The sequence below is a fragment of the Dendrobates tinctorius genome, unplaced genomic scaffold (genome assembly GCF_039654945.1).
Source record: "Dendrobates tinctorius isolate UK_male_01 unplaced genomic scaffold, ASM3965494v1 ptg000175l, whole genome shotgun sequence".
Taxonomy (NCBI): Eukaryota; Metazoa; Chordata; class Amphibia; order Anura; family Dendrobatidae; genus Dendrobates; species Dendrobates tinctorius.
The window spans coordinates 6,716,335-6,788,423 of record NW_027361842.1 but is presented as its reverse complement, the minus strand read 5'-3'; the positions used below and the strand labels follow the sequence as shown (position 1 = coordinate 6,788,423).

The 72,089-nt window shown below is 46.4% G+C and overlaps 1 protein-coding gene across 2 annotated transcripts; it reads right to left on the bottom strand.

Moving 5' to 3' along the window:
- Positions 1–37,966: 37,966 nt before the first annotated feature.
- LOC141054163 (transcription factor Jun-like) lies at positions 37,967–47,648 on the bottom strand. Of its 2 annotated transcripts, none has more exons than XM_073551357.1 (2): positions 47,389–47,648; positions 37,967–42,896 (listed from the first exon to the last, which is right to left on the bottom strand). In XM_073551357.1, the coding sequence occupies exon 2, from the start codon at positions 42,730–42,732 to the stop codon at positions 41,320–41,322; it is 1,413 nt and encodes a 470-aa protein (XP_073407458.1). In that variant the 5' UTR covers positions 42,733–42,896; positions 47,389–47,648; the 3' UTR covers positions 37,967–41,319. The 2 variants fall into 2 exon arrangements, with proteins under 2 accessions (XP_073407458.1, XP_073407459.1); XM_073551358.1 differs by lacking the exon at positions 47,389–47,648 and adding an exon at positions 47,233–47,370.
- Between the last annotated feature and the right edge of the window lie 24,441 nt (positions 47,649–72,089).

Below are 72,089 nucleotides of genomic sequence, written 5' to 3'. Positions count from 1 at the left end.
AAATGTTGGATGCTTATAGGCTCTTTATATTTGAGTAATACTGCCTTACGGCCAAATGACATCAAACACTAAATGGTAAAGTGAAAACTGTAATTACATGTAATTTAGTGAATTTACAAAACTTTTAATGCTCTAGTGTCATACGTGGTTTCGTATAATTTTAAGTGACTCATATTTCATACTTAGTATAGGAGCAAACTGCCTATTTCATGCCAATATTTGAAATCCCTTAAACCTATAAATAATACATAGTAAAGTTTAAAGAAACACAATGTCAACTTCTTACAGGAGTACCAAACATCTTCATATGCCACTTATTATCATTACTGTAGAAAACAGGCCAATTACATGATGACATTCAGCCATTTGCTGTTATCTGTTGGGGAACCTGACAAAAAAGTTTTTCTTGCAGAGATAGAACCGAAAGGTTGCACAAGGAAACATATAATAAACAGTAGGACAATCTGCAAAGCAGCTAGTACTGCTTATACAATGAAGAAAATCTCGTAATGTAAACGTGTAGATTTCCATCCATTGAACCATACTGTATAAAACCCATGTTGAGGGTAATGCCCCCCAAATTTTTAATTTTAGGGACAGCATTGGGGATCCATGAACAGGAGTGGATGGATGTGCTTTTTTGGGAAATATATTGTTGGACATATAAATTTGTTTGATGGGCAATTAATTGTAGGACTTCTTGGGTGACAAAAATTTGGAAAAACTAAAAGGGGATAAAATTGGTGACATCTACTTTTATTCGAGGGGTTGATAAAAATGGGTGACTATGAGAGGAAAATGCAATGTCAGGATACCACAATGGAAAGGGGAATATGGAACTTAGCCCTGCCACTGACATTTCAGTAGTGAAGACTGACTCCGCTATCATTGGAATGTAGAATCCCTGTGGAGGAAGAGGCATTGTCATTGTCTGAATACATTACTGCTTCATAAGAAGATTCCGTCTCACTCCCAGAACTGCAGGAGCAAAGCAGGGAGTACATTCTGCAGGCCACTAGTTTTTTATATGACTGCTTAACCAAAAAACAAAACCCTAACCTAATCAAGCACTAGTAAATCTATATACACGGCACGGTGGCGGCTAAGTGGTTAGCACTGCAGCCCTGGGGTCCTGGGTTCAAATCACACCAAGGACAACATCTGCAAGGAGTTGTATGGTCTGTTTGCATGGGTTTCCTCCGGGTTCTCCGGTTTCTTCCCACATTCCAAAGACATTGTTAAGGGCTGGCGGAACGCACCAAATAAATAAAGATGAAATAATGTATGAGGTGCGTTCGCAGCCCCGGCCCACCATGCAGAGGTGACTAACTGCAGCTGAACAATGAGGGAGCGGCTTGTAGAAGAAAGCCGGACACTGGTGGATAACCACTGACCCGGTGTTAGCAGGCACGAACCCCGTTGCTTCACGAAGCACGTACCAGCCGGCCAACAACTGCAACCTGTTAACGTCACAGGTCGCGGTAGTGTGTACCACCGCTTAGTACGGGTGCAACGTCCGCCCTGATGGACACCACTAACCAGCCTATCAACTGAGCTGGAAAGCGCCCCTAAGGCGCACATTACTTGGGCGGACGCTGCGGTAGCAGTGGTCCAGGAGGCCTATACTGGCCGACGCCCAAGGCGCTGGAGGAAGACGATGAGGAACACTGCAGCACTATGCAGTGTCAGAGCTGCTGTGCTGACTCTAATTCCTAACCCTAACTCATGCGTAATATCCAAGGAGGGGGAATTATAATGCATCAGTCACCAGGCTCATTCATCCATCATCACACATACACTAAGTACTATAGCCTCAGAGTCTATTATAGCGCATGGCGGGGCGGCCATGTGAACTTTTTATAGCCGTGCCCTTCCAGAACCTTCCTGATCCTCCTGATGGGCCAATCAGAACGGGAGAAGGACATGAGCATGTGACTCCCGATCGAAAGGGAGATTGTCTCATGAGCATGCTCAGTCGACCGAAGGAAAGACTTAGACTCTGGAGTCTTTTGCTGCTGGCCAGGCTGCATTGCCATGACTGGACCAAAGGTGGCAGCAGCAACCGAACCCACAATGCTGGTATGGGCAGGATGCCGGGATCATGGAGTCTGCTGAGCAGGCTCCACTGCGGCCGGAGAGGAATAGGAGACCGACGATGGCAAGGCTTGGGATTCCCGCTGTGCAGCGCCTGGAACCCGACGCCTAACAGACAAACTGATAGGGAATTTAGATTGTGTGCCCCATCAAGGACAGCGATGATAATGTCTGTAAAGCACTGTGGAATTAATAGCATTATATAAATGAGTAAAATAAAAATAAATAAATTATATTGTAGGGGTTGTACTCACTCGGGTGCGACAGAAGGAAAACAGGAGGCACATTCCTTTAAAAGTTCATATGGATTTATTGGTCCATGAACACAGAAGCAAAAACAGAAAGTAAACAGCCTTTAGATCAGGCAAAACAAAGTACAAATGTCCATAGCAGGGCTCTGCTCCACCAGGCCTGTGGTCACACAGGCTGGGATAATGTCCAGTACATCAGGCTCGATGTGGAGCCTCACACACAGGAGGCCTTCTCTCTCCCAACACACAGATCATTTGCCAACAACAGCCTTCATTATATAGGCTGTTAACCACACCCAGATGTGAGGTATGTGGGTAGCCAGACCCACCCTTCTCTCATAGCTACCCGCAAGCCAGATCCAGGTGCAATAAACATACCTTTTAGTGCTTTCATGCACTAGAGAAAATACTCAAGTCATCTCTGTGACACATACCTCCTATCGAATATGCGACCATTAGCCACACTACAATATATATTACTTTTTTTTGTACTTTTGAAGAAACCTTAAATCTAAACAGACGTTCATTCTGTTCTCCTGGGTCTCAGCTTCCCTTGGTAGTTGAAACTCCAGAGATTTTCTGACTCTGTGGGTGGGAGCACTTTTTAATTATTTCTCAGAGCTGTTAAAAAGCGTTTGAGAGGAATAAGGACTGTTAACTGCTGTCATTAAAAGGCTTGTCTGTGGTCATTAAAGAGGTTGTCCACTACTTTATCAATGTCTGATCAGTTGGAGTCAACACTCGGCAACTCTTTCGACCAGCTGTTTATGGTGTCAGTGGCATATACTGCCGACTGGAAGTGCTCAATTGCCGAGCTGCTCATTCTGATAGTGGCCGCGGCAAGGTACTGCACATCCTCTCCCTATTCAAATCTATAACAGGCAGATGTACAGTACCCTGCCATGGTCCCTATCAGAAGAAGCAGCTCCTCAATTGAGCACTTCTGGCTGGCGGCATCCGCCGCTAATACTCAGAATAGCTAATCGGCGGGGGTGATGGGTGTCAGTACCCAACCGATCAGACATTGATCACCTATCCTAAGGATAGGTCATCAATGATAAAGTAGTGGACAACTTCTTTAAGGTACAGTTACATATAGTTTTTGAAGGAAATTGGCAGGAATTTTGTTCCAAACATCTTTGAGCAAATACTTCTGTCACGATCCCGTTGCTGCCACCAATATGTCACAGACCCACCCGCTGACAGCAACATGTCACGGACGGGGGGATGCGACGCACTGCCGACACATAGCTATCACAGGCGCAGGGGGGCTTATCTTAGTTATCCCACCGCTGGCACCATGTGACAAAAAAACAGCAAGCTAATCTTCCCCTAACAATTTATCGCAGGGGGGTTATTTTGGATGCATCACCACTGCTAACAATCTTCCACGAACTGCGGGGATTTATGTATATCCCACTTTCTCAGTTCCACTTTGGAACTCGCAGCTCTGTGGCGCCCCCCTTTACCCTCAGGTCAGTCAGAGAACTACACCTGGGATAATTGGTCACCGGCCGGCTGCTTCAATGAGGTCTGGCCACCCGGCACGCTGCAGTGAGGGACTTATAAATGCTCTGGCCGCAGCCACCCAATTAGCTTATAAGATCCCTTTCCATCATAGCCAGCAGTACCTGGGGCCCAGATCACACTTCGCTGCCATCAGCTACGATTTACTTAATCAATGAGTTAATTAAGAGGATCCGTAGCAAACCCCCAAATTAGAAGCAATTATCTTAAATGCATGTGTACGTTCGTTCCTAGAGCATGAAGGCAGACTAATAAATTTTATAATTTATTCCCCAAAAGGGGGCAGTGATTTCAGAGATAAAAGATGTTACAAAGTTGAGATATTAGATATGTACAATGCAAATATAAAATAAAAGGAATTAACATAATCAACACTTACAGTTGCTTAATGGTCTTTAGGCTAACCATGAGGGGAGGAGGTTGGGCCACACGTCGCCCTGCATCTTGGGTCCTTTCAGCATGAAAACCTCCAGCTCATCTGACTAATTTCAGGGGAGGAGAACCTTATAGGTTTGGATTTGTGACATCATAAAAGGGGCCGTCTGGGGTCGGTCCTCCCCCCTTCTCTAAGTTACAATTCTGACTACAAAACTAATGACTATATCCCGCAGAGGGTACCTCATATAAACACGCACATGGCATCATTCTTTGTAGTTTGTCTAATACAATAATTCAAAACCAAACATGCAGTAGTTATGACACACCGTTTAGGCTAAGTGCACACGTACGTTTTTGCCCTGTGGATTTTTCTGCGCAGAATTGATGAAATCCGCATGTCAAATGACCTGCATTTTTCCTGCGGATTTCTTCCTGTTGTTTTGCAGTTTTCTTGCGGTTTTTGTGCGGTTTTCCCCTGTGGATTTGGAGAATGGAGCAGGTGGAAAACCGCACAAAAGAAGTGACATGCTGCATATTTTGAACCACAAGAAAACCGCGCGAAAAAATCCGCAGCGTCTGCACAGCGTTTTTTTTTTTCTATTGATTAACATGCTACTGTACATCACAATGCGGATATGTAGCGTTTCTGCGCGGTAAAATCCGCTGCGGATCCGCAGGAAATCTGCATCGTGTGCACATGGCCTTAGAAGGAATCCATTTCTCAGTTTCTGGGGGTGCTAGAACCGTGAAAATTATGGCCTGCACGCTGGTTTCGTGCATTTTGCAGAAATGTAATTTTCATATCTCTGCCGCGTATGTTTTTTGCGCTATAGCTTCTTTTAATATTTCCCCTACGTGAGTTAGCCGCATGGCCAGGACAAAGAAGTCCTTTTCTGGCTAGGGGGAAGGGAGAAGAATCCTCACTGAAGTCTCAGATTTCACAGAGCTGCAGGCAGAGAGACACTGGTGTGTGTGTGGAAGGGCTGTGGGGGAAAGAGGAGGGGGTCACCTCTGCAGCGTGTGGCAATCAGAAATCTAATTTGTAGTGTAACAATGGGAGATTCTGGAATGTTCCAACGACGTCATATCTTACTTATTATTACAACTTCTAACTTTTCATGTAATTCCAGTCATACTTGAGGTTTAGATCAAGGTTTTGTGGGGGCCATATCATCGCCTACAAGACTCCCTACTTTTCTTTATGCCGATGATAGTCTTAATGACATTGTCTGTATGCATGTGGTCATTATCCTGCAGCAGAAAAAAATTTAACCAAATAGTATGCTTTCCTGATAGCAATGTATAATGGTTAAAGAAGTTGTCCACTACTTTTTACATTGATGGCCTATATTTAGTCAGCAATGTCTGATCGGCCGGGGTCTGACATGTGGCACCCCTTCTGATATTGGTGCTGCTGGCCGCTAACCGGAAGTACTCACTTGCTGAGTTGCTCCATCTTTTACTACTGGACGGGGCTTGGTTCTGCACACAGGAGGCAGATGTACACTACAAACCCTGGCCGCTACAAGTAAATAGAGCAAAAAAATAAATAAATAAATAAATAAAAAGTAAATAGAGCAGCTCAGCAAGTGAGTACGGCTGGCCGCCGTTGCTGACACCTATAACAGATGATCAGAAGGGGTGCTAGGTGTTGGACAGATCAGACATTCATGACCTCTCCTAAGGATAGATCATCAGTGTAAAAGTAGTGGACAACCTCTTTAAGTTTCTACCTGTATTTGTCATCATTCAGAACACCAAGATATAGGTAGTGTTGAGGACCACACATGCAGTGGTTGGCCAAGGAAACTTATTGCAGCATATAAAAGACACATCATGCTTACTTTTCTTAGACATTGCAAGATGTCCAGCTGTGCCATCAGCTCAGAACGTTCAGCAACCAGTGCAAAATATACAGCTGTTTTCTATAAAACTCCAGACTTTTTTTCTACTCAGTAATTGCATATAATTTTCAAAATAACATCATACGCCTGAAAAAACCTTAACGATTATTCCGTGTGCAGTAGATAAATAAGGATATATCCATTGGCAATAAAATGCATCAATGCTTCCAAATTTCCCAATTTCCTTGGAATAAGCGTGCACAATGGACAAACTTAAGGTACCGTATATACTCATGTATAAGCTGAGATTTTCAGCACATTTTTTTGTCCAGAAAGCCGGCGGGGTAGGGGGAGCGGCGGAGCAGCCGCAGGAGCCGGCGGCTGGGGCACAGTGACAGCTTTAGCCGCCGACAGAAGATATCATACTCGCTCTCCTCGCGCCATCACTGCATCTCCATCCCTGCACCGGCAGCTCTTCCTGTGCTGATTGGTCACCTGGTACCGGTCATTAAGGTAATGAATATGCATGCGTCTCCACTGCCATAGGTGTGGCACGTATATTCATTACTAAGGTGGCAGTGGTGCCACGTGACCGCTCAGCACAGGAGAGGTGCTGCGTTGGGACAATGGAGATGCAGCAACGGCACAAGGAGGGTGAGTAGAACAAGGGAGGGTGAGCCATGCACACAATGATGGGACATGATGTGAGCCATGCATGCAACAATGGGACCGGGGGAGCCATGCATACAACAGGGGGAGCCACAAATAGAAAGAAAGGACGAGAGGAGCCACACATACCAGGACAGGACGGGGGAGCCACACATACCAGGACAGGACAGGGGAGCCGCACATAGCAGGACAGGACGGGGGAGCCACACATACCAGGACAGGATGGGGGGAGCCACACATAGCAGGACAGGACAGGGGGAGCCACACATAGCAGGACAGGGCAGGGGGAGCCACACATAGTAGGACAGGAGGGGGGAGCCACACATAGCAGGACAGGAGGGGGGAGCCCCACATAGCAGGACAGGACGGGGACCCACACATAGCAGGACAGGACAGGGGGAGCCACACATAGCAGGACAGGAGGGGGGAGCCACACATAAGTATAAGCTGAGGCACATAATTTTGCCACGGAAAACTGGGTAAGCTTATTGACTGGAGTATAAGCCGGGTATAAATTGTCCCCTCATCCCTCTCCTGCTGTGTGGCTTCCCCCCAGTATGCATGGCTCAGCTCCCCCATCCCATCCTTCTACATATGGCTCAGCTCTCTGTCCTCTCCCATGCTCCCCCATCCTCCTCAGTGCTTCCCCCGTCCTTCTCTATGCTCCTCAATGCTCCCCATCCTCCTCTGTGCTCCTCCCATCCTCCTCTGTGCTCCCTCATTCTACTCCATGCTCCCCCCTCCTCCTCCGTACTGCTCAGTGCTCCCCTGTCCTGCTCTGTGCTTCCCCGTCCTGCTCCGTGCTCCCCCCTTCCTCCTCTGTGCTCTCCCGTCTGCTCCATGTTCCTGTCCTCCTCCGTGCTCCTCCGTCCTGCTCCATGCTCTTCTGTCCTTCTTCGTGCTCCTCAGTGCTTTCTCGTCCTCCTCCGTGCTTCCCCCGTCCTCCTCAGTGCTTCCCCCGTCCTCCTCCGTGCTTCACCCATCCTCCCTTGTGCTTCTCCTGTTCTTCCCCCGTCCTCCTCCGTGCTTCCCCCGTCCTATGGGAGTGGAGTCATGTCCATATTCATTACCTTAATGAGCGGTACCATGTGACTGCTCAACACAGGAAGAAGCTGCAGGCCTCGAGACAACGGAGGATGCAGGGACGTTCAACGATGGGACAGGAGGGTGTGTATGATGTCCCGCTCCCCCTACTCCGCTGGCTTTCTGCACAATCTCTCGTGTATAAGCCGAGGGGGCATTTTCAGCACAAGAAAAGGTCTGGAAATCTCGGCTTATACACGAATATATACAGTATATTAAATTTTTGAAAAGCTAAAACATCTTTGGCATTGTATTGAAAGAAGATCACTGTGCTGTGCAGGTCACTATGATTACAGGGATACCAAATCTGTCCATGTTATTTGCTGATTTGTAACGTTTATTATTTTTTTAAAAGAAAGCACAGTAAAATGACATTATTGTGTTTTTCTTTATTTTTTTAGTAATTTTATAGGACGAAAAAAATACATTTATATACAATATATCTCTGTCTCAGTATAATCTGCTTGTGGGGTTAGTGGTTGCAATACAGATTAAGTATACAAAATTCTCTCAGTAACATCACCATAGTGTGTGTCTCAATAGCTTTAGATGTTGTCTGCAATTATAGAGGTTGTCGGTTCAAGTCCCAGGGAGACTCATGAAAATAACGTTTTTAGTAGCATTACAGGAACTAAAAAAACTGACTTTTTCTTCACCTATATAGTACAAATACAAAGACATACACTGCTGTATATAATGTATCTCTATGTATAAGGCCGGGGTCACATGAGCGTATAGCATGCTGAATGCTATCCGATGTTTTATCAAATACACTCAGCCGAAAGTTATACTATGGGACACTGCAGGTCAGCGATTATTTTTGTCAGCATGAGAAAACAATAGAAGCATGCAGACTTGGCTCACAAGCACCCATACCAGTCTATGGGTGCATGTGAAACATCAGACTGTTTTTGGATGTTGCACCGTCCTCACTAAATGAAGCAGACTTCATGTAGCTATACAGGCAGCTAAACTGCTATACCAGGGTCCAATAAGGAGACAGTAGGTTGAATCTGTGCTTTATTGAACGTGATGGTCTTTCGGCGCGGTGAAACTACAAGCAAAACATATATCTACACTGAGTCAATACAGGGTACATCAGAGATACATATTATACATAGCACAATATAAATCAAAATCTGCGCTAATAGCTAACCAGGGGAAGGACTAATTAACTAGGCTAATATGAGACAGGAATTGGATACAGGAAACTTGAATACATACCAGTGATGCTGTCACAAGGGGAGAAGAGAAATGAGATGCTTCCTGAATGCAAGCAGAAGGAAAATGGTGGACTGGAGGGAAAATGGGGCTGAACTAACCATAATCCTTTGTAAAAGGCTACCAGGGTGCATTGCAACCTTACCAGAATGCACAGCGAACGGAGGGAAATGTCAAAATGAAAGTAAAACACACAATAACACTGCGGTTATGACTCTGGTCACTAGATGGAGCCAGAAAACACTGTAAACATTAACAAGCAGAATAATCAGGGATTATGAATTAAATGTCAGAGACAGAACAGATGTCGTCCCAGTGCAGTCTGATTTATGCCGATAAGACAATGGAGGAGATGAAGAAATTACTTTCTATGTCTCCTCCACACCTGTACTGCCATTCTCTCATAAGAAAGGATCGGAGCATAGTGCACTGACACACTGAAGAGTTTGAGCCCAGTGTCATTAGCATATTGCATCCGATGCACTTTTCATCGGATGTATTCGCTTGTGTGATCTCAGCCTTATAGTATGATCTGCTTCTGGGTTCACTGCCTGCAATACAGGGCAAAATGACCAAATTCTCCTATCTACAGTACATTGTTGTGGGCTGTGGCTCATCACTAGAGAACATGAGATCCTCAGTTCAAGTCTGAGGGAGATCAAATCACAAGACAAAGAAAGAAATCGCTTAATTTAGGTGAAGAAGGAGCTACGGAGCGATGAAGATGTCAGAGAGAGGCGAGTATTTAGGAGCCGGGATGATTGAAAGCTATGCCGATAGGTATAAGTAGATGTGACATCACTAACCCTTTTAGAGAGGGTTTTTTTTTTTTGCTCAATGGTGCCGTGTCACAGTTTCGGTTATATGCCTGCCTCAACGGCCATAAATCCCTCCCCTAACCCGTTCGGATACAGAATATATATTTATTTTGGCACCTCCAACATAAGTAGGCATTTCATGACCTAGAACAAATTATTTAAGACAATAAACCACATTTCAATTACAGCTTATCATCTGTGCTTTCGTATATTTTCCTGTAAATTAGCGGTGTCTAGTGGGACAACTTTCCATCATTTTATACTTTACCTTGTTTAAAACCAATGTTTCCATAAAATTGTGGTTTGCCTGTAATTTACTAGAGTTTATCCAGTGTTAGTTATATACAGTATGTATGTAAGACTTACTGAGCGTCTTTGTGGACTCTGATTGCGCAAATAAGTTTTTTCAGAGAAAACATCTTTTCCTGTTTTGCTGGCAGAGATTCAAACCCAAATTGCATCTAAGGTCAGCCATTTTCCAGATTGTATGATATATATTTATAACTCTTGATCACTGGACAGGAAAAAAATGTATATATCCTGTGTGATTCACTGCAGCAGTGTCTAAGGCTTTATGCAGACAATAATTTCATGTCCACACAGTCACACAGCACTATTAGTCGCCCAGTATTGCCCTTTCTTAAAGAGAACCTGTCATTTACTAAAAACAACCTGTTAAAGCCTTTAAAAATCCATTATCTCCCCTTATTCTTTTGCTTTTCTTCCATTTTGCACTTCATCACTCCATTACAGAGATATTCACATTTCATGCTGTTGGAGCAAAATATGTGCAATCTCTGCTTATAGTTCAACTTGGTGCTTCTTCAGAATCTTCTGTAGGGTGTGCATTGTCACTCCACCCTCCCAGACACTGTCAATCACAGATCAACAGCTAATCAGGCAGTCTCAGACATTGCTGAGCTGTGATTGGCAGCATGAAGGAGGGAGGAGAGAAAGTACACACCCTCAAAAAATATATGAAGAAACGCCCAGTTGGACTACAAGCAGAGATTTTACATATTGAGCTCCAAAAACAACAAATGTGAATATCTCTGTCATGGAGCAAAACAGGAAAAGCAGTAAAATCCTGGAACTCTGGCATTTATCTCAATTTTCTGGGCAAGTGACTGGTTTTCTTTAAGGGGAATTTGTGAGCAGGTTTATGCTATGTAATCTGAGGACATCATGAGGTAAAGGTTAAAACACAATTCAATTATGTGTAATTTATCAAGCCGTGTACTGTTGTTTACGTACAGTGAAGGTTTTATCACTAGGACATTATCACTGCCAGGTCTGATGTGCATGCGACTGCTAGCCCGACTTCATCCCCTCCTGTGGTAAGCAGCTAACTGTCAATAGACAATGTCAATAGACAATGTACATACAGAGCCTGGTGCAGTGGGGGTAGCTTTCTGAGCTCTGCTACAAGCTAATTCTAATAACTCTGATTGCGTAAGAACCACAGCAGCCAGTAAACTAAGTGATTCATCGTTGGATTCTGGGTCTCTTTACCTATGTCAAGGATAACAGTTGGGGGGCAGCCACGCAGATCCCATCACTCTTACCACTTTGTCAAAAATGACACCGGAGAGATCACGCAGATCTCTCTGCTGCCACCATTTTGTTAAGGATATGCAACTCTTCTGCCTCCAATTGTCAGGTCAATTACACAATTGATTAAAGAGGGATGGACGCAGCCACTTCCACTATAAGGTATAATGCCCGCAGGTGGTGCACGAGGTTCGTGGACCCACTGTGCCACATGGCTGGGCCTGCCTAGTAAGGAGTGTAGCTAAGCAGCTACCTTGTGTTCTCCGGAGCTCCTGATGGTGGAGAAAGACGGGACTGGTACCACTCCTAGGCAGTCGCCGATACTGTATCTGCCGATCCCAGTGGTTGGGTTTGCTGATACAAGGAGACATGATTTTATAAATATATCAAAATGATACGAAATGGGAACAAAGCAAAAGAGTATATATAATTATATGAAATAAAAAGGAATAACGAAAGGCAATCACTAAATCTGATGTTGCAGGAACAGCTTTTATCTTACCGGAGAGAAGCCCTATGACTTAGCTCACTGTGAGAGTATCCCATTTTCCTATGTCTTCCCAAATGAACAAAGACAGAGGCCTAAATTTTCATTTTTCATTAGTTCAAGGCTATGCCCACATACCCCCCCTTGATGGACTCACATGGGGGCGGGTTGTTGGATGTGCTAGGTCCTTCAGAATTCCATTAGGTCTCCAACTTACAGGATATCTTCTTCCCTGGAAGTCCCAAGTAGTAGATATTTTCATTATTTGGATCCTTCAGACGGAACCTGAAAACCCACCTCTTCAAGAAAGCCTACAGCCTGCAATGACCCCGCTACCTCCTTCTCTCTCACCACTACCGGTGACATCACCTCAACCAACACCGGAACTGCTGCAACCCACCAACCTACTGTCTCCTTCCCCACCATCCTGTAGCATGTAAGCCCGAAAGGGCAGGGTCCTCTCTCCCCTCTGTATCAGTCTATCATTGTAAGTTTGTTTACTGTAAGTGATATCTGTAATTTGTATGTAACCCCTTCTCATGTACAGCACCATGGAATCAATGGTGCTATATAAATAAATAATAATAATAATAATCATGTTTCTTACCACAATTTTATTTGTCTATAGAGATTAAATATGGCCTGGATAACACAATCCACCGGATTGTTATTAAGTTGAAGGGGTTACAATAGCCTTACATTAATGTGAATGAATGCTTTATGCTCATCATTTTGCTACAACACCAAAAATATATCTTCCATAAATATCGGATCGATGCAAACCTCAATTTTCATCACTGACCACAGGCTCCAAAACATCTAAGAAGATTATTTGATCAGAGGAAGCCTTATCCCTGTGGAAAGGTACTTCCCAGCTACTGCATAAACAGATCTCAGTTTTATTGTCTTCTTTCCAGCAAATCTCCCTGCTGCAATTTTCTGGTCACCTCAGGAGATCCCTACTTCAATGGAGATGGAACTATCAGCTCCCTGTCTCTTCCCTAGATATAATTAGTTTTTCTCTTCCTAGCTGTAATTAAATCTGTATGTTCAATGTGGAATTATATTTCATTGTAGGTTGAAGTGTTAGTTCTTTCTTTCTTCCCATATGTTCAATATAATGGGGACATGCTTTCCCCTGGAGAGGTCTGTATGGATTAAAATTGTTCTCTACGACAACCCATATTACACTGCTCTCAGATGAGGTAGCAAAAAACTGCTGACAAATGGGACCTTAAAGGGAATCTATTCGTTAAATTTGGAGGCACTCCCAATCATGTAATGTGCATGGTGGCCTCAACCATGTGTAAATGTTGGACAGCTATGATTCAAATGCCTGACCCTTATATCAGGCAGCACTTTTCTCCTCCTTCCGCCTTGAAAGCACATGAATTATTATTAACTGAGCCATCATGTGTGTGGATGAACGCCTAAAAATTATTCCAACATAGTGTCTCATTGAAAAAAAACAAACAAACTATACCGCATAGTATATGCTGGGAACCTTTACGTTTGTGTACACTCTGTGTGGATCTTGTGGTGTCTCTGTAATGTACAACATTCAAGGTTCAGGCAGCCATACTAAAATTTAGATTGCGCGTTCCCTTTAGAGAGAGGGAGTGATGGCAATGTCTGCAGGGAAACAGAAGAGAAGAAATAAAATAAAGTTCCAGCTTTTACAAAATGTTTCCTACTGTTAGATGACTCCACTTACTCATTTAGCTTGAGTGAGGTGTAACTCTAAGCCAGAATCTAGCGAGGGTTTCTTTTTCTTCTGGTTACGGTTGTTAAATAATTTTAGAAGGTGCTAATAGATTAGTGAATATTTTCTCTGTGTGTTATAGATATGCAGCAGTTCTCCTAATTTTCAGAAATACATTTCCCTATTGAAATGTACACATGAAAATCTCTACAGTACAGTCTCGCTGGAAAGTCCAACTCACGGCCAGCTACACCCCGCAGCAGTTTCTCTCCTCGCCTGCCATCCAGTATGTGCTTGCTGTCTCCCATGGCAACAGAACACATTGTCAGCAAACACATACTTTTGGAAAGGACCACACCTAAGTGACTTATAAAAAACAGACTCCCTCTTCATCTGTGTACTACAAAAATGTCTGACTCAGCTTCCAGCTCCAACAATGCGATGCATAACGGACAGGTTTAATAAAGACACCAGCTCCACATAATAACTAAGGATGCATCTTAAGAGCCGTCATTCTGCAGAAATTTTGATACTATTTCTTCAGCTTTCCATAGTTCCACTCATAACATATGTAGTATGGAAAACATTTTGTTTTACTGTTTAACCATTTAAAGCTTTCTAATTATTGTCACGTTAAAGTCCTTGATTGCGTGAAAAATAATTAAACATTTTTTATAGCCATACTTCTTTGCTTTGCTCCTTGTACTTGAAGTAGACTCCTATGGGGAGCTGAAAAGCGTTGTACGAGTTTAGCCTATGTTTAAAGTCAATAAAGCAAACTACTAGGCAGTAGATGAAGTCCAATCGTTGGGATACACTTTCTAATCCCAACGGAGCATCACCTGAGCTTGCCGAATTGTATTTCATCTGTGATTTGCTATCATTTGTGTAAGTTAAAATGATCAGTGTTATGCTAGACAGAGCTATGCTATACTCTGAAAAGAAGCCACATTTAAAGGGAACCTGTCGCCATAATAATAATCTAATAATAATAATCTTTATTTTTATATAGCGCTAACATATTCCGCGGCGCTTTACAGTTTGCACACATTTTCATCACTGTCCCCGATGGGGCTCACAATCTAAATTCCCTAACAGTATGTCTTTAGAATGTGGGAGGAAACCGGAGTGCCCGGAGGAAACCCACGCAAACACAGGGAGAACATACAAACTCCTTGCAGATGTTGTCCTAGGTGGGATTCGAACCCAGGACTCCAGCCACAGTGCTGCCATGAAAATGCAGTTCGATCTGCAGGCACAATATTATACTGAAGGGGATCTGAGTAGAGAAAATATTCAGTATAACCTGTGATTTAATCATTTAAGTTCGGCTCTTTCTGGGATTTTCAGTCCAGTGGACGGTCCTATCAGTTATTTTTACATGCACACTTATACCAAAAAAGCTGTCAGTCACTGATGGGACCGCCCACTGGACCCAACATCTCAGAAAGAGCAGAGGTTAAAATGATTAAATCGCAGGTTATACTGAATGTTTTCTCACAAAATTATATATAAATCTACTCTGCTCCACTTGCTCTATAGCATGATGCCTGCAGATTGGACTGCATTTTCATGGTGACAGGTTCCCTTTAAGGCCAGCATCACACTAGAGAGAAATACGGACGAGTGAGAGGAGTAAAAACCACGCATTGCACACGGACCAATGATTCTCTATGGGGCAGCTCCCATCAGCCGTATATATTTCTCGGCCGTAGTTTAAGGGCCGAGACAATCGCAGCATGCTGCGATTGTCAGCGTATTATGGGCAAAATACGCCAATGCAAGTCTATGGGTGCGAGAAAAATACGGATTACACACGGACCAGACGTGTGACTTGTGAGAAATACGCACCCGGTGTCCTTTAACAAAAGCCGGCAATTCTGCTATGTAGAACTCTATAATATATATATATATATAGACATGTCTCAATGACATAGAATATATATATGTCTATATCTATTCTTTTGTTTGTGCTTTAACCTGTCATTGGGCTCCATTATATGTCCATTTTGCAAGCCTGCGAGAAAATCTCGGCATAAGGATGCTTACATGAGCAAAAAAACGGAGCTACACCTTGACAACGGATGACATACGGATCACTGTTTAGGGAATATTTCTGCGTATTACGACCGGATGATACGGCCCGCATTTTTATACGTTGTGTCTGACTCCAGCCTAAGAGAAAACTTAGCTTCCAAAAAAAGCAGGAAAAGAGAAGTATAGTGTGGCTTCTCCTTTCCATGCTTCGTTTGATTAACAGGACTCTCCTATGTGCAAATGGGAAGAGACCTGTCAATCAAGCAGAGTTTAGCATGGAGAAGGCAGGAGGCAGCCACCCACTGGACACCTTGCACTGTGCCGTACTTGTTTTACAACTATGGGCCTGCTACGTCAAAGCTGGCGTAAAAAGCTTTGAAAAGTCACAAAATGTTTGCGCAACTTGAGTATGCGCTAAAATTTTGTGTCTTTTGGCATTCTCACGCCCTTTTCTTCCAGCTCCAACAAATGGGGAAGGACCAGGGCGTAGTGACTGCCACATGTCAAAATCATGACCAGCCAAGGCATTCGCAACACCACAAATCTTTCTCCAACAGGGACTTACACCTGTTAATTAATCAGTAGCATCCTACTTCAAGACGCCCCCCTCATCAAGACTATCGTGAACAATGCCAGTCTTGATGAATTGAGGCCTATGTTTTTCTCTGAAACAATGCAGCTCATCAGAGTAGCTCATTGTAATGAGGGAACCCATTAGTATTTTATGCTGCTTGTAGTTCAGGAAGCAAGAAACTGCTGACAGGATCCCTTTAAGGAAGCCCTCCCATCAAAATTTGTATCCTCTTAATATATTGTAATTACACAGCGCAATATAATATGAAGTTTGCAATTGCTCATTTTGAATTTCTATTACTGTATATATAAACCAAAGAAAAATGGACATAGGAGCGTATCAAAAATATCAAGCATATCTTTTTTAATAGGCCTATGACATTACGTGATTAAAAACTGACTAGCTGAGTCCCTCTAAGCTCAACGTTGAAACAGGAGGTGAAATTTCTATGCACAAATCTTGAATCTGGGCAAATGTCTATGGCGGAGAGGAGGAGGGAGCAACTAGGTTAGAAGTTCAAGAGTGGGATGATAAATGCACAGAAAAGAGATGACTTCCTGTTTCTATATATAGCAGAGAAAAGAAGAATTAGCTGGGTAGAAAGTCAAAATGACCAATTGTAAGTGCACAGTACTATATATGATGATTGCAATAAATTAATAGGATACAAAAAGGTTTAGTAGGTAATCAAAAATGAATGGATTACTTTTTAGGAACTGAATCAAATCAGCTGAATAAAGAGGCTGCAGGGTTCTAGTAACAGCAATAGTCATATTATTGTTTATACAGTTCAGTTAAAGGGAACCTGTCACAATGCACATGCAGTCCCATGTGTGGACAGCTTGGTATAGCCGAGCAGAATGATATATAGATTTGTTGGAAAACATTCAGTGTAACTTATACTGTACTTGTAATCCCTGCTGTTTGTATGATTGTCAAGTTGGTGGTCCTAATAGTGATTGACAGCTGTCACTGCATAGTCATATAGGGAAGACTGTCAGTCACTGGATAGGACCGCCCACCAGACTAAGAGTATGTGCACACGCTGCAGATTCTGATGCGTTTCCGCAGCGTTTTTGGCCGCTGCGGACCCGCAGCAGTTTTAGCTGCGGTGTACAGTACCATTCAAATGAATGGTAAAAAAAGCGCTGTGTAGACGTTGCGGAAAAATCTGCGCGGATTTGCTGCGGTTTTGAAACCGCAGAAAGAAGTGACATGTCAATTCTTTCTGCGGAATCCGCAGCGGTTTCCTATCTCCACCATTGTGGAGATGGTGAAACCACAGGGCAAAACCGCAGGCTAATCCGCAGATAAACCGCAGGTCTTTTGACCTGCGGTTTATCTGCGGTTTCTGCAAAATCCGTGCGGATTAATCTGCAGCAGATTCCGCAGCGTGTGCACACACCCTCATAATTGCAAAACAGCACCAGAGACTTCAATGAATAAAAGTTGAAGTTTTGCTCAAACTTTTCCCCAAAGAAGTCTATCAATCTGACCAGTTACTCCTGCTTTCTAACATCCATTATGGTCTTTCAGCTACGACTAATTTTCTAAAAATGATGGCCAAACAACACTGCAAGATACATCTCGAGGTGTCTGCAGACTTGTGAATCCTCACATCGCGCGCACCACTCCTAAAGTGGGGCCCTTTGGTCTAATTAGCTTATTGGAGGTAAGCAAAACGTGCAATAGAGAAACACCAATCAGACAGGTAACTGATGAGATAATGACAATCAAACGGTACCTAAATAGTGAGGGAAAACAAAAAGAGAAAGAATAGTTATAAACGGGAGGAGACATGGCACGATGGAAGTGGGGGGCATGTGTTTCAGCCAAGTAGGAGGTGGCTTGGAAAGTGAGGAGCAGAAAAGAACCTGGGAAAAGATAGGTAGTGAGGGAGAAAAAAAGCTCAGGAAAGATGGGTGGAGGGAAAATGAGCTGGGAAAAGATGGGTGGAAAGAAAGAAAATATAGGGAGTTAAAGAAAGATGGGTGGAGAGATGAGAAAAAAAGCTGGGGAAAGATGGGTGGAGAGAGACAAAAAAAAGTTGAGGAAAAATGGGTAGAGAGTAGAAAAAAAAAGCTGAGGAAAAAAGGGTAGAGAGGCAATAAAAGCTGAGGAAAAATGGGTAGCGAGAGAGGCAAAAAAGCTGAGGAAAGATGAGTGGAGAGTGGGGAAAAAAAGAGCTGAGGAAAGATTGGAGGAAAGAAGGGTGAATGGAAAATTAAGGAACCAGGGAAAGATTCTTGCAGAGGGAAAATGACAATCATCTTTAATGTTCACCTTTAACACATTCATGCTGAATACAGGAGGCAGCTGCTTGTGGGCCTTCTTGGGATATTGCTTCTCACAAATACGTACGGTCAGGATTCTGGCTTGATTGGAGAATGTTATATTGCCAGCTCTTTCTGACATATTTGTACTGACTAAATAGAATTTTTTGTTGCACTGTTAAAAGTCCAAATGGCAGTGGTAAGAACTGCAGCCTTGCAGCGCTGTGGTCCTGAGTTCAAATCCCACCAAGGACATCTGCAAGGAGTTTGTATGTTTTCCCCGTGTTTGCATGGGTTTCCTCCTACTTTTCAAAGACATACTGATAGGGAATTTAAATTGTGAGCCCCAATGGGGAGAGTGACAGAGTATGTAAAGCACTGCAGAATTAATGGTACTATATAAATGAGTAAAATAAATAAAAAAATAAATTACATCAGCAGATGTAGCAAGGGTCACGGTAATTTGCAGTCATAATTTGTGGATATAGCGAAGTTCAGAAAGTCAATGGAATGTTCTGAGAAATGGTGTGTGAATGAGGCCAACAGAGCTGCAGATAAATGAGCTATTAAGCAGCTCGACTTATAGACACAATGTGGTCACTGCTTAGGTGTTTTAGTCAGTCTATATAACTCCAACAGAAGCTGCCACATGTAGAGATTAGAATAAGCTGCAGCGAATCAGGACCCCATCGCTCAACCCCCAACTTGGTTTATTATACAAGCTAGTATTGAAGCAAGACATTATGTTCCAAAATGGACTTGATGGCTTTTAGAAGAAAGTCTTGTGGGGTGTATTAGTAAAAGGCAGAAATATTAGCGGTGAGGAAGGAAACTTGGTTGAAGTTAATAACTTTATTCAATTGCTGCTAATCAAGAATATGTTTCTAAGGAGTTTTCCAGGCTTTTTTTTTTTTTTTACCTTTCTTCCCGTATCTTTCCCTGGCTGCCTTCTCCTCCAAAATTTCCAAGCTCTATCCCCTTTGACTCACACACACCTCTACCCTGTTTTGCTTTTTTTAGTGCAGATATTGTCCTCATTCCTTTGATGCTAATTATATCACAGGGAGCCTTTTTCACTATACCCCATGCTTATGCACTTTTCCTGGGTTCAGCCTGATGAAGATATCTATTCAGTATCGAAGTAGCTCGACACACCAATAAAGGAACATTGACATCTTCAATTATTTGGACAAACATTTGCTGAAGTACTTGTGTCCTGCAATTGGGCAAGTAGGCACACATGGATACATACTTAAAAGGGTTGTTCAGGTTTGGGAAGAAAATCTGCAGTCAGCCTCTGTGACTGCAGACTACTAAAACCTCACAGTGTAAGCACTGAACTCTGTCAGAATTCTCCAGTGTATTTGCATACATGTGGTCATGTGCAGACTAGACATGCTCAACCTTGCTCAATTCACTTGTATTGAGTGAGGCCAAGCACGTCTAGTCGGAATGTGATCGGAAGTAAGCAAATCGCATACTTGTAGTCACATGACCACCCGCTCTCACCACCAACCCCAAAGAATCCTGACAGTGTGCGGTGTGTGCACTATGAGGTCTCAGTAGTCTGCAGTCACAGAGTGATTGCAGATTATCATCCCAAACCTGGACAACCCCTTAAAGTCAATTAGGACACTAACTTTTCACAGCAGGTAAAGATGAGGCCTATGAGCCCACGCTTTTTTTGTATTTTGTTTGTTTCAGGGCTTCTGAAAAAAAAAAAAAAAAAAAAAAAAAAATATTCTTTGGTACAAAATTTTAGTTTTTAGAGCTTATGGTATGAAAGTTGAGAGTTCGACTACTCAGATTCCAACAAATTCAGACACTGAAGGTGCTAAAATTCTGTGTCAGTGGATGGCATTGCGCATGAGGTCCATCACTGGACAAGAGGACCTGGCTCACAATCTCCCAAACTCATCCAACCATGTCTTTATGAACCTTTCTTTCTGTACTGGGTCACAGTCATGCTGGAACAGAGCAGGCATTCCCCCAAATTATCCCCACAAACTTGGAAGCATCGTTGGACAGAATATCTTGGTAAGCTGAAGTATTCAGATTTTCTTTACTTTGAACTAAGGTGTCAAGGTCAACCCTTGAAAAAGCAGCAAAAGTCTCATAGCATTATCCTTCATCCACCAAGTGTTACTGTTGGCTTAACCCCTTCATGACCTTGGGGTTTTCCATTCTTTGCTCCCCCCATAACTTTTTATTTTTTGTCCAATAAGGCCATGTGAGGGCTTGTTTTTTGCGGGACAAATTGCACTTTTAAACATTACCATTGATTTCACCATACCGTGTACTGGAAAACGGGAAAAAAAAATCAAAGTGTGGTGAAATTGCCAAAAAAATTGCAATTCCTCAATTTTTTTTTTCTTTACCATGTTAACTAAATAAAACTGACCTGCCATTAAGATTTCCCAGCTTATTACAAGTTCATAGATACCAAACATGTATGGGTTCTTTTCTTATTTAAGTGGTGAAAAAAAAATCCAAAGTTTGCAAAAACTTAGCGTCTCCATTTTTCGGGATCTGGGGCAGGGTCAGGGCTTATTTTTTGCATGTAAGCTGACGTTTTTATTGATACCATTTTGGGGGTAGATACGATCTTATAATAACGTAACGTAATGTAATTCTGACGTTTTGATTTTTCTCGTTACATCGTTTACCGATCAAATTAATTTTTATATATTGATAGATCGGGCATTTCTGAACGTGGCGATACCAAATGTGTGTATTTTTTTTCTTGTTTTATTTTGAATGGAGCAAAAAGGGGGTGATTTGAGCTTTTCAAAAAACTTTTTTTTTTTACTTGCTTCAATAGCAGTTGTAGCTAAAATGATCTGTTATGAGCATCGGCCACAGGGCAGCGCTCATAGCAGATCGGCAATGACAACCACAGGAGTCTCCTGATGACCCTTTATTGTAATTCCAACCCATCTGCTCTCTGTGGTCATGTGACACAGAAGCCAATCAGTGGGATTAGTGACAGATTCCAATGTGGTCCTGTTAAATACCGCTCTCAGAGATTGACAGTGGCATTTAGCACGTTAACAGCCAAGGGTGGATCGTGATTTCACCTGCAACTGTTAGGTTCACATGGCAGCTGATGAAATAAGGAAAACACGTGGGCTCAGCACCAGAGATCACAAGGACACGACCTATGACACATATATACATCATAGGTCGTGAAACAATTAATGCAGAATGGGTAATATTCTTCTGGCAGTCACCAAACCAAGACTTGTCTATCAGTCTTACCAATACAGTGATGTGATTCATTGCTCCACAGAACACTATGCATTATTCTAGTGTCCAGGGCTTACATGCTTTACTCCACTTAGCATTTAGCTGGGTGATGGAAGGTATGCATACAGGTGCTAATTAAATTAGAATATCATTAAAAAGTTTATTCGGTTCTTCAAAACAAAAAGTGAAACTCTATGAGTCATTACAGAGTGATCTATTTCAAGTGTTTATTTCTGTTAATGTTGATGATTATGGCTTACAGCCAATGAAAACCCAAAAGTCATTATCTCAGTAAATTAGAATAATTAACAAAAAACACCTGCAAAGGCTTCCTAAGCTTTTAAAAAGGTCCCTTAGTTTGTTTCAGTAGGCTCCACAATCATGGGGAAGACTGCTGACTTGACGGATGTCCAGAAAGCAGTCATCGACACACTCGAAAAGGAATGTAAGCCACAAACGGTCATTGCTAAAGAAGTTGGCTGTTCACAGTGCTGTATCCAAGCATATTAATGGAAAGTTGAGTGGCAGGAAAAAGTGTGGTAGAAAACGGTGCACAAGAAAATAGGATAACTGCAGCCTTAAAAGGACTAAGAAAAGGCCATTTAAAAAAAAAAAATTATTTTTTTTGGGGGGGTACGAGATTCATAAAGAGTGGACTGCTGCTGGAGTAATTGCTTCAAGAGCCACCACATTCAGAGGTATCTAGGACATGGGCTACAAGTGTCGTATTCCTTGTGTCAAGCCACTCATGATCAATAGGCAACGCCAAAAGTGTCTTAACTGGGCCAAGGAGAAAAAGAACTGGACTGTTCCTCAGTGGTCCAAGGTGTTGTTTTCAGATGAAAGTAAATTTTACATTTCATTTGGAAATCAAGGACCCAGAGTCTGGAGGAATAGTGGAGGCGCCACAATCCAAGCTGCTTGAGATCTAGTGTGAAGTTTCCACAATCAGTGATAGTTTGGGGAGCCATGTCATTTGCTGGTGTAGGTGCACTGTGTTTTATCAAGACCAAAGTCAGCGCAGCCAACTACCAGGAAATTTTAGAGCACTTCATGGTTCCTTCTGCCGAAAAGCTTTTTGGAGATGGATATTTCATTCTCCAGCAGGACTTGGCACCTGTCCACACTGCCAAAAGCACCAATACCTGGTTTTAAAATAACAGTATTATGGTGCTTGATTGGCCAGCAAACTCGCCTGACCTTAACCCCATAGAGAATCTATGGGGTATTGTCAAGAGGAAGATGTGAGACACCAGACCCAACAATGCAGATGAGCTGATGGCTGCTATCAAAGCAACCTGGGCTTCCATAACACCTCAGCAGTGCCCCAGGCTGATCGCCTCCATGCCACGCCACATTGAGCCCTGACCAAGTATTGAGCCCATTTACTGAACATACATTTCAGTAGGCCAACATTTTGGTTTTTAAAATCATTTTTCATTCAGGTGTTATAAAGTATTCTAATATACTGAGATTACGACTTTTGGGTTTTCATTGGCTGTAACCTATAATTATCAGCATTAACAGAAATAGACACTTGAAATAGATCACTCTGTAATGACTCCATATAATATACTAGCTGAAGAGCCTGGCGCTGCACGGGCATAGTAACTAACTGTGGTTAGTTATAACAAATTATAATAATCCTCCATCCCATAGTCCCGTGCCCATATACCCATCATACTTATCCTCCATCCCATAGTCGAGTGCCCATATACCCATCACACATCCTCCATCCCATAGTCCCATGCCCATATACCCATCATATATATCCTCCATCCCATAGTCCAGTGCCCATATACCCATCACACATCCTCCATCCCATAGTCCCGTGCCCATATACCCATTATGCCATCATCACCATGGCAACCATTATGACATAACCATCACCATTGCAACCTATTAAGACATCGTCACCATGGCAACTATTGTGACAGCATTTTCACCATTGCAACCTATTATGACATTAGCGTCCCCATGGCAACCATTATGACATCATAATGAGGGGCGGGGCTTGATACACACTTTTTTCCCCATTATGTATAGGGGCAAAATTGTTTGGTGAATTGGAACACGCGGGGTTAAAATTTTACCTCACAACATAGCCTATGACGCTCTCGGGGTCCAAACGTGTGACTGTGCCAAATTTTGTGGCTGTAGCTGCGACGGTGCGGATGCCAATCCCGGACATATACACACACACATTGAGCTTTATATATTAGATGAGTTTCACTTTTTGTATTGTAGAACAGAAATAAATTAACTTTTTGATGATATTATAGGGACACATTTTTTTGTACTGATGTTACTGCCAGAGGAGGTATGGAGCTCTGTAGTTACTGATTCAGCTGAGCATTGATGACTCTTAAGCACTATGTGCTTCAACACTCTGTGACCTTGGCCTGTAACTAAGTGGTCTGCCATACTTTAATGGAATGTTTTCAATTATTTTCCTGACCATGGCTTAAGTGAGCATTTTTAAAGCAATGGCAGGAGAGATGTCCGAGAGCGAGGGCAAGAGATAGGGTGGGAATTCAGAAGAGGCTTGAGTAGGTTCAGACATATCTGCTACATATTTCATACAGCAATTTTGTCACAATATATAGTAAAATACAAGTGGAAGATATTAAAAGTCCATTTACATATACCCGAATGTTGCGGCATGGAAATCAGGATTTGCTGCAGGTTCAAATCCGGTTTCAGAAATTTTGCTGATGTTCACTTTACAATGCAAAGGGTAAAATCCACAGCCAAGTGTGTAACAAAATCAGCTATGAATTTTCTGTACATTTGGACAATGGAGCAAACTATAGGCCTCATTCACACGTCCGTGCTTAAACACGGGGCTTAGTGCTATTGTGACATGTAACTCCGGCACCCAATCAGAACTCACATCACTGTCCCCGCCTCCTGTTGAAATGAGCAGGAAGAGAAAGCCAGGGATCAGCGGCAGCAGACTTCCTCTTCATGTCAAGTTGTACGAAGGTGGAGACAATGCCGGCATTGACTTGGCAACGGTGTCAGGTATCACAACAGTACAGGTGACCCGGGACCGCGAGATCCAACACTGTGGGAACGGCACAGGAGGCGAGTATTGGCTTCATTATTTTATTGGCGCAAATTATTTTGATCAAGAGGGGGTTATCCTACTAGTGGACAACCCCTTTAAGCAAGCTTAAAAGCCATTGCACCCAAAAAAGGAAGATTTTCCTTGTTCTTCATCTGTGTGCTGCCCTACTTAGATGGCCCAATTAGTAAAAAAATAAGAACGCTCGTTCCAGGATTTATTGGCTGTCTAAATGGCCGATCAGTGATCTGATTAGGCTACTTCAGAAGCAGTGATCTAATATTTTTGAAGAAACCATCTTTTTAAATTACTGAATTCCTAAAATTGCCAATTAGAACTACACTAGTGGCCAAAATTGAAGTTTTTAAGAATTTTTGAGGCTTCTGGAACTTTTGGTGATCTTACTTGCTTGATTACGTAGTTATACTTATAGCCCAGGCATGCAATGTACATGCAAAACCATTTTAAATCTAGGTATTGAAAAACAAACACAAGCATTTTACAGATTTACAACATTTTAATGTGTACATCATGAAGGTTTTAGATGTGGTTGCCGAATACTGAAATCTCAAAAAAAAAAACAGCAAAAAATATTTTTTCTTTTATGAAATAATATTCGTATATGCAAAGGTCAATAGGAAATGTTTAATTTACCATGGAAACAAGCGACACGGTGTCGCTTTCCTCTTTAGCACAAACAGCAATAAATACACATCCCACAGCCTGACGACAAAGTCTAAACTCAGGAATAGCAGAGGGGGATTTAATACAGTGCATACAATTTTACAGTGTCGTACACAAACCCCCAGGTGCTCTATCCCCACCCTGTGAAGCTTCAAAGTTTGCTTCCTTTGGTGCCCAGGTGGAAACTGGAAATTCGAGACGTTGACAGAGAATTGAGAAAGGAATTTCAATAGAAATTTGAGCAAACTTTTCAGTAACATTGAATCGTACATAGTAGGTTGGAGTCTTGGTCATACAGTGGGATTGGTTTACTTTATGTGCAGTTTTCTTATTTCCACCCCATGACAATAATGGAAACAAAAATAACACCTGCTGCAAGTGACAAATGCCAGCATACCATTCATAACATTAATCTGTCTTTTCCCGACATTGCCAACATTCTGAAGTTCCATGGCGGACTGCAGCTCAACATCCATACTCGCACACCGTAGATGTTTGTGTCACCCCTCCATACAGTAAACCAACAGGACATCACCCTGGCATGTTCCATTGGAATATGGCAAAGGTAACTTTAACCACATCACTCATGTTGAGTGACCAAATATTGCAACTATTTAGATGTTTTTGAAATTTATTAGTCGCGGTCACTGCAACACAACAACATTACGCTGCAAACGTAGCATGATCGTACCCCAATCTTAATCAGCAAGAATTCATACAATGCAGATCTGACACTGCTGTTTTTGCTCTTTTTATTAGTCACAACCAAGAGTGAATCTAAAAAGAATCTGCTAACACATCACATTTTCACCCGATACAAATTTTTCTGTAGTCCACAGTTTCCAAGCTATAGGTAGTTTTGTTCTGTAGCCCTTCGTCCTTTAGTGCCTAGTAAAATAACAACGGGGCAAAAACACAAGGTATGATTTATAGGGAAAATCTTTGCGTGTGTGTTTTTTTTTGGTAGTCATTTAAGGTGCAATAACAACCTGAGTGAACTAGCTTTTAAAACGTTTAGGTAGACAAATAAAAAAAAGTTTTAAAGTAATTTAAAACACGTTGATAATATTTGCTACAGGGATAGCAATAAAGATGAATACGTTCCATCAGTCATCTGCAGCAATTTGTAAAATGAGACAAGTGCAATCACTAATAAAAAAATAAAAACCACAAAAATAAATAGTTTCATCATTTTTATCCATTGAGTGTTAGCAATATAGCAGTAAAAACAGATGAAACAGAAGAAAAACTTAAGTACATCTTATGTTTCATCTGGTTTATATGGATCCCCATAGACTTTAATGGCCGTGTCTACTGGTGCGATCAAGACAAGGTCTGAGTCTCATGGACTGGACACATCAGTTTTCAAGACAGATGTGTACACAGATCAATTAAACTCTATGGGGCCATAGAAAAAAAATGGAAAGCACACGGACTTGTGAATATAGTCTCAACATATAGGCAATAACGAATCTATTAGGGATGATCAACATCTTATAAAAGGGATCTTCCTATGGACAGCGTTGTATATATAGTTTCTACAAGGAGGGATGAAAGGTAGATGATCACATATGATTCTATACATTGTAATGGTTGTATAATCAAATAAACCTACATACAGTGGGGAAAAAAAGTATTTAGTCAGTCAGCAATAGTGCAAGTTCCACCACTTAAAAAGATGAGAGGCGTCTGTAATTTACATCATAGGTAGACCTCAACTATGGGAGACAAACTGAGAAAAAAAAAAATCCAGAAAGTCTTAGTTACTCACCGGTTAACGGTATTTTTCGGAGTCCATGACAACACCACCTGAGAGAGGGGATCCGCCCTTTAGGAACAGGAAACCTACAGATACAAAAAGGGTGGCACCTCTCCCACGCATCAGTTGGATTACAGAGCACAAGAGGACTTCCAAGGTTAATGCATGATTTATGTACAGTATTCTTTACAATTATAAACTTTTATCACCAGTGAGCATACAAGAAATAGACGTGCACACCCCAATTAAATTTAAGGGAGGGAATATACGGGTGCTGTCATGGACTCCGAAAAATACCGTTAACCGGTGAGTAACTAAGACTTTATTCGGTCGTCCATGACAGCACCACCTGAGAGAATTACAGAGAGTAATCACTACTTTAGGGGGGGACTACAGCCTGCAGAACCCTGATACCGAAGGAGAGGTCTGCAGAAGCACCCAAGTCTAGCCTATAATGACTATAAAAAGTGCTCGGAGAGGACCAAGTGGCCGCCTTACAAATCTGGTCGATGGAGACTTCCGATCTCTCGGCCCACGAGGTCGCCACGGCTCTGGTGGAATGCGCCTTCAATTTCTCTGGAGCTACTCTACCTTTTGAGGTATAAGCTAACGAGATTGCTTCTCTAATCCATCTGGCTAGTGTACTTTTGGACACCCTAAGACCTTTCCTAGGGCCTTGGTAGGAGACAAAGAGGTCATTGTCCTTCTTCCAGGGATCGGTAGCCGCTAGATACTCTAAGAGGCATCTCCTAACATCTAAAGTGTGTAGCTTCTCCTCTTTCTCATTAGTTGGTTTAGGGAGGAAGGATGGGAGGACTATTTCCTGCGACCTATGAAAGCTGGAGGCTACTTTTGGTAAATACGCTGGGTCAGGTCTAAGTATTACCCTATCCTCTTTTACCTGAAGAAAAGGTGGGCGCCTAGACAATGCCTGAATGTCGCTTACCCTACGGGCTGACGTTATGGCTATCAGGAAAGCTATCTTGAGGGACAGGCTCCTAATAGAGGCTGACGAGATGGGTTCAAATGGCGCTTCTGTCATAGCTGTGAGGACTAGGTTCAAATCCCATGGCGTGAGTCTATTCTTTACTATTGGTCTGGATCTACTCGCTGCTTTGATAAACCTATTGACCCAGTAATTAGCCGCGATGTTGCAGCTAAAGAGGGCCCCTAAGGCGGATACCTGTACTTTAAGGGTACTGGTGGAGAGACCCAGGTCCAGCCCTTTTTGTAAAAATTCCAAGATCTGGCCTATAGGGACGGAATCATCAGTATTTATATTTGAGCTTTGGAGGAATCTTTTCCAAATTCTGACGTAAATCTTAGTTGTCACCACTTTCCTACTTTTTAGTAGAGTGTCAATTAGGTCTGGGGAGAAACCTTTACTTCTTAGCAGTGACCGCTCAAATTCCACGCCGTGAGATGTAGGCCAGCCACCTGAGGGTGGAAGACCGGCCCCTGGGACAGAAGGTCCGGGATGTCCGGGAGAACCCAAGGATCGTCTATCGACATGATCCTGAGGTTCGAGAACCATGCTCTTCTGGGCCAGAACGGGGCGATGACTATGACCCTTGCCTTGTCCTTCCTGATCTTCCTCAACACCAGAGGAAGTAGAGATAGGGGAGGAAAGGCGTAGGCTAGCCTGAAGTCCCATTTTATCAGTAGCGCATCTACTGCCAGAGGAGTTTCCCTGGGATTCAGGGAGCAAAACTGTCTCGTTTTCGAGTTCTCTTTGGTGGCGAATAGATCCACCTCTGGTTGACCCCATCTCTGTACGATCTGAACGAAAATGGAGGTGTTTAAGGCCCACTCTCCTTGTTTTAACAGATTGCGGCTTAGGAAATCTGCCGCGACGTTTTCTTTCCCTCTTATGTGAAGAGCCGTGAGAGATAAAAAATGCCGCTCTGCTAGCTGGAACAACTGTCCTGCCACATTCATCAGAGTTTTGGATCGAGTTCCGCCTTGGTGGTTGATATAGGCCACGGCCACTCGATTGTCCGAGAGAACTCGTACGTGATGGCCCTGTAGATACATAAGGAGCTCTTTAGCTGCGAGTACTACCGCTGTCAATTCTTTCAAATTAGAAGACATTTGTATTTGATCCCGCTCCCATAGGCCCTGGACCAGAATTTCCTCCATATGCGCCCCCCAACCGGAAGGACTTGCATCCGTGGTAACCACGCGGGTAATGTTATACTCCCAAGGGACCCCTCTAGACAAGTTATTTCTTTCTAGCCACCATTCCAGGGACTCCATTGTGTTTCTGGATAAGGTCAGTCGACCTTCTAAGTTACCCCCAAGAATCCTCTGATACCATAAAACTTCGCCCTGTAGAGTTCTCATATGAACTTGGGCCCACTGGACCGCGGGAATGCAGGACGAGAGGGAACCCAACAGGGACATGGCTTTCCTGAGGGACATGGAGGGGTTGTTGGAAGCGTTCAGGACCCGGCTATGCAGGTGCAGCAGCTTCTCTGGGGGCAGACGGCATTCCTGTTTTTTAGAATCTAGGGTTAGGCCTAAAAATTGTTGAATTTTTAATGGCTGCAAACGGGATTTTTTGATATTAAGTAGCCATCCCAACCACTCTAGAGCCGCCGTTTTCTGTAATTGTTCTAAACATTGCTCGGCTGAACTGCTTATTATAAGGTCATCTAGATAGGGAACGACTAGAATATTTAGCTCGCGCAGATGGGCCATCACCTCTGCCATCACTTTGGTGAATACTCGGGGTGCAACTGCCACCCCGAAGGGTAAGGCCGCGTACTGGAAGTGCTGGATTGACCCCTCCAACTGAACCGCCAGTCTAAGGAAAGGTTGGTGTGCTAGACATATGGGTATATGGTAGTACGCGTCTTTCAGATCTAGGACCACCATGAAGCAGTTTTGAAACAGCATTTTTATTGCGGTGTTGTTTCCATTTTAAACGGTCGAACGACCAGAAATTTATTGAGGGCTTTGAGATTAAATATAGCCCTAAATGAGCCATCCGGTTTACGGACCAAGAACAGGGGGGAATAGAAGCCTTTCCCCCTCTCTTCCTCTGGAACTCTCGTCAGGACTTTTTTGTCCAGTAGCTCGAGGACCTCGGTCTCCAGGGCAGCTTGTTCTAGCAGGGAAGATTTGAGCGGAGTTACCTTGAACCGGTCTTGGGGAACGCAGGAGAACTCTAGGTGTAGTCCTGTAGCTATCACCCCCAGTATCCAGCTGCTATTTGAGATTTTGGCCCAGGCCGGGTAGAAGGCAGATAATCTTCCTCCTACCGGAGCCACTAGTCATTGGGGCGGTTTCTTATTATCCCGTGATGGACCTTCTTGGCGCCCCCCTCCTCCGAACATGAAGCCCGTACCTCTGGTTTTCTTGTTGTCCCATCTGTTCTGATCTCTGGCCTGCCTCCTGCGGGAATACCCTTTCCTAGAAAAGGGACGTCTCCAGGATGTATTTGGTAGACTCGGAAATTTCTTTTTCTCATCCCCGGCTTTCTCTAACAGTTCGTCTAGGACGGGGCCGAACAAGTATTCACCCTCACACGGGATAGAACAGAGACGGGACCCGGCTTGGATATCTCCCGGCCAGCATTTTAACCAGAGGGCTCTTCGGGCCGAATTAGACAAACTTGCAGACCTGGCCGCCATTCTTACAGGGTCTGCCGAGGCATCTGCCAGAAAGGCAGCAGCATTCTGGATAATTGGAAGAGATTTACGGATGGAAGCTCGCGAGGTTCCATCCTTTAGCTGGGAGTCCAATTGATCCAGCCAAACCATCATGGATCTGGCTGCGCACGTGGCTGCTATTGCTGGCCTTAGGGCGCCTGCTGACATCTCCCAAGTGCCCTTTAAAAAGGAATCTGCCTTTTTATCTAGGGGGTCTTTAAGGGAGGCCATATCGTCGAAGGGTATAGATGACTTTTTGGAGGCCTTAGCTACCGCTGCATCCAGCTTGGGGGCCTTATCCCATCGATTTACTATTGGGTCCTCAAAGGGGTACCTTCGCTTGAAAGCAGGCGGCATAGAACCCCTTTTTTCCGTTTTTTTCCACTCCCTGTCTATCAGGTTCTGGACTCTTTCGTTTAATGGAAAAGTCCTTTGCTTTCTGGGGTCTAGACCCCCGAACATAATGTCCTCAGCAGACAATTCTGTCTTTTTTTCTTCTACCCCCATGGTTGACCTTATGGCTTTAATTAATTTATCCATATGGTCCAAGGGAAAACAAAACCGGCTGGAATCCTCTTCGGAGGAAGAAGAGGAGGCCGAGGACTCTGAGGAGATATCTTCCCTCCTAGGGCCGACTGAAGATTCTGAGCCTGAAACACTAGCCCGTCTTCTTTTAGAAGAATCTTCTTTTGATAGGGCTTTTATTTCAGTCCTGATTAATTGCCTCAGGTCCGTAGCGAAGCTTGGAGCTTCTTCCGCTACCTGCATAAATAGGGAAGAGTGTAAGAGTCTGATACTCCACTCACGTTCTACCCCTCATCTCCGTCCCTACCATCTGTCTCACGCAAGACTGACACAATCTCTTAGGGTGGCCATCTGGTAAGGGGCAACTACAGAGGGCACATTCCTTGTGCTTCTGCTTCCCTGTGGCCTTCTTCCCCTGAGAATCAAAAAAAATATAAGGGGACACTGCATCAGGGTACATTCTCGCAGATCTCTTACCCTTGCAGATGAGGATAGGTACCGGATCACGGGGGGCTGCAGGAGGATCCTTTGGCCTAGAGGAACTACTGTGGCTCTGTCCACTCGAACGTCCCTCCTTCCGCCTCTTAGGCTGGTCACTGGGGTGCTTTGCCACGGGCTGCACCTCTTGTGGGTCCATGGGGGCTTCTGTTGTGTCCATCGCTGGGCCTCCAGAAGCACCTCAGCAGCAATGCCTTCTGTCTTAAGAAGGCTTCCCCTCCGGATCAGCAGGAACTCCGTCCGGTGTTCGGGCCCCCCATTGGACCGCTCCGCAATCCTCCCCCTCCCCTTCAGGCCCGCCAGGCGGCGGGCGCACGTCCACAACAACCGGAAGTCGACCGGCATCCGACTTCCGGTTTCGGCGCTAGGCCCCGCCCCCTCCACCGCGTCACTTCCGCTCGCGGGGACGCGCGGCTCCGGGGAAAGGAGACACAGGGGGACACTGCTTACCTCACCGGTCCCATGGAGAAGACGTCCACCGGACCCTGTCTCCGCCTGCTCTTACCACCGCCGTGGAAATCCTACCCGGACCCACCGTGGCGCATCCAGGGCTCCCAGCGAGACCGAGGTAGGAGAACCCCCCGCTACCTGAGTCGGTCCGCTGGCCTGGGAATTTAGTTATCCATGACGGACGATCTGTAGGGAGTTCTGTCCCTGTTAGGAACAGGAAACCAACTGATGCGTGGGAGAGGTGCCACCTTTTTGTATCTGTAGGTTTCCTGTTCCTAAAGGGCGGATCTCCTCTCTCAGGTGGTGCTGTCATGGACGACCGAATAAAATCACATTGTCTGGTTTTTTTTTCATTTTATTTGCATATTATGGTGGAAAATAAGTATTTGGTCAGAAACAAAATTTCATCTCAATACTTTGTGATATATCCTTTGTTGGCAATGACAGAGGTCAAACGTTTTCTGTAAGTCTTCACAAGGTTGCCACACACTGTTGTTCGTATGTTGGCCCATTCCTCCATGCAGATCTCTAGAGCAGTGATGTTTTTGGCTTTTCGCTTGGCAACACGGACTTTCAACTCCCTCCAAAGGTTTTCTATAGGGTTGAGATCTGGAGACTGGCTAGGCCACTCCAGGACATTGAAATGCTTCTTACGAAGCCACTCCTTCGTTGCTCTGGCGGTGTGCTTTGGATCATTGTCATGTTGAAAGACCCAGCCACGTTTCATATTCAATGCCCTTGCTGATGGAAGGAGGTTTGCACTCAAAATCTCACGATACATGGCCCCATTCATTCTTTCATGTACCCGGATCAGTCGTCCTGGCCCCTTTGCAGAGAAACAGCCCCAAAGCATGATGTTTCCACCACCATGCTTTACAGTAGGTATGGTGTTTGATGGATGCAACTCAGTATTCTTTTTCCTCCAAACACGACAAGTTGTGTTTCTACCAAACAGTTCCAGTTTGGTTTCATCAGACCATAGGACATTCTCCCAAAACTCCTCTGGATCATCCAAATGCTCTCTAGCAAACTTCAGACGGGCCCGGACATGTACAGGCTTAAGCAGTGGGACACGTCTGGCACTGCAGGATCTGAGTCCATGGTGGCGTAGTGTGTTACTTATGGTAGGCCTTGTTACATTGGTCCCAGCTCTCTGCAGTTCATTCACTAGATCCCCCCGCATGGTTCTGGGATTTTTGCTCACCGTTCTTGTGATCATTCTGACCCCACGGGGTGGGATTTTGCGTGGAGCACCAGATCAAGGGAGATTATCAGTGGTCTTGTATGTCTTCCATTTTCTAATTATTGCTCCCACAGTTGATTTCTTCACTCCAAGCTGGTTGGCTATTGCAGATTCAGTCTTCCCAGCCTGGTGCAGGGCTACAATTTTGTTTCTGGTGTCCTTTGACAGCTCTTTGGTCTTCACCATAGTGGAGTTTGGAGTCAAACTGTTTGAGGGTGTGCACAGGTGTCTTTTTATACTGATAACAAGTTTAAACAGGTGCCATTACTACAGGTAATGAGTGGAGGAAAGAGGAGACTTTTAAAGAAGAAGTTACAGGTCTGTGAGAGCCAGAAATCTTGATTGCTTGTTTCTGACCAAATACTTATTTTCCACCATAATACGCAAATAAAATGAAAAAAAAAAACAGATAATGTGATTTTCCTGATTTTTTTTTCTCAGTTTGTCTCCCATAGTTGAGGTCTACCTATGATGTAAATTACAGACGCCTCTCATCTTTTTAAGTGGTGGAACTTGTACTATTGCTGACTGACTAAATGCTTTTTTTCCCCACTGTATATAATATGGCACTAACTACTGACCTTCCTACCATGAGTTGAATGGTCGACAGGGACTCAGCCTCCATTAGCCTTGCTTATAGTAAAAAAAATAAAATTTAAACCTTCAAACTAAGTAAAAAAAGTGATGTAAATATAAACCTTACATAGTGGACAAAGCAGATTCCGGTCTTCCAGTCTGATTAATAAAGATAAGAATAAAGAATCCAAGGGTGTTCCCACAAGTGCCCAATAGCCTTGTCTTTGTGACCTGCATTAGAATACACACATTGCACCAAGTGCTTCCATCTTGTTTCACCTCTAGAAAGCATGCAGCCCAAAATATAATCATTATGTAATAAGCAGTAAAATGGGTAAACTGGCCACATATGGAAGATGTTGTATTTTGGCATGTATGAAAACACCCTCAGAAGCATAATTAAACCAAACTTGTCACACCTTAAAATGCTATTAAACTGCAAATATAGGGTTAATCTACAGGTAAATAGCTATACAATATTGCCCAGCCACTGTACTGAAAGTGTGGCTAATGGGAGAAAATTAACTTACCTCCTCCCGGGAGCCGCCTGCTTTCAGTTAAGGGGGCCAGTGCAGGGAGCGGCTACAATCATTGCTCACTATACTGCAAGTTGCGTCTCTAAGCATGTCTTGGAATTATGACAGCCAGCTCTGCAATGCATCTGTGCACAGCTTGCTGTAAAAAAAAAAAAAAGTTCCACGACATGCTTAGAGCCGTCACTCACAGTATAGTGAGCAATGATTGTAGCCGCTCCCTGCACCGCCCCCATGACTGAAAGCAGGCGGCTCCAGGTTGGAGATAAATAGCGTTTTAAAAGGGTACAGGTTCCCTTTAAAGTGGACCCCTGAAAGTAGGTAGTTCCTTTGAACCTTTGAAGATCCATAAGTGATTATCTTTATTCTACAGTAGAAGTTTATATATTCAAACAAAACCTACTAATAATCATGGATGGCATAGACACAGCAGATCATAAGTATCAAGTACCTTATATACCCAAGTATAACAAAGTCCAGAAATAGAAGGCGAGCACCATCACAATAGTCCACACATCCGCACCATTATACGTGTATAAAAGAGACGCAGCCGGCAATACAACTGTTTTACCCTTAGGTGCACATTTATGGAAAATGAGCTAATCCACATAGCAAAAAAAAAAAAAAAAAAATAGTAGAAAAGAACGGCACTCACCGGGTAGGGTAAATAAAGGCTTTATTATAAAAGCATATCAGCGGGAGAACGGGTGCAAAAAGGAGATAGCAACGACGATCGTTTCGCGCAGCAAAGGCGCTTAAACAGGTTGCACCAACCTGTGGAAGCGCCTTTGCTGCGTGAAACGATCATCGTTGCCATCTCCTTTTTGCACCCGTTCTCCCGCTGATATGCTTTTATAATAAAGCCTTGACTACACTACCCGGTGAGTGCCGTTCTTTTCTACTATTTTTTTTGCTATACCCAAGTATAAGCCGACACAAGTATAAGCCGAGGCATCTACTTTTGTGATGGAAATCTGGGTAAGCTTATTGACTCGATTACAAGCTGGGTCTGTATTGTCTCTTTAGGCTGTGTGCCCACGATGCGATTTTTAAGCGTTTTTGCCACGAAAACGTTTAAAAATCTTGTACATGACGCACCCCATGCATTCCTATGGCATTCCGCACATGCTGTGCTAATGCTGCACTTTTTTCCACGGCAGAATCGCAGCATGATCATTCTTTTGTGCGGAATCGCAAAGAATTGCCGCGTTCCCAGTAATGCCTTGCGGCAAGGTCCTGTGATGACGTGGTCTCGCGAGATCGCAATAGTAACGCGAGACCAACGTCATCACAGGTCTCGCAAGGCATCGCTGGGAACGCTGAGGCCCGGGATGGCAGCACGGGACGTCGGAAGGTAAATATACCGATTTTTTATTTTTTTTTATTATTTTTAACATTTTATCTTTTACTATTGAAGCCGCATAGGCGGCCACAATAGTAAAAAGCTGGTTACACTTGTCAAACACTATGTTTGACGAGTGTGACCAACCTGTCAATCACTTTCCAAGCGATGCTTCAAATCGCTTGGAAAGTGCTTGAGAAAATCGCGGCAAAATCACGGAAAAAAACTGCGCGATTTCTGGGAAGGAGTCTGGTTTTCATTGTGCGTTTTAAAAAGCTACGTGGGCCCATAGCCTAATTCCTGTCATTGTACGCATGCCTCCCCTGTCTCGGTCATTATATGCATGCCTCTCCTGTCCCTGTATGCATGGCTCCTTATCCCCTATCCCTGTTTGCATGTTTCCTATTGAAAAAAAAAAAAAAAAAAAAAACCACACAAGAAAATATCCTAGTCACCTACCTGCGTGCCTTAGGTGCTGGCACTGCATCTCTTTCCAACCGCTTGCGCCTGCAGCTCTTCCTGCCCAGCGATCACGTGGCTCCTCTCATTAAGGTAATGAATATGCACACCTATGGGAGTGGAGAGCACTGCATATTCATTACCTTAATTAGCGGGGCCACATGATCACTCGGCAGGAAGAGCTGTAGGTGCCGGTGGCCGGAAGGAGATGCAGTGCCAGAGCCCAGGTAGGCGAGTATGATGTGTGCTGGAAGCTGGCGGCTGGCACGGTGCACTATTACAGCAGCGGCACAGGCTTTAGCCATAGCCGTCGGCTCCTGCCTCTGACCCACCGCTCCCTGGGACAATGACTCGTGTATAAGCCGTATAAGCGTTTTCAGCACAAAAAAAAGGTGTGATGAAAAACTCAACTTACACATGAGTATATATGGTACATTTCCAAGAATAATGTAACAAGAGGCTTCTCTAATTAATGGTGCATTTACAGTGTGCGTTTGGAATGTGTGATAGGAAAACTCCTGTGTATGTAAAACATATCCATAGGCTCCTATTCTCCTGACAGAAGGTAAAAGGGTCCTTTTGGTCTCTTTTCTGTACAGAATAGAAAAAATTATATTGTATGATTATATATAGATGTGCGAGTGCTCCCTTATATGCAGGTGGCAAGCAGCAGAATCTCATATGCACCTTCATTTATGAAGTGAAGGATATGATGTCATTTCAGGTCCCACTGTAGACAAGTAATTCAATACTATAGTTCTAATGGTGCAACTAAAAACTCCTTTTGTGTCTGGATGGAAGAACCTTCAGTCACTATCCTGTTGTGTGCTTGCACTACACACTATCCGGGGGTACACATTTTCTGATATAATTTCAGCCTATTACTAAAAAGGATAAACATAAAAAGAAACTTTTTTTTTTTTTTTTTTAGATTAAATTAGCGATTTCTTGCCATTCCCTCATTTATCCATAGTGATAGAATACCAGTTGGTGTCGACCAGCCATAAACGACTTGTCAGTGTGAACAGAGATGTATCCAGGAAGTGGTAAATAATGATGGCCCCGGAAAAAATGAGAATGCTCTGCTTTGGCCGAGCTTTGAGTACAAGGCTTAGCGATAAAATAAAAAAAAAAAAAAACACCTTTCAAATATTGAACAAACTATTTCATTTTCCAAAAAGGATTTTAGAAATCTGATTCCTGAAATTAAGGAATAGGGACATTTGCGTTAAGTGCTGCAGTTAGAAACATTTTTCCAACAAGGAGCATTAGGATATCGTTTAGGACGTACAAGTCAGCACCTAAAAATGGAGCGAAAGCTCCTTGTAAGTCTTGGCCACCAGATATTCAGCAATGACCTTTTTATGGAGTATTAATGTCTTGTCGTTAAACATTTCTCATTGAATAATTTAAGGGAGACAAAAAAAAAAAAAAATCTGAAGAAGAACTGTTCACACCAATTTATCGGATGACTGTAAAACAAATCTGTTCCTTTATTACAGTCCACATACATCTGTCTTTGTCAGGCTTGTGAAAAACAGGGCTACAATGTTGGCACACAACATCACCAACAAATGATCAGACTAGAAAATGCTTCAACAATAACAGATCACCGCTGCAAGAAACAACAAACAGTTCTGTACAAACTCCGAAAATGATAAATTACTAGAAAAACAAACGGCATCACACGAGAAGGAACGGAATTTTCTTCTCTACGTAGATACTACAGATGGGCTAGAAGATTACAAGCCCAAGCACTTATCGTCAGCACAACACAAGTGCCAAAAGCATTGCTCACACCTACGACATTAAATAAGGGCTTTCACCAAATCTAACCGGTGTAAAGACACAATAATAACAGCACTAGAACATTAAGAGAAGCCACATGGAAATGATGGGATGGGAGAAAGAGCACAAACCACGGCAGCATATTTCCATAGTACACATAACAACAAGTACACACTTTTCTTACAGGACATCTTTTGCTCCATGAACCGATGCATCAAGAAAGAAATCAAAACTTTCCTTTGTTTGTGTAGCATAGTATACATTTCACAAGTAAATTATTCAGCTCCCAAGATCAGATCTCATCAACGAAAAAAAAAAAAAAAAAAAAAAAAGGATTAAAAGCGTTAACGGACTCAAATTTTTGATGACCGCATTAAATCATCATCTCACCTCCGGTATTCATTTATCATGAAACAGATTATCCGAAAAAGTTGTGAGCCCTTAACTTGTCACTTTTCAGAGCACGGATATGCGATAAAAAACGTTACGATCTGTGGTGCGCCCAGCTGGAATGTTACACATTACAAAAAGAGAAAAAGAGGCGCGTAGGAGTTCGTGGTTACTCTCAAATTGGCCTCTTTCAAACTACTTCTTACAAAAATAGAAGTCTGAAAACACCAAACACTTCAAGTTTCAATAAATAAATAGAATGTAAATGCTCATAGGACGGAGGGAAAATGAACCCATCTGAACATTCGGCACAGAAAAAGGATCTTTCCCTCCTATTCTATAGACATTAATGTCTGAATTGCAAATTGTACCCAATGTGCAATCACCAGATAGCTTTTAATAGACATATATTCTAGCAAAAATACAAGGACATTTATATTTAGAAAATAAATATATCATAAAAAAGGTTTGGTTTTTTTTTGCCAAATGACGAGTGTTTTTAGATGCTCAGCTTAGGTTGCAACATCTTAAACCCATTGTGGCCAGGACACAAATGGCATACTCAGACTAAAATGCACTCACAAGCTGTCGGACTACCAAATGTTATCCTCGATTGTAAACAAACAGAACCAGCCTGGACCCTGACCCAAAAGTAAAAAACAAAGACACCACGTAGAGCGGGCCGGTTTGTGGGCAGGACGCAGAGCGTGGGCCAGGTACGACTGGCGCTAGCACTATAGACCCATATGCATCTGTTCTAAAAAAGGTAAACTTTTATAGGTTACACATAAAACTTTTCTGTACTGAAAATAGACTTATCACCTTAGGGACATAGAACTTTGAAATACTTTCTTTTACAGACACGGATAATAAATCAATCTGGTCCCTGATTTTCCAAAATTAAATATTAAATAATTTTCTTGTCTATTTAAAAACACATCACTTTAGGATACAAAAATACATCTAGAACCCCCAACCCGCCAAAAAAAAAAAAAAAAGCGAGAAGTAACAATATTTAAAGTCTTGCTTCAGACCGAGCGCAATAAATAAAATTAAATTTCTCAGTCTAAGTACGCCATTGCCAATCTGCTGTTACAGGACTTTAAATACCAGAATTTCTAAAACGCGTGGTCTCAAAACACGCCAGCTCCCTTTGTAAATAGCTCAGGCGGATAAGTGCAATTAAAAAAACATTTACTTGTAAGATTCAATGGCCCGAACATAAATCAGTATTGAATCCATTTTCTTCTAGCTCGCCTTAACTTTAATGACCTAAGCGAGGATCACCATATACTTCTTGGCAGATAGGTGTCTAGGACTTAAAGGGTGCTTGTGGCAGCAACAGGGACGCCATGCATCCGACAATGATCTATTAGCCATCCCAATGACGCCGAGGTCAAGGGGAAATGGGGACACGAGGCAGAATAGACATTGAGAAACCACTTGGCTCTTCCCTGGAGTATTTAGAGGCTTTTATTTTTTAACATTTCTAAAAAGCAAAGTTAAGAGTGAAAATCGGAGATTTCTCGAACCTGGGCACAAAGCGTTCGCTTGCTGCCCTTAGATAACTATCGTTTTTAGAAATGTTAAGAATAAAAATGTTAGTAAACAGAGCTAGAGAAAAGCAAAAAAAAAAAAAAAAAAAAAAATCACTCTAAGTTTACAGAGAACGTTTGACTGCTTTCTCATTTTCATTGTTTCCTTGGAGTGTGTTGGATAGGAGTATTTTTATCGCGAACGCTTGGCAGCAAAAAATAAATATGTTTCAGTTTAATATTTAGCAGTTGTTTTTTTGTAATTAGCACAGTCTGCCACTTTGTAAAGTACCTGCATATGGGACTTCGGGGAGCGGGGGGGGGGGGGGGGGGGTGTTTGAAAAAAAAAAAAGCTTTGGCACTGAATAATAAAATGTAAGCAATCTTCCTATTTACAGGGGGGTTTTTCAGCGATCCGTGTAACCACGCCGAATGTTGCGTCCTCACCATGTAAGTGTAATTGCCCCTTTTCTAGCCACACAGCCTCCTTTATCCATTTTTATGTTGTACAAAACGTGGTTATTCTCTTTTGTGGAGCAACAAATCCAAACAGGTCCAGCGAGTTAAATAAAGGCTGGGTGGAGGGAGCGATTGTAGAAGCTCATTCTCAGAGGCTCAATGTCACCCTATGGTTTGGAAAAATAATTATAATCCTTGCAGATTATTTGCCGCCTGTAACAAACAGCATTGTAGTGTTCCTCCTTCTCACATATTGCAATGCTATGTGAACACAAAAAAGCTGCTTTCCCGCATGGTAGAATTGTTGACGAGGCCTCATCAGCTCCCGACAACAGTTTGTTTTTTTGGCATATCCGCACTTTATGTGTGTGTGCGCTCTTCTACTACTCTATCAGCACATGTTATATTTTCACTTAATGGTTCCTAAATTTTGCACAAACAGCTTGCCTCGGGGAAAAAAAAAGAAAAGAAAAAAGGCAAGACAGCCAAATTAAGTGAACATTGCAATCCACTTCTGAGGAGGCCAACTCCACAGTCTCAACCCTGCGAGAGTCATTCGTTGCCTCTTGTATAACTAATAAATAGTTGACTTCTTTAATCTTTTCAGCAAGTAGAGGCTTCTCCTGTCTTGGACCCCGGTGAAGTTTTGGCCACAGCTATCTGACAACCACTAGTGACATGACTCATAACTTTATGTTTGAGCTGAGATACCTGCTCTCGCAGGAGACTAGCAGTAGATGCCAGGTCAGAGTTCTGGGACTTGAGAACCTTCACCTTCTCTTCCAAGCGTGCAATTCGCTCCAACTTCCTTTTGCGGCACTTTGAGGCAGCAATTCGGTTCCTCAGTCTTTTCCTCTCTGCTTTGATCCGCTCCTGTGTTTCTAAGTCAATCGGCGAAAGAGAAGGTGGTGTGCTCGTATCCCCTGCACTACCTGTTGGAGCACCAGACTGGGACACATCAGGGACAGTTTGTGGTTCATCTAGAGGACCCCTTACTGTATGAAGCCGGTTGAGTCCTGGAAAATGTAACTGTACAGCTGGTGTGGAACTGGCAGTATTACCAGTGTAAGTTGCTGGAGGTGGGGGTTGAGGAAGAGTAGGGCTGAGTTGTGCAGCTCCTGGGTTAAAACTGCTGAGGTTAGTGTAGACCGGTACCTCTCCGGCAGGGAGAAGTGATCGAGTTGGGTAAGATGGCGAGCTGGTAGCCAGAGCTGATGGTGAAATAGGTGCTCCCAATAGCTGATTCTGTTTATGTAAATCAGCTAAAGCTTTGACAAAGCCATCTGCAAACCCTTCTTGTTCTTGAGTGATAACCTGTTGGTTGCGGTATAGGAAAGGATGTGGAACTGTGGTTGCAGGAACTGGTGTACCCTGCTGTGGGGTGGCTACTGTAGCAGGACTTGGATTACCACTGGATGTGACTGAAAGACCAGGGCTGGAAGCCTGGATTAGGAGATGCTCTAATTCAGGAGGAGTAAGTTTAAGGAGATTCAGAGCAGCATTTGAAGGTGGAGGAAGAAGAGAGACCTCCGACGGGGTGCTGCCATTATTGCTACTGCTTGCAGTACTGTTTCCGACTGCCACCGCTATAGCACCACCTTCGGCTGTCACTGGCACTGGATTGAGGTCATTTCCAACCACAACATCACCCCCTGTAGAGTCACCAAGTCCACTGCCCCCAGCCTGCAACAATTTCAGTGCCTCACTTCCACGAGTAATAACTTCAGAGAATCCGACAGGAATGACAGCAGCAGGGACTGGTGCAGATGAAGGAGTCAGGCTTTTCTTTTTCAGGTTGCTTCCCTGAATTATAATGTTGGCACTCATCATTTTATGTTCTGGGGTGTACCTCACTCCAGCATCTCCTCCACCAGCTTGGTGAGAGCCTGCGATAACTCCAGTAGTGCCACCGCTATATCCTGAGATCTGAGCAAAGTCCTGCAAATTCAGAGTATCCTCATGATAGAAAGGAGGCTCCATTTTCACACGATCAGTGGTAGTGCTGGTCATCATCATTCTTTAACCTCCTAGTAAATAGGAGGGCGTCTGTTTAGAACTGCAAAAAGTTTTACATCAAATCCAGGGATGATATATAATAATTATTTTGTAGGAAGTCCAGGTAGTAGCGTCATGAAAAAGTTAAAATTCCAGGGAATAATGCTTGTCTTATCAGGAATGACCTATGGAGGAAAAATACAGATATTATCTGCAGTGTAGTAAAAAGGAATGTGTCAATAACCGAAAGCACTGCATGCCCGGGGGCATGAGACCTACTGACCACAGATGGACAGAAAGCACTGCATGACCGGGGGGGCAAGAGACCTGGTGACCACAGACGGACGGAAAGCACTGCATGACCGCGGGCACAAGACCTACTGACCACAGACGGACAGAAAGCACTGCATGACCGGGGGGCAGGAGACCTAATGACCACAGACGGACGGAAAGCACTGCATGATCGGGGTCATGAGACCTACTGACCACAGACGGACGGAAAGCACTGCATGACCAGGGGCATGAGACCTACTGACGACAGACATCAGGAAAGAACTGCATGACCGGGGTGCAGGAGACCGAATGACCACACACGGACGGAAAGCACTGCATGACCGGGGGCTCGAGACCTACTGACAACAGACAGAAAGCACTGCATGACCAGGGGCACGAGACCTACTGACCGCAGATGGACAGAGTGCACTGCATGACCGGAGGGCAGGAGACCTAATGACCACAGACGGATGGAAAGCACTGCATGACTGGGGGCACAAGACCTAATGACCACAGAAAGCACAGGCATGACCCGGGGGGGGGGGGCAGGAGACCTACTGACCACAGATGGACAGAAAGTACTGCATGACTGGAGGGCACGAGACCTACTGACCACAGACAGAGAGTGCACTGCATGATCGGGGGGCAGGAGACCTACTGACCACAGACGGACAGAGTGCACTGCATGACCGGGGGGCTGGAGACCGACTGACCACGGACAGACAGAGTGCACTGCATGACCGGGGGGCTGGAGACCTACTAATCACAGGCGGACAGAATGCACTGCATGACCGGAGGGCACGAGACCTACTAATCACAGGCGGACAGAATGCACTGCATGACCTGGGGGCTGGAGACCTACTAATCACAGACGGACAGAGTGCACTGCATGACCGGGGGGCTGGAGACCTACTAACCACAGACGGACAGAGTGCACTGCATGACCGGGGGGCTGGAGACCTACTAACCACAGACGGACAGAATGCACTGCATGACCGGGGGGCTGGAGACCTACTAACCACAGACGGACAGAGTGCACTGCATGACCGGGGGGCTGGAGACCTACTAACCACAGGCGGACAGAGTGCACTGCATGACCGGGGGGCTGGAGACCTACTAATCACAGGCGGACAGAATGCACTGCATGACCGGGGGGCTGGAGACCTACTAACCACAGGCGGACAGAGTGCACTGCATGACCGGGGGGCTGGAGACCTACTAACCACAGACAGACAGAATGCACTGCATGACCGGGGGGCTGGAGACCTACTAATCACAGGCGGACAGAATGCACTGCATGACCGGGGGCACGAGACCGACTGACCACGGACAGACAGAGTGCACTGCATGACCGGGGGGCTGGAGACCTACTAATCACAGACGGACAGAATGCACTGCATGACCGGGGGGCTGGAGACCTACTAATCACAGGCGGACAGAGTGCACTGCATGACCGGGGGGCTGGAGACCTACTAACCACAAACGGACAGAATGCACTGCATGACCGGGGGGCTGGAGACCTACTAATCACAGACGGACAGAATGCACTGCATGACCGGGGGGGCTGGAGACCTACTAATCACAGGCGGACAGAATGCACTGCATGACCGGGGGGCTGGAGACCTACTAACCACAGGCGGACAGAGTGCACTGCATGACCGGGGGGCTGGAGACCTACTAACCACAGACGGACAGAATGCACTGCATGACCGGGGGGCTGGAGACCTACTAACCACAGACGGACAGAATGCACTGCATGACCGGGGGGCTGGAGACCTACTAATCACAGGCGGACAGAGTGCACTGCATGACCGGGGGCACGAGACCGACTGACCACGGACAGACAGAGTGCACTGCATGACCGGGGGGCTGGAGACCTACTAACCACAGACGGACAGAATGCACTGCATGACCGGGGGGCTGGAGACCTACTAATCACAGACGGACAGAATGCACTGCATGACCGGGGGGCTGGAGACCTACTAATCACAGGCGGACAGAATGCACTGCATGACCGGGGGGCTGGAGACCTACTAACCACAGGCGGACAGAGTGCACTGCATGACCGGGGGGCTGGAGACCTACTAACCACAGACGGACAGAATGCACTGCATGACCGGGGGGCTGGAGACCTACTAATCACAGGCGGACAGAGTGCACTGCATGACCGGGGGCACGAGACCGACTGACCACGGACAGACAGAGTGCACTGCATGACCGGGGGGCTGGAGACCTACTAACCACAGACGGACAGAATGCACTGCATGACCGGGGGGCTGGAGACCTACTAATCACAGACGGACAGAATGCACTGCATGACCGGGGGGCTGGAGACCTACTAATCACAGGCGGACAGAATGCACTGCATGACCGGGGGGCTGGAGACCTACTAATCACAGGCGGACAGAATGCACTGCATGACCGGGGGGCTGGAGACCTACTAATCACAGGCGGACAGAATGCACTGCATGACCGGGGGGCTGGAGACCTACTAACCACAGGCGGACAGAGTGCACTGCATGACCGGGGGGCTGGAGACCTACTAACCACAGACGGACAGAATGCACTGCATGACCGGGGGGCTGGAGACCTACTAATCACAGGCGGACAGAATGCACTGCATGACCGGGGGGCTGGAGACCTACTAACCACAGACGGACAGAATGCACTGCATGACCGGGGGGCTGGAGACCTACTAACCACAGACGGACAGAATGCACTGCATGACCGGGGGGCTGGAGACCTACTAACCACAGACGGACAGAATGCACTGCATGACCGGGGGGCTGGAGACCTACTAATCACAGGCGGACAGAATGCACTGCATGACCGGGGGCACGAGACCGACTGACCACGGACAGACAGAGTGCACTGCATGACCGGGGGGCTGGAGACCTACTAATCACAGGCGGACAGAGTGCACTGCATGACCGGGGGGCTGGAGACCTACTAACCACAAACGGACAGAATGCACTGCATGACCGGGGGGCTGGAGACCTACTAATCACAGGCGGACAGAGTGCACTGCATGACCGGGGGCACGAGACCGACTGACCACGGACAGACAGAGTGCACTGCATGACCGGGGGGCTGGAGACCTACTAACCACAGACAGACAGAATGCACTGCATGACCGGGGGGCTGGAGACCTACTAATCACAGACGGACAGAATGCACTGCATGACCGGGGGGGCTGGAGACCTACTAATCACAGGCGGACAGAATGCACTGCATGACCGGGGGGCTGGAGACCTACTAACCACAGGCGGACAGAGTGCACTGCATGACCGGGGGGCTGGAGACCTACTAACCACAGACGGACAGAATGCACTGCATGACCGGGGGGCTGGAGACCTACTAACCACAGACGGACAGAATGCACTGCATGACCGGGGGGCTGGAGACCTACTAATCACAGGCGGACAGAGTGCACTGCATGACCGGGGGCACGAGACCGACTGACCACGGACAGACAGAGTGCACTGCATGACCGGGGGGCTGGAGACCTACTAACCACAGACGGACAGAATGCACTGCATGACCGGGGGGCTGGAGACCTACTAATCACAGACGGACAGAATGCACTGCATGACCGGGGGGCTGGAGACCTACTAATCACAGGCGGACAGAATGCACTGCATGACCGGGGGGCTGGAGACCTACTAACCACAGGCGGACAGAGTGCACTGCATGACCGGGGGGCTGGAGACCTACTAACCACAGACGGACAGAATGCACTGCATGACCGGGGGGCTGGAGACCTACTAACCACAGACGGACAGAATGCACTGCATGACCGGGGGGCTGGAGACCTACTAATCACAGACGGACAGAATGCACTGCATGACCGGGGGGCTGGAGACCTACTAATCACAGGCGGACAGAATGCACTGCATGACCGGGGGGCTGGAGACCTACTAACCACAGGCGGACAGAGTGCACTGCATGACCGGGGGGCTGGAGACCTACTAACCACAGACGGACAGAATGCACTGCATGACCGGGGGGCTGGAGACCTACTAATCACAGGCGGACAGAGTGCACTGCATGACCGGGGGCACGAGACCGACTGACCACGGACAGACAGAGTGCACTGCATGACCGGGGGGCTGGAGACCTAATTACCACAGATGGACAGAAAGATACACAAGTCACTTATAGATAGATCTCAGAAGTAGTCACACACACAAATGTACTGTATACACAAATAAAACACACACATGTACAGAAGCATGCAGACATACATACATTTAAGCACACGCACATGCAGCTTTGCTGGCAGCTCCTGCAGTCAGGACGGGCGGGCAGCAGAGGACCGTGCCCGCATCACGGCATAGCGATGCTCGGTGCCTCTCGGCAAAGTCCACACGTGTATGACTTCGCACAAACCCACGCAGCCCTTACCCCGCAGTCAGGGGGCGCTGAGGTGCCGCCGCTGTCACCGTGTCCGGGGAAGCTGAACGCTCGAGGGTCCCGACTTCTCACATCACATCGAAGCCGGCGGGGAAAGTGCACGTCCTGTGTGCTGCAGACATGCGCAGTGCAGACTTCTCGACCCTGTCTCCTCCTGTGTACCGCTCCGTAGCCCTTCAAAAAGCGGAGCACCGAGCTTCCTCCGTGACACCCAGCACTTCCCTACTGCTGGATGCGAGAGCCTAGTTGGCTAAAGGACCTTTGATGACGTCAGGACCATGTGACTCTATGGGAGGAGAGTCAGGCTGTGGGCTGTGAATGGTGGTGTGCAGTGACTGCACTGAGTAGAAAGGCGAGCTACACACAGCCTGCGTGCCCGGGAAGAATGGTGCAGGCACGGCTGGGTGCAGAGCCCGGTGTGTGAGGCACGGCTGGGTGCAGAGCCCCGGTGTGTGAGGCACGGCTGGGTGCAGAGCCCCGGTGTGTGAGGCACGGCTGGGTGCAGAGCTCCGGTGTGTGAGGCACGGCTGGGTGCAGAGCCCCGGTGTGTGAGGCACGGCTGTGTGCAGAGCCCCGGTGTGTGAGGCACGGCTGTGTGCAGAGCCCCGGTGTGTGAGGCACGGCTGTGTGCAGAGCCCCGGTGTGTGAGGCACGGCTGTGTGCAGAGCCCCGGTGTGTGAGGCACGGCTGTGTGCAGAGGCACGGCTGTGTGCAGAGGCACGGCTGTGTGCAGAGGCACGGCTGTGTGCAGAGCCCCGGTGTGTGAGGCACGGCTGGGTGCAGAGCCCCGGTGTGTGAGGCACGGCTGGGTGCAGAGCCCCGGTGTGTGAGGCACGGCTGGGTGCAGAGCCCCGGTGTGTGAGGCACGGCTGGGTGCAGAGCCCCGGTGTGTGAGGCACGGCTGGGTGCAGAGCCCCGGTGTGTGAGGCACGGCTGGGTGCAGAGCTCCGGTGTGTGAGGCACGGCTGTGTGCAGAGCCCCGGTGTGTGAGGCACGGCTGTGTGCAGAGCCCCGGTGTGTGAGGCACGGCTGTGTGCAGAGCCCCGGTGTGTGAGGCACGGCTGTGTGCAGAGCCCCGGTGTGTGAGGCACGGCTGTGTGCAGAGCCCCGGTGTGTGAGGCACGGCTGTGTGCAGAGGCACGGCTGTGTGCAGAGGCACGGCTGTGTGCAGAGGCACGGCTGTGTGCAGAGCCCCGGTGTGTGAGGCACGGCTGGGTGCAGAGCCCCGGTGTGTGAGGCACGGCTGGGTGCAGAGCCCCGGTGTGTGAGGCACGGCTGGGTGCAGAGCCCCGGTGTGTGAGGCACGGCTGGGTGCAGAGCCCCGGTGTGTGAGGCACGGCTGGGTGCAGAGGCACGGCTGTGTGCAGAGCCCCGGTGTGTGAGGCACGGCTGTGTGCAGAGGCACGGCTGGGTGCAGAGCCCCGGTGTGTGAGGCACGGCTGGGTGCAGAGCCCCGGTGTGTGAGGCACGGCTGGGTGCAGAGCCCCGGTGTGTGAGGCACGGCTGGGTGCAGAGCCCCGGTGTGTGAGGCACGGCTGGGTGCAGAGCCCCGGTGTGTGAGGCACGGCTGGGTGCAGAGCCCCGGTGTGTGAGGCACGGCTGGGTGCAGAGCTCCGGTGTGTGAGGCACGGCTGTGTGTGAGGCACGGCTGGGTGCAGAGCCCCGGTGTGTGAGGCACGGCTGGGTGCAGAGCCCCGGTGTGTGAGGCACGGCTGGGTGCAGAGCCCCGGTGTGTGAGGCACGGCTGGGTGCAGAGCCCCGGTGTGTGAGGCACGGCTGGGTGCAGAGCCCCGGTGTGTGAGGCACGGCTGGGTGCAGAGCCCCGGTGTGTGAGGCACGGCTGGGTGCAGAGCCCCGGTGTGTGAGGCACGGCTGGGTGCAGAGCCCCGGTGTGTGAGGCACGGCTGGGTGTGAGGCACGGCTGGGTGCAGAGCCCCGGTGTGTGAGGCACGGCTGGGTGTGAGGCACGGCTGGGTGCAGAGCCCCGGTGTGTGAGGCACGGCTGGGTGCAGAGCCCCGGTGTGTGAGGCACGGCTGGGTGCAGAGCCCCGGTGTGACATTCGTCGCCCATGGCAGACACATATGTAGTGCTGGCCACTGAAAGCTCTGCTGCAGAGGGTGTCTCTGTATATTTATTGCTCTGCGGCCGAGTTCTGGATACACCGTATAACATGTATGTAGCCAATCCCACACACCGCTCTGCAGCAGAGCTTTCATCTACAGTATAACATGCAGCCATTGTATTCACACACACACTCTATATATATATATATATATATATATATATATATATATTGTATATATGATCCTTTATATATCCAGCTTTGCAGTCGCTGCTTTATATGCAGCTACATTATGTATAAGATGTACACTCACTGGCCACTTTATTAGGTACACCTGTCCAACTGTGTGTTAAGACTTAATTTCTAATCAGCCAATCACATGGCGGCAACTCAGTGCATTTAGGCATGTAGACATGGTCAAGACAATCTCCTGCAGTTCAAACCGAGCATCAGTATGGGGAAGAAAGGTGATTTGAGTGCCTTTGAACGTGGCATGATTGTTGGTGCCAGAAGGGCTGGTCTGAGTATTTCAGAAACTGCTGATCTACTGGGATTTTCACGCACAACCATCTCTAGGGTTTACAGAGAATGGTCCGAAAAAGAAAAAAAATCCAGTGAGCGGCAGTTCTGTGGCCGGAAATGCCTTGTTGATGCCAGAGGTCAGAGGAGAATGGGCAGACTGGTTCGAGCTGATAGAAAGGCAACAGTGACTCAAATTGCCACCCGTTACAACCAAGGTAGGCAGAAGAGCATCTCTGAATGCACAGTGCGTCGAACTTTGAGGCAGATGGGCTACAGCAGCAGAAGACCACACTGGGTACCACTCCTCTCAGCTAAGAACAGGCATCTGATGGCTACTTTCAGCAGGATAATGCGCCATGTCATAAAGCTCGAATCATCTCAGATTGGTTTCTTGAACATGACAATGAGTTCACTGTACTCAAATGGCCTCCTCAGTCACCAGATCTCAATCCAAAAGAGCATCTTTGGGATGTGGTGGAACGGGAGATTCGCATCAGGGATGTGCAGCCGACAAATCTGCGCCAACTGTGTGATGCCATCATGTCAATATGGTCCAAAATCTCTGAGGAATGCTTCCAGCACCTTGTCGAATCTCTGCCACGAAGAATTGAGGCAGTTCTGAAGGCAAAAGGGGGTCCAACCCGTTACTAGCATGGTGTACCTAATAAAGTGGCCAGTGAGTGTATGTTTGTGTGTAGCTGTACCTGTGTAATGTGCATGCATACACAGATGTATATTATATATAGTACATATATATCGCACACATATGTTCATGTATTGCACATATCTTTATGTATATAATGTTCATGCAGCCCTTTTACAGTACACAAATCTACTGTTTCACACTGTAAATACAGACACGTTGTAAATCTCGGCTTCCATAGTACATCCAGCTGGAGTAGCTAGCCCGGAGGACTGCGATTGGAGCCTTCCTATCCTCATTTGTCAGTCCCCAGTGAGTGCCGCTAATGTGTCATGTGCATAGGAATCTTTTATTCTACATGACGATTAGTGAGGAGCGCGCGTGCTTGGATAAGCTGTAATCACGTTTGTTAGGCAATCCCTGCAGGTGTTGCGACTGTCGAACATCCGTGAGACATGCAACTGCAGGGGCTGGAACATATTATTCGAACACACCGAAAACATTCAGTTAGCCCCTGAGATAACCCCTTATCACAGCACCCTCGCTCATCACTACTGACTATTCTATAAAGATCTCCTGTGTCTCTTCCATTAGACCATTTTATTACAAGTAAGACTTTTTTCACGCTTTTTTTTTCCTGTTAAATTTCTTGTTCTCTTTGACACTTGCAATAGCATCCCATGGGGAAGGAATAAATAAATGTACAGTTGATGAGCGAACATGCTCGCCGCTACTCGGTACTCTGCCAGCACTGAGTATATCCAGGATTATTCGGCTGGAGCTTGGGTCTCCGCCCTGCAAGTTTGGCGGTCTTTAGAGCACCAATTAACATACAGGGATTGCCATGCACTGTAATGCCGCAGCCATCTTTGTTGTGGTATTACAGCATCATCAGGTCTATAAGAGACCTGCCGCTGCCCTGTTCTTCACAGGCACGTCCAGAATCAGACAGTGTCGGGAGAGCTGCTGCTGAGATAGGGACAGATTTGTGCTTTTATTAGTGTGGGTATGCCATTGTTGAATCCACATATCCAGCTAAACCAACAGTCCTTCTAAGGACTAATAACTGGGTATATAGATTGCAGTGCTAGGTAGGCAGGGACTGTATGTGCGTATGTACATATCAGTGCAAGGCATGCAGGCACTGTATGTGAGTATATAGATATCACTGCATACATCAAAAGGGTGCATTATTTGCTGCTGCTCACTATTACATATACACCTAGCTCCAGGTATCAGTACCTAGGAATAATTTTTTTGGGCGCCTTAATTCTGATTATTTTATTCCAAAGCAATCCAGACCCCCCCCTTTTTTTTCTGAATTTGCTTGTTGACACTGCAGACTACAGCCAGATCCTTTTAACACTACAGCGTGAAAATCCAGCAATTTTAAACGGCTTTGCCCGTCCCAGGCATCACATCTGACTGAGCTGAAAATTCTGCCATTTTTTGTGATGCTGTAGTATTTTTTTATACCATTTTGCTGGCAAAAAAGATATTTCGCTGGCTAAAAAGGATTTAGCTACAGTTCATGTTTTTTACACTGTTTTCTCTGCCATACGCATCCGCATATCCTTGCGCTAAATCTTTTACAATTTTAGTCCTCCAAAGAATTTCTTTTGTTGAGTCATAGCCTCCTTATTGACACAATTTTGGTGGCCAAAATAAAAAAAAAAAAATCCAAGCCACATATTGAACAGTCTGCTATCTGCGTCAAAAGCCTGATCTATCTCTGGGCTACAAATTGTGGCATTTCAGGGCTACATTCCACTGTTGTATTTGCTGTCTGTTACCCTATTTCTATACACTATTTTGGTGTACAAAATTTAAAAATACAGGCCACATATTGAGCAGTCTGGTATCTCAGTCAATCTCCAGATCTATTTGTGGCCTACAAATTGTGGCATTTCAGGCTTACATTCTACTGTTTTTGCTGTGTCTTAAGGCCCTTTCTCACATCTGATTTTGTGACGCAACAGCGATCTCGCTTCATGTGACACGCAGCGGCGACCGGACCCCCGCTGTGATCTCGCTGATCGTGCTCAAATGGCCTGGGCTATTTTCTGATCGCTGGCGTCCCACTGGCCAGCGCGCATCAGTGTTTGACACCGACGAGCGACCTCGTTGGCGACGCAGAACACATGGACGCAGGCAGGAGTCTAAATAGCTGCTGTGTGACAAGATACCAACGACCGCCGAAGTTGTATGGATCGCTGCTGCGTCGGTGAGTATATCTGTCAGTCCAGATATTTTTAAGTGTAATTTTCCCGCACATGGATCACATACAAGTTTGCTCCAAATTCAGCCATTTGTAGTGAACGTTGAAAATATTGTAGTCCATTTTGTAGTCCATATTGTTGCCCATTTTAGGGCAAGGCACGTGGCAAGGGACGGGGAAATGGACGTGATGGTGCATGCAGATGCTGAGGCTGTGGGCAAGCTGAAATTGTGCCACAACAAACACCCACATCTCTCCCGCCCTTCATGACCCAATTACTAGTGGCCTGCAGCAAGACATCACTATTGAAACCACAGCAGTGTGAAACTGTTGTTGGTTGGTTAGCGGATAATGCTTCGGGTCAGTTTGCCACCACCAACCTTACTACCCTGTCTTCCACATGGTCAAGTCTGAGTAGCTGTGAGTTTGGACTGCATATTCCACACCCTGATCTTCCTTCCTCCCACCATGCCAAGTGCCTGGAGACAACTGATCCCACACTTGGACACTCTGAAGAGTTGTTCACTTTTCCATTTAGAGATTCGGGTCTCTTGCCTGGTCCACTTGAAGGGGGATAAGATGAGATCACATGTAGCGATGCCCAAATATTTGAGCAGCCACGGTCACATGAAGGCAACAGTGGGAACCCGTCACATGAGGTGGACTATGATGAGACACAATTGCCAGCAGGTCAGGAGGAGGTCCAGGGTGCGGAAGTGGAATCCAAGGTGGCGGATGATATAGTAACTGACCCAACCTGGCAGGAGGACATGCAGAGCGAGGACAGCAGCACAGGGGGAGGGAGGTGTAGCACCCCAACAGGCAGGAAGAAGCAGTGTGGTGGCCGCAGACAGAAGGTGGGCAACCGTTCCTCATAACATCAACACAATGGAAGTTGGCAGTACAACTGTTAGGTCTTCCCGAGTATGGTTGTTTTTTTTTAAAGACTGTGCTGATAACCCCAAACAGGCCATTTGCACCACCTGCCATGCCCGCATCAGCAGGGGTAGCAAAATTAACAGCCTGACAACCACCAGCATGATCAGGCATATGGCAGCAAAGCGCCTGACTTTGTGGGCCGAACCCCAGGCTCCAGGAACAGTGTTTGTGGGTGAAAACACTGCTTCTTTCACTGTTGTGCATGCAAGCCAATCCCCTGTCCACTGTGCATGCGAAGATGCCTCGTGCCCTGCACCTGTTGTTGCCCACTCTCAACTACCACCATCATCAAGCACGTCCACATCCTTGTCCCAGCACAGCCTTCAGTTGTTAATATCCCAGTCATTGGAATGCAAATGTAAATACGCAGCCAATGCCCCACAGACCACAGTACTAAATTCACACATTTCTCGTCTGCGTGCAGTCGAAATGTTGCCTTTTAGGCTTGTGGAGACGGAAGCTTTCCGCAACCTGATGGCGGATGCCGTCCCAAGGTATTCAGTCCCCAGCCGCCACTTTTTGTCCCGGTGTGCCCTCGCGGCATTACACAAGCACGTGTCCCTCAATATTAGGCCTCTTTCACAGTTCAGTTATTTGCATCAGTTATAATCCGCCAAAAAGGCAGACAAGCTGATCCGTTCTCAACTGATGTGAACGGATGGCACAGGATCCGTTTTTAGACGGATCCTGAAAATGAGGAAATTTAAAGGAACCGCTGGCCGGGAAGGAGAGAGAGAGAGAATTTTTGTTTTTTTTTGTCCGGCACCCAGACAGAATTTGGGGTTAATTCAGTGTCTGGAGGATCCGCCGGCCAAAAAAACATTGCAAGCTCCGTTTGGAAATCTTTGAGGATGTTGACGGACACTAACATTGTGGCGGATCCTCACAAAAACGGATGCAACGGACGGCAATCAGTCAGGATCCGCCAATAATGAAAGTCAATGGGGAAAAAAAACGGATCCGCAAAGAAAAATGGCGGATCCATTTTTTTTCAAATTTGGCGGATCTTGACTGTCAAAAACGGAAGTGTGAAAGAGGCCTTACCCGTGCCCTGAACAATGCTGTTACTGGGAAAGTCCACCTAACCACGGATACGTGGACAAGTTCTTGTGGGCAGGGGCACTACATCTCGCTGACGGCACACTGGGTTAGCGTAAAACGTAGTGGAAGCCGGGACCCAGACGGACCTTGGAATGGAACATATCTTCCTGATGCCGAGTATTGCGGGCCCTACATCAATCAGGGTTGCCCTCAGTCTACAGCTCCTGCACCTCATCCTCCTCCTTCTCTTCAGCCTCCATCTCCGAAATGAGCACATCATTCACAAGCTTGCAGCACTGCCTCAGCCAAGCGTCAACAGGCTGTCCTGAAGCTAATATGCTTAGGTGACAAACCACACAATGCTGAAGAGTTGTGGACAGCTCTGAAAGAGCAGGCAGATGTGTGGCTGACACCGCCAAACCTACAGCCAGGCCTCGTCGTGTGACAATGGCCGGAACCTGTTGTCGGCTCTGAGGTGAGCTCACACACGTACCATGCCTGGCCCATGTGCTTAACCTCATGTTCAACGTTTTCTCAAAAGCTACCCAGAGCTGCCAAGTCAGCTTGTGAAAGTACGCCACCTGTGGGCCCAGTTTCAAAAGTCAGCTCCAGTTTCTGCCGCCCTTGCCATGCTTCAGCAGCGTTTGCAGCTTCCGGCTCACTGACTAGTGTGTGATGTCCTCAAGCGTTGGAACTCTACACTGCATATGTTGGAAAGGATTTGTGAGCAGAATAGGGCAGTTGTTGACTACCAGCATCAACAAGGCAGTCATTATTCAGGTTAGATTCCACACATAAGACCTTAGGAGTGGACATGGATGTCAGACATATGTACCATCCTCCAAAACTTTGAGGAATCTACCAAGATGGTGAGTAGTAATAAAGCCATAATTAGCATAAACATCCCACTTCTCTGCATTCTGAAAAGCTCTCTGTTTACAATGAAAAAGGATGCATTGCAGATGGAGCATGAGGACATGGAACAAGGAAGCATACAGGGTAATTACACACAGCCCAGCCTCATGTGAACCCAACGTGGATTGATTGACAATGAGGAAGGGGAGGAGGAGGAAAAACAGAAGCTACTTTCTTGCGCTATAGACGGTACAACAAGCACAACTGTCATACTGTCTGTTCAGCATGGATGGCCTGAGGACAGGGAGGAGGAGGAGGACACCATGGTCAGTCGTCCTGTTGGTGAGGACACGGAAGGCTTGCATGTTACCAGTCTGGCAAGCATGGCTGACTTTATGTTGCGCTGCCTTTCCCGTGACCCTCACATTGTGAAAATTTACAGTGACTCTCATTACTGGTTGGTGACACTTCTAGACCCATGCTACAAGGAGAACTTTCAATTTCTTCTTCCAGAGGCAGACAGGTCTGTTAAAATGGGGCAGTACCAGAAGGCCCTCGTTGCGGAATTATTAAAAATAATTCCCATCTGAAAACTCTGGCGGCAGACGTCACAGTTCGTTGGACAACCAAAGAGTACAGGCGAGAGAGACACAACTCCAATCCAGCAGAGGCAGTGGAACACTGGCAAAGTTCTGGGAGAGTTTTCTCAGACCCTCCCATTGCCGTGGCCCAGAGGCGTGGAGTAATATCAAGGAATAGAATGTTTTGGAAGATGCTGCGGGAGTACCTTGCTGACCATACCAACGTCCTCCGTGATTCCTCTGTGCCTTTTAATTATTGGGTATCCAAGCTGGACACGTGGCATGAACTGGCTCTCTACGTCTTGGAGGTCCTGGCTGGCCCTGCTACTAGTGTTTTGTCTGAGCGGGTTTTTAGTGCCGCTGGTGGAATTATAACTGATAAGCACCTTCGAATGTCAACTGAAAATGCAGTCAGGCTGACTCTTATAAAAATGAACAAAGGCTGGAATGGGCCAGACTTCCCTACACCACCGAATGATAACAGCGAAACATAACCTGCAATACAGTGTCTTTTTTTGGGAGGTGTATTCCCATGCACCTCTTCACGCCCACACATGGGTATACGCTTCCTGATTTTGGCTATTTGGTGTCATCCTTCTCCTCATCCTCATCATCCACCACTAGATCAAGATGGTGAACGTGTTCCGTGATGCTACAGCAACTCTAGTTTTTTGAAAGGGTGTTTATGCCCGTAACAAAATTTTAAAAAATATGTACCCCCAGGAGGAAATGTTTGTCAGCCCATACACTTAGTGACCTGTATGGGCATTCCAAGTATTGGAGACCCGCTCCTTTATAATGGGAAAAAAATTCTGAGGCCTTCCTCCACATCTCTTTCAAGGGGCATTGGAGTGCCTCCTAATTTTTGGCAGGCCTTGCATTCAATGCATAGGCTAACAGTATGACAGTACCAAAAGAATAATGTGAACTTGGTTTTCCTGTGGCCATCCAGTACGTGGGTTCAAAGGCTTATTGGGGTGCATGTAACTTTGGTACTGGGCAGGCCTTGCATTCAATGCATAGGCTAACAGTATGGCAGTACCAAAAGAATAATGTGAACTTGGTTTTCCTGTGGCCATCTAGTACGTCTGTTCCAAGGATTATTGGAGTGCGTGTAACTTTGGGGCAAGGCAGCCCTTGCATGCAATGCATAGGCAAACACTATGGGAGACCCACTTTCTTATAATGGGAACATTTTTTTCAGGAGGCCCTCCTGTACGTCGCGTGAAAGGGGTATTGGGACGTGTCCTAATTTTTGGCAGCCCTGCCACTCAATGCATAAGTAATAACAGTATACTGTAGGAGACCCACTGTTTTATTATGGCCCTTTAAGAGTAGTAATAATTACTGATGCAGCTATAAAAGAGTCGCTCCTTTATAAATGAAACAAGATGTGTCTGATGATGTCACACACCACATGGCCAGCTAAGGTTGTTAAGTGCTACAATGACATTTCCAAGTAAATGCATTTGTATTGGATAAAAGCAATGGTAACATTGAAAAATGCATCAAAAACGCTACGTGTGAAAGTGGTGGAGGAGCATTTTTTGGGGGGTTATTTCTTTTGCCTTACATACAAATTATTAACCTGGAAAGAATGTCCCTTGACATATTTCCCTGTAAAATCCATTTTGGTTTCGTTTTTGTATGTTTTACTGTGCGCCTGTAAAAGTGGCATCACACTCTGACAACATTGGTCACAGCAGTGACCTAGGAGTCAGAAATGCTTCCAGGGGCAATCCCCATGATGTTCCATTGTCGTTTGTGCACTGTCCCCATATATTTCCGACGTTTTGATACCCTAGAAAGACCTCTGGGGGGGGGGGGATAGCAGCAAAAAAGTTTGGATTTCCCATAAACTAACATTGGGCTCGTTGCTTGGGTCGAGCACCCGAGTATTCCAATTTGCTCGACACGAGCAACGAGCACCCGAGCATTTTGATGCTCACTCATCACTATGATACAGGAAAGATATACACTCACTGGCCACTTTATTAGGTACACCTGTCCAACTGTGTGTTAAGACTTAATTTCTAATCAGCCAATCACATGGCGGCAACTCAGTGCATTTAGGCATGTAGACATGGTCAAGACAATCTCCTGCAGTTCAAACCGAGCATCAGTATGGGGAAGAAAGGTGATTTGAGTGCCTTTGAACGTGGCATGATTGTTGGTGCCAGAAGGGCTGGTCTGAGAATTTCAGAAACTGCTGATCTACTGGGATTTTCACGCACAACCATCTCTAGGGTTTACAGAGAATGGTCCGAAAAAGAAAAAAAATCCAGTGAGCGGCAGTTCTGTGGCCGGAAATGCCATGTTGATGCCAGAGGTCAGAGGAGAATGGGCAGACTGGTTCGAGCTGATAGAAAGGCAACAGTGACTCAAATTGCCACCCGTTACAACCAAGGTAGGCAGAAGAGCATCTCTGAACGCACAGTGCGTTGAACTTTGAGGCAGATGGGCTACAGCAGCAGAAGACCACACTGGGTACCACTCCTCTCAGCTAAGAACAGGAAACTGAGGCTACAATTTGCACAAGCTCATCGAAATTGGACAGTAGAAGATTGGAAAAACGTTGCCTGGTCTGATGAGTCTCGATTTCTGCTGCGACATTCGGATGGTAGGGTCAGAATTTGGCGTAAACAACATGAAAGCATGGATCCATCCTGCCTTGTATCAACGGTTCAGGCTGGTGGTGGTGGTGTCATGGTGTGGGGAATTTTTTCTGGGCACTCTTTGGGCCCCTTGGTACCAATTGAGCATCGTTGCAACGCCACAGCCTACCTGAGTATTGTTGCTGACCATGTCCATCCCTTTATGACCACAATGTACCCAACATCTGATGGCTACTTTCAGCAGGATAATGCGCCATGTCATAAAGCTCGAATCATCTCAGATTGGTTTCTTGAACATGACAATGAGTTTACTGTACTCAAATGGCCTCCTCAGTCACCAGATCTCAATCCAATAGAGCATCTTTGGGATGTGGTGGAACGGGAGATTCGCATCAGGGATGTGCAGCCGACAAATCTGCGCCAACTGTGTGATGCCATCATGTCAATATGGTCCAAAATCTCTGAGGAATGCTTCCAGCACCTTGTTGAATCTCTGCCACGAAGAATTGAGGCAGTTCTGAAGGCAAAAGGGGGTCCAACCCCTTACTAGCATGGTGTACCTAATAAAGTGGCCAGTGAGTGTATATATCTTTGTACCGTGTTAGCCAGTAGATAGAAGAATATTTAGAATTGAGAGTCCTCAGTGGTTAAAAGGTATCAACCACTGAGGACTCTGAATTCTAAATATTCTTCACTCATCACTAATAATTCATTCCCACAATGTAAATCAGTTGTATTGGCAAAATGTAAAAAAAGTTGTGCCGTTCACATCACAGTATAATTTTGTGGTTTCTCCAAATCCACCAGAAAATGCTGCTTCTACTGAACCATGCATGCAGTGTTAGTTATTCAAACTCTTCATGACAAGCATCTTTAGTAGTTCTTAACCCCTCCACGAAATGCGCCATATATGTACTGCACATGTCGTGTCTCTCCCTTTGATGTAGGCTCCCGCCCTAATCCCACATCTTTCCTGGCACATGTCAGCTGATTTGAACAGCTCTATAGGGCCTCCCAGTGACGAACTGGCAGGAGACAATGCCTCCTGCAGTGCATCACTGAGGTTACCTGGGTTCAGGGTCTCCCTTTACAGCAATGCTGTGTGAGAATTAGGGTTACGGGAACTATTTCCCGGTGGTGGAGGGATACACAGTGGAGGATTACCTCCGCCTGTCATTTCATCGTTGGAGCCCCTGTAGAGCAGTGACATCACCTGATGTCACTGTTCTTTAGGGGAAATTGTCGTGGGACCTTCTTTATTAATTAGATTGTGGCAGAAAGGTAAGTATAGGTTGGTTTATTATTTTATTTTTATTAAAGGTGATCTAGGGCTTCGGGGAATTAGGTGATTGGTAAGTATGTACTCTATGTTATGTGTTGTATGTTATATGTACAGTATGTCCTGTATGTTATATGCTGTATATTTTTTTTTTTTTTTTAATTCAACACAGCTGGATGATGGGACTACTACTGACCCATCATTGGCTAATGTGTCACTCACTGTCAGTGTAGCAGGCATAGCCCGATGGGACTTGTAGTCCCATCGGACGATGCCTGCATACACACACAGCCCCGCAGACCCCCCCACACAGCCCCGCAGACCCCCCAGACAGACCGATGACCCACGGACAGCCCCGCAGCCCCCCCATACAGCCCTGCAGACCACCCCGAAATTGTGAACTAGTTAAGTCGCCGGATCAGCGAGCCCCAACAGAGACGGTGAGGTCCTCTGCTCCCATGGAGTTACTGGCCATAGACTACTTGACGATTGGCCCAGCGCACCAGGGCTATGAACATTGCCTGGTAATGATCGACCACTATTCCAAATTTGCTGTGGTTACACCTACTCGGGACCAGACTGCCGAATCTGCAGCCTATGCTATCTGTAAACATTTCATTCAAGTATACGGGTGCCCCAAGCGAATCCATTCGGATCAAGGAGCCTGCTTCCTGGGGAAGGTGATGGAAGAGTTGCATCACTTGTACAAAATTGATAAGTCTCGGACCACCCCTTACCACCCACAGGGGAACGGAGCTTGTGAGAGATTCAACCGCACCCTGATCCAAATGCTGAGGACACTTGAAGAAGATCAGAAAGCACGCTGGACTGAGTCCATACCCGAATTAGTGTGGGCATATAATAACCATCAACACAGTACCACAGGGTTCATGCCCTATTCGCTGTTTTTTGGCCTACCCGGGAAGGGACTGACTGATTTGGCGTTAGAGCCCGAGGAGGACTACCCGCGGATGGGGGTGTACTCCTGGGTTTCGGAACATCGTCGCCGGCTACGGACCATTCAATGGTTGGTGCAGAACCGGCTCCGAGGGTTGGAACACCCGCAGGTCCCTCCCCAGAAGGGGACAGCCCTACGACTAGGGGATCGAGTCTTAGAGAGAAGCGCCCTAACAACAAATTGGAGTGTTGGTGGGAGAAGAGCCCGTACAGGGTGAAGCGACGGCTCGGTAGGCGAGGACCCGTCTACGAAGTTCAGCCTGAAAGAGGTGAAGAATTCCCCACTCGTACATTACATCATAATATGTTGTGTCCCTGTTTGTCTCAAGATCCACCAGTGGTGCCATCTGTCCCGACACCCCTGGTGGCTGAACCCGCGTCCGTTCCTGAAGACGAAGAAGACGGAGACTCTCTACTCCTTCAGGGGGACCCGGAAACTGGGCTGGTGCCTGAAACGACGGAGGTAACAGAGGAGGCTCCAACTTCCACCCTTCCGGTGGCTGATTCCACAGTCTCCACTGATCTGAGGCGTTCTGAACGATCAACGGCAGGTGTGCCTCCTAGATGCTACAATCAGGACGAATTCACCTGGCAGCAGATTGTACGAGGTCTGGACGATTGTCAGCAAAAACTCCAGAAACTCTCGCCTGTGGAATGGCGAGCTCACAGAGAGGGGGAATGTAAGGGGGTGAAGTGCAAGAAGAGCCAGGAGAGGGCTGCCTCCTTTGTTCCATGCCTCAAACAGTTAAACAGGGCAGCAGGTTCCCCGGGAGACAGAGGAGGGACTGAGCACAGGGGGCCAGGAGAGGAGAGCAGAGAGCGGGAGATTTTCCCGGGCTTTCTCTCAGGGCAGCGCGGGGACGAGAGGGCGCTGACAGAGTAGAGGACAGCAGACAGGTGCAGCGACTGAATACTGAGAGACCGCAGATACAGGCGGTGAGCACTGAGTACGAGAAGGCTGTTACTGCACCGCTTGGAGGTCTGGACACTCCCCTTCTGTTAGAGACTTTGTCACACCGACATACTGCGCCCCTTAAGACGCTCCCCAGCAGTGAGACCCTGTGTGACCCTGAGATGCTTCCCTGTGACCAAGAAGCAGACTGTACTGTTACACTGACCTGCCAAGAGAGACTGGCACAGGCAGAGCCCCTGACCCTGGTAAGGGAACGCCACTGCTGCAGCAGAGGGAAGGATCCTGCATACAGGGGCATACTGCCGTCATCATACCCCTTGAGCCTCCACGTTAACCCCCCATACGCCAGTTGGACTATACCTAGGATCCCAGAGACGGACGACATCAAGCATCCCTTGTGCCTGGGTGCCTACGTGGGAGAAGAGTGATTTCTACAATCAAGTTCTCCAGGAACTGATAAGTTACCACCCCATAAGAGAATAACTGTCTATTGTTGTGCACTTCTGTTATTTCTTCAGTCTCTGATATTATCTGTTACAGCATTTTCTCTGTTATATTATATGTTTACCTGTTTTACTCCCTGTAAATAAACCTCCCCTTTTACTGTTGGTCTGCCTGTTCCTTGGTGACATATCCTCCTCCTGCACGTTATTACACCCAACTCAATGCAAGTCAATAGGTGCAGAAATGCTGCAGATCCGCACAAAGAATTGACATGCTGCGGAAATGAACCTGCAGCGTCTATGCTGCGGATTTTTCTGCAGCATGTGCACAGCGTTTTTTGTTTTACATAAGATATCATGGCACTGTACAACGCAGGAGATTCTGCTGCAGACCCGCAGGGCCAAGTCCGCTGCAGATCCGCAGTAGAATCCGCAACATGTGCACATACCCTAAAGCTGCTCTACTAAGTACTAAAGACTCTTGTTTGAAGCAGTTGAATAACTCAGAGATGCAACTGCGGTTTTGTAAAGATCTTCAAACTGCACTGTACTCACCTTATTGAGCTCCACCAGTGATTCTCCATTGTTGCGCACTGTGTCTGGCATTGGCTGCGGCGCTGCTGTCACATTGACACCTCAGCAGCCAATCAGTGCCCTCAGTGGCTCTCAAGAGGGCATTCAGCTACATTGGCAGCCACAGCGCACTGATTTGCTGTCATAGCAGGATCACCACTGCTCCCATAGAAGTGGATGGATTGGGTTCACACACTACACCACTGCTCCCATAGTAGTGTATAGAGCGGGGGTCGTATATTACACCACTGCTCCCAATGAAGTGTAAAGAGCGGGGACACATCACACCACTGCTCCCATAGAAGTGAATAGAGTAGGGTCACACATTTCTAAGGGAGCAGTAGAGCAATGTGTGACCCCTATGAATCTTTTTTTTTGGTGGGGGGCAATTAATGTGTGACACTGCTCTGTCCACGTCTATGGGAGCAGTAGTGTGATGTGTGACCCCACACCCTCCAATTCTATGAAAGAAGTGGTGTAATTTGTGACTCTGCTCCATCCACTTCTGTGGGTGCATCACATTAGATGCTCCAATTCTGGTGCTTCACCTTCGATCTTTCCGATTGTCCTGATGTGGTGGAATTCGGGGTAATGGTTGATATCAGCTGTGATGTGTCAAAAATTCCAGTTGACATAAAGCCCTGGGGTTAGTAATGCAGAGGGGTTTATCAGACATAAAGCCTTGGGATTAGTAATGGAAAGGGATCTAACAGACATCAAGGCCTGGGGTTAGTAATAGAGAGGGGTCTATCAGACATCAAGCTCTGGGATTAGTAATGGAGAGGGGTCTATCAGACATCAAGCCCTGGGGTTAGTAATGGAGAGGTGTATATCTGTTACGGTTGCTGTTACAGGGGTGATGAGGAACAACCCGGAAGTGGACCCTCTGGGTCACGGCTCCAGAGACCCCAAGGGCGAGCGGCCCAGGTGAGGCCACCCCCTATACAGGGAGTGTTAGGGGCAGGCCCACGGAGGGTAGAACCGCGACGGCCGGAACCAAAGGGGCGACTGGGGTAAGCCTGGAGAGGATGCACAGATAATCAGGGCAAATGCAGAGATGGACCTGGAACAGTGGAGGGGGGCTGCGAGGCAGACTCAGAGGATGGCACAGGCGGGAGGCTGCAATAGAGAGGGACAATGGATAAGGCACAGACAGGGAGACACGGCAGGAGGCAAGCGAACAGAGGCGGACACAGGAGACAACAACGGAAAGGGCAGGTACAGGAGACTATAGCGACAAAGCAGACAAACGAGACAGCGGCAGACACAGAGCGCTGGAGGCGCAGACAAGAAGCACGGCCTGGGACACAGTGAACGCTGCAGGAGACAGCGTCACCGAAGTCGACAGTCAGGCACCTTACCTGACTATACACCAATCCTAAATAGCCGGTGGACACCGCCATGTTGGGGGCGGCGCCACCGTGTTATCACTCCCAGGAGGCAGAGCACCGGGGTCTCCACAGTGCGCAGGTGCCCGATGCCGGGGAACCCGGAAGCCGGGTGCGGGGGCGTGCCGGGACCCAGGGACGTGCCGGGTGGAGCGCGCAGCAGCCGGGACCATAACAGTACCCCCCCTCTTACTCCCCTCCCTCCTAATGTTGAAGAGAAAACGTTTCCTAATAAGAGGAGCATTAATATTCTCCCGGGGCTCCCAAGATCTCTCCTCCGGGCCGAAACCCTTCCAATCAACCAAAAACAAAGTTTTTCCTCTGTTTTCATGGCCAAAATGTCCTGCACCTCGAAAATGTTATCTGAACTGCAAGGTTGGAATGTCTGAGCTGACGCCGAGTGAAAATGATTGAATACTGCAGGCTTGAGGAGGGATACATGAAAGGTATTGGGAATTTTCAGAGAGGGTGGCAATTTTAACTTATAGGCCACGTCGTTGATGCGACTTAGGATCTCAAAGGGACCAATGTATCGTGGACCTAACTTATAGGAAGGAATCTTTAACCTGATATGCCGAGAGGATAACCAAACCCTATCTCCAGGATTACAGTATATGGAGGAGCGTCTAACCGTTTTTTGTTGGCATACCTCTTCATCCGGAGGCTGGCTTTTTCAAGGGCAACTTTAGTCTCCCTCCAAATCTGGGAAAAGTCTGTGGACAAGGAGTCCGCTGCCGACACACCCGAGATAGGGGAAACAGGGATAGGAATGCCGGGATGTTGGCCAAAAACCACAAAAAAAGGAGACTTGGAGCAGGCCTAGCCGGGATGGTTGTTATAGGCGAATTCTGCCCAAGGAAGCAGAGAGACCCAGTCGTCTTGGTGAGCATTGGTGAAATGCCGAAGGTATCCCATGAGAGCCTGGTTGACTCGCTCCACTTGACCATTAGACTGGGGGTGATAGGCGGAGGAGAAATCCAGATTTATCTTTAACAATCCGCAGAGTGCTCGCCAAAAACGAGAGGTAAATTGCACTCCCCGGTCTGAGACGATATGCTGAGGAAAGCCATGGAGGCGGAAAACGTGGAGTAGGAAGATCTTCGCCAACTCGGGAGCAGTGGGCAGGCTTGGCAGAGCAATAAAGTGGGCCATCTTGGAAAACCTATCCACGACCACTAATATCACCGTACATCTGGAAGATGGAGGCAAATCGGTGACGAAATCCATAGCAACATGGGTCCAAGGTTTGGCCGGTACCGGTAATGGATGCAAGAGACCCGAAGGAGGATGTCGAGGGACTTTATTTCGGGCGCAGGAAGGACAAGAGGCGATGAAGTCCAAGACGTCCTTGCGAAGGGAAGGCCACCAATAATGACGGGAGACGAGAGAGAGAGTCTTTTTAACTTCTGCATGCCCAGAGAATCTAGATGAATGGCTCCAACGCAGAACCTTCAGTCTGTCTCTACCTCGAACAAGGGTTTTACCGGACGGTGGGGACACCATGTCCAGTGGAGCCACAGTAAGGATTTTGGCAAGGTCGATGAGATGTGCAGGGCCCTCCTCCTTATCCACTGATAAGAATGACCGTGATAGGGCATCGGCCTTGATGTTCTTGTCCCCGGGCCGGAAGTGGAGTTCGAAGTCAAAACGTTAGAAGAACAGTGACCATCTGGCTTGCCGAGGATTAAGTCTTTGAGCGGACTGAAGGTAAGCCAATTTCTTGTGATCCGTGAAGATGGTGAAAGGATGGATGGCTCCTTGAGCAGATGACGCTATTCCTCGAGAGCCAACTTTATGGCCAACAGTTCTCTATCTCCAATAGCATAGTTTCGTTTGGGAGCGGAGAAAGCTTTAGAAAAGAACCCACAGGTGAGAGTTCGGCCGGAAGAAGACTTTTGCATCAGAACAGCTCCAGCTCCCACTGAGGATGCGTCGACTTCGAGAATAAACGGCCTGTTGGTATCCGGGCGATGGAGTACTGGAGACTTAGCAAATTCTTGTTTCAAAGCTTCAAAAGCATCTTGCGCATCAGGAGGCCAGAGGTTGGGATTGGCTCCTTTGCAGACAAGCGCGGTAATAGGTTTAGTCAAAGACGAGAAGTGGGTAATAAATTGCTTATAATAATTGGCAAACCCCAAAAAACGTTGAATTGCCTTTACACCAAGAGGACGTGGCCAATTGAGAACTGCGGAGACTTACTCAGGGTCCATCTCTAACCCCGAGCTCGAGACGATGTATCCAAGAAAAGGCAATGAAGTCTGCTCAAAAATGCACTTCTCCAACTTAGCAAAAAGGTGGTTTTCTCTGAGACGCTGAAGAACTTGGCGAACATCTCGACGATGTGTGGCAAGATTGGGGGAGTAGACCAAGATATCGTCCAGGTAGACCACGACACAAGAGTAGAGAAGATCTCGAAAGATGTCATTAACGAGTTCCTGGAACACTGCAGGGGCGTTGCAGAGACCAAACGGCATAACACAATTTTCATAGTGCCCGTCTCGCGTATTGAACGCGGTTTTCCACTCATCCCCTGAGCATAGGTGAACGAGGTTGTAGGCTCCGCGTAAATCGAGCTTGGTGAACACTCGTGCTCCCCTCAAGCGATCAAAGAGCTCAGAGATGAGCGGCAGGGGGTATTTGTTCTTAATCGTGATACGATTCAAGCCACGGTAGTCGATGCACGGACGCAGAGACCCATCCTTCTTTTTCACAAAAAAGAAGCCTGCTCCAGCAGGGGACGAAGACTTCCGAATAAAACCTCTGGCCAAATTGTCTTGAATGTATTCAGACATGGCTTGAGTCTCTGCTGAGGAGAGGGGATAAATTCTACCACGAGGCGGAGTGGTTCCTGGAACGAGCTCGATGGGACAATTGTAGGGACGGTACGGAGGAAGAGTCTCAGCTTCTCTCGTCGAAGACATCCGAAAGAGCAGTGTAAGCCAATGGCAACCCGGCAGGAACGGGAAGGAGAGGGGTTACCTACGGGACGCACCGACAGCAGACACCGAGCCTGACAGGACTCCCCCCAGCGCAAGACGTTGCCAGTATGCCAATCCAACATGGGCTTGTGGAGCCGCAGCCAAGGGAGACCGAGGAGGATACAATGGAAGATCCCTGCTAAGACAAAAAATGTAACTCTCTCCTTGTGCAGGGCCCCTATCTTCAATTCTTCCTCTAGAGTAACATGAGTACCGGCCTCCTGTAGGGGTCGGCCATCAACAGACGCAAGAACCTGGGGGCTCTCCAAGACCCTCACAGGGACTGAAAATTTATTAACTTCCTCAAGTCTAGTAAAATTTCTGGCGGCGCCCGAGTCCACATAGGCCGTTAGAGAAGCCTGCTTCCCACCAACATGCAAGAGGGCAGATAAAGTGAGGGGTTGAGAGGTATCACATACGCCTAGGGAGGCCTCTCTTACCTGGCCTAGGCGGAGAAGTTTTCCGGACGCTCAGGACAAGATCGGAGTAGGTGGGAGTTGCTGCCGCAATAGAAACAAAGGCCCTGGAGACTTCTCTCCCTACGACGCTGGTCCGAGAGCTTAAGGCGGTCCACCTGCATGGGTTCCGGTACAGAAGCAGGAGCGGAGGTCCTCGGTCGGGGACTGGGCGGTCTGCGAACAGAAGATATAAGACTGGAAACCCTTCTCTCCCGGGCTCGTTCCTGGAACCGGAGATCAATCCAGGTGGCCAGGGAAATTAGATCTTCCAGAGCTGTTGGGGTGTCACGACCAGCCAGCTTATCCTTAACACAACCCGAGAGGCCTCGCCAAAAGGCGCCCACCAGTGCCTCATTATTCCAGCCTAAATCAGAGGACAAGGTCCTAAACTGTATGGCGTACTGGCCCACAGTCTGAGAACCCTGGCAAAGGTTGAACAGTGGTGGAGGCAAGACGGCCTGGTTCGTCAAAAACTCGCCGAAAAGTGTCCAAAAATACGGATAGCTGGGTGACCACAGGATCGTCACGCTCCCAGAGGGGATTGACCCAAACCCAGGCGTACCCCTCCAAATGGGAGATGATGAAGGCCGCTTTGGCCCGGTCTGTTGGATACTGCTGGGGCAGTAGTTCAAAATGGAGATGGCACTGGTTCAAAAAACCCCGGCATAATTTAGCGTCACCATTATACCGAGGTGGCTTGGCTAACTGCCTCTGCCTCCTCCCCCGCTCCAGTTTCTCACCCACCTCCGCAGACACAGGAGACTATAGCGACAAAGCAGACAAACGAGACAGCGGCAGACACAGAGCGCTGGAGGCGCAGACAAGAAGCACGGCCTGGGACACAGTGAACGCTGCAGGAGACAGCATCACCGAAGTCGACAGTCAGGCACCTTACCTGACTATACACCAATCCTAAATAGCCGGTGGACGCTACCATGTTGGGGGCAGCGCCACCGCGTCATCACTCCCAGGAGGCAGAGCGCCTGGGTCTCCACAGTGCGCAGGTGCCCGACGCCGGGGAACCTGGAAGCCAGGTGCGGGGACGCGCCGGGACCCAGGGACGCGCCGGGAGGAGCGCACAGCAGCCGGGACCATAACAATATCAGACATTAAGCCCTGGGGTTCGTAATAGAGATGGGTCTATCAGACATCAAACCCTGGGGTTAGTAATAAAGAGGTGTCTATCAGACATCAAGCCCTGAGGTTAGTAATGGAGAGAGGTCTACCAGACATCAAGCCCTGGGGTTACTAATGGAAAAGGGTCTACCAGACATCAACCTCTGGGGTTCGTAATGGAGAGGTGTCTATCAGACATCAAGCTCTGGTGTTAGTAATGGAGAGGTGTCTATCAAACTTCAAGCTCTGGGGTTAGTATGGAGAGGGGTCTATCAGACATCAAGCCCTGGGGTTCGTAATGGGGAGGAGTCTATCAGACATCAAGCCCTGGGGTTAGTAATGGAGAGGGGTCTATCAGACATAAAGCACTGGGGTTAATAGTGGAGAGGGGTGTATCAGACACCCCCATTACCAACCCAGTAATAAAAAAAACTCACAGGAAAAAAACATTCCCTCATACTTTCCCTAGTTCATCAATTTATTTTTGAAAAAAAAACCCTATACAGGTCCACCATAGTCCACAAATGGAAAACTGAAAAACAAAAAGAGAGAAACAAAGATAAGACACTGTCCCTCGTTCACCAAATTAATTAGAAAATAAAAAGTTCCCCCATGGGTCTGATGTAGTCCATGGCATTCCCACGACAATCCCCGAATCCGACATCCAAAGGATATTGAGCCTTGTTCAGAGCACCATTGGCTCTAGCAGCAGCCACTCCGGGTCCTGCTGCACTCTGCGATGAAAATGAAAATGATTAACATATGTCTAAAACAGGTCTGATAAATAGATTCAAAACTTAAGAGACAGAAACTGAAAATACAACATTTAGAAATGGATTTGGTACTGTGAACTTAAATCATGTCTTGAATTTAGCCATTAGGCTACTTTCACACTTGCTATTTTTTGCGCTGCGTTTTTGCGCATAAATGCGCATGTGTTTTTTTTCCCTATATTTAACATGGGTGCGCATTGTCATAGTAACATAGATTTGAAGGCTGAAGGAAGACCTTATGTCCATCTAGTTCAGCCTATTTTTAGTGCAGCTGTTCTGCATTGTTGATCCTGGGGAAGGCAAAAAACCCACAGAGTAGAAGCCAATTTTCTCCATAGGGAAAAAAAATTCCTTCCCCTAAGCTGGGTCAACCATCTACCTATAATATTCTGTTATTCGTAACCTTCTATACTGTTACTCACAAGACAAGCATTCATTCCTTTCTTAAATTCATTCAGTGAGTTGGCCATCACCACTTCCTCAGGAAGAGAATTCCAGAACCTCACTGCTCTTACCGTGAAGAACCCTCTTCTATGCTGGTGCAGAAATTGTCTTTCCTCCAAACGAAGAGAATGCCCCCTTGTTCTTGTCACAGTCCTTGGTACAAACAGATCATTGGAGAGATCTCTGTATTGCCCTCTGATATACTTGTACATATATATATTAGGTCTCCCCTAAGGCCTGGATCACACTTCCGTTTTTGCAAATCCGTCAAAATCCGTTGATTTCCGTTATTAAACGGATCTGCCATTTTTTTTGGAGGATCCTTTTTTTGTCCCATAGACTTCCATTAGCGGCTACCGCGGATCTGTCAAAAAAACGGATCCGTTTGCAGCAAAACGGAACCGGATCCGTTTTTTCACACTTTGGAGGATGCATGCGGATGCAAAAAAGCGGATGTGTGAAACAGGCCTAAGTCTTCTCTTTTCTAGAGTGAATAGACCTAATTTTGATAACCTTTCTGGGTATTGTAGTGAACCAACTCCATTCATTATTTTAGTAGCCCGCCTTTGAACCCTTTCAAGTTCAGTAATGTCTTTCTTGAGCACCGGCATCCAAAATTGCACACAATACTCCAAGTGTGGTCTGACGAGTGATTTGTACAGAGGGAGAATTATGTTTTCATCTCGTGTCCCCAGACCTCTTCTAATGCATCCCATGACCCTATTTGCTTTGGTGGCGTTTGTATGCGCATGCGTTTTTTTGTAGTGTGCGCCCAGGCGCACAAAATACATCATGTTGCATTTTTTGTGCGTCCAACCTGTCTCAAAAAAACGCATGCGCACGCAATGCGCACGAAATTCACCCAAAACCCATTAAAGACTATGGGAGCGCTGACGTGCACATTGTCATCCGCACGTCAGCGCAAAAAATGCATGCTTTTTTTTGCAAAAACTATGCGCAAAAAACAAGAAAACTCATTAAAAACGCATGATGCGTTTTTATGAGCGTTTGCACTGTGCATGCAGCGCAAAAAAAAACGCAAGTGTGAAAGTAGCCTTAGGGACGCGTGTGTCTAACATGAAAATCCAATAGGATTCCTCATTTAACAGTTTGCATTTGTAATCACCCCCATTACAGGGTCTGTATATGTTTTCTATTCCAGAGAATTAAAAGCTGGTTAAATCACCATTGTGGGTGTCAGCAAAATGTTTGGAGAAAGCAGACACTAATATTGCCATGGGGTTGATCGCATCAGAAAGGTGGCGTCTTATCCAAACTTTTAATGGACATGTAGTACAACCTGTGAATTGGATTTTTATTTTAGTATGTATGTAAATGACACAAAGGAGTGTCTGTAAGTGTACAGATGTATACATGTGTATATATATATATATTTTTTTTAATGTCGGATGTTATGTACCCTTTCCCTTTAACATTATTCGTATTTATTGTACATGCCCTGTAAACGTCTATTTATTGTGTCTGTTATATGTATTTAACATTGGAAACTGTTATATAGATAGGGAAAGTGCAGTATCCTAGTTTGCCCACTAGATGGGGTTAGAGAGGCTCAGCTTTTAAATAGTTAAAGTAGGAGGGCAACAACTATAAAGCCAGAGAGCATCTGGAATTTGAATCAGTTGGGCGGGAGCGCCCTGACAAGGCTGTTGGTTCAAGACCCCAGTCATACAGAATTTGTGCCAGTATCTCATCGGGGAGTAACACCAGGAGAAGTGCTGACAGTGCAGAATTAGTGGGTCTGCAGTTGCCAGAAGAAGACTAAGCAGTATGGGCAGGTCACTCAGAATGTGACGGCTTATTTCATCTGTGGATATTCTTGAGACCAGGGCTAAATGGTTAAGACGGTCCCCTATTGGAGTAAGACTGAGCAGA

Excerpts from the sequence above, each read along its gene's own strand:
- LOC141054163 (XM_073551357.1), bottom strand. The coding sequence starts at position 42,732 with ATGATGATGACCAGCACTACCACTGATCGTGTGAAAATGGAGCCTCCT.